General features: G+C 42.1%; 1 protein-coding gene across 3 annotated transcripts; it reads left to right on the plus strand.

Moving 5' to 3' along the window:
* The first annotated feature begins 10302 nt into the window (after positions 1-10302).
* On the plus strand, positions 10303-25765 carry TFAP2C (transcription factor AP-2 gamma). 3 transcript variants are annotated; one of them, XM_073580676.1, is made up of 7 exons: positions 10303-10329; positions 16504-16974; positions 17517-17568; positions 19247-19451; positions 21965-22083; positions 22448-22589; positions 24106-25765. In XM_073580676.1, the coding sequence occupies exons 1-7, from the start codon at positions 10318-10320 to the stop codon at positions 24389-24391; spliced, it is 1287 nt and encodes a 428-aa protein (XP_073436777.1). In that variant the 5' UTR covers positions 10303-10317; the 3' UTR covers positions 24392-25765. The 3 variants fall into 3 exon arrangements, with proteins under 3 accessions (XP_073436777.1, XP_073436776.1, XP_073436775.1); XM_073580675.1 differs by lacking the exon at positions 10303-10329 and adding an exon at positions 10383-10504; XM_073580674.1 differs by lacking the exon at positions 10303-10329 and adding an exon at positions 15254-15427.
* Positions 25766-72089: the final 46324 nt, after the last annotated feature.

Genomic DNA, 72089 nt, shown 5'->3' on the forward strand with positions numbered 1-72089 from the left:
TGGTTCCATTTTATTGCAACTTCCGTGCAGTGGTCTTGGGCCATCATTCAGCTTAAGCATAATATCCTTGCGCTGTCCATGGAAAAAAAACACATGGATAGCAAAAATGAGTGAATAAGGCTTAATCCCAAACCAAATTGATACCATGGGCAGGAACATGTTATGCAAATAAGCAAGAGTAACGGTCACAAGAGCCATGTCACCGACATCAGCCATACATATGGTCATGCCATGCCAATGATTGACCATAAAGTGGCTGATTTACTGAGGAAGACGGTTAATAACTAGTGATGATCGAGCACTGAAATGCTTGAATACTCAGCAGGGCCGGACTGGCCATCTGGCAAATGCCAGAAGGGCCTGTCTGGTCGAGGGCAGCCTTGTCTGCTATGTTGTTAACAGAATCAGTGTTCTCAAGACACCCATACTGTTAAGAGCTGTGGGGGAGCACAAAGTCACTTACCCCAGCAGTCCATGTTGTATCATTAGAAATATTGGTCTTGTAGTAAATCTTGCTTTTTTCAATCCAGGGTAATATTAGTAATATATCCCCATCTGGTGCTCGGGGGCGGGGATGGCATGCACCTGTGTGATTTTAAATGCCAGTCCTGAATTTTAGTCCCAGTCCGTACCTGGTGCTCAGTACCCGAATTGAGCACTTTGGGCACTCTAACGTGATCGACTCGAGTAGCGAGTATAGTGAAAGTGAATGTGAAACTCGAGCAATTTCTGGAGGATGGACGATCTCTCTCTGTCCCCGAAGTTCTACAGCTCACAAAGAGTCCGGTTGGCAGAGGAGTACCAGCAGGGGATTAACCCATTTCAGTGAAGCGCGCAGCTCAAATGATACATATGAGCTTCTTACGTAGACCAGAGCACCCCCAATACGTGATCGAGTATCGAGCAGTGTCGAGGGTTCCCGCCCATCACTAGTAACAACCAATATAGCAATTATAAAGTTGTCGCCAAGCTTTCCCAGATTTTTGTATGACAAATCCGCCTAGGGCACTTGACAAGATTTTTTTTGCTGCTTTTTTGGTAATGTGGCTAAACCACAATTGTCTACTTGCCATTCTCTAGCCCGTGTGAAATCTCAATGTGATAGCGCCCAACTAACTTGCCCAGAAAATGAGTAAATGAAGTGGAATATCTGACGTGGCTTGTGTCTTTCAATCCACTGCTGATCCAGTGAGTCTGGTGCCATCCCTAGAAGAGAAGTCCGATATCACAAAGGGCTGAGGGAAGCACAAGCTTTAAACTCAGCAGGACACAGAGAAACCACTGACAGCCCATGTCCTGAGGGCCAATTCTCTGTCCCCAATGATGCTGGGAATTGCAGGGGATAAATGAGATTAACACCCTGACATGGCTTCATTATGAGCCATAGAAAATAGGGGGCACAGTATGAATCCCCTCTGGGGGGGTCATGCAAGGTGGCACCTATTTATTTAACATTTGCAAATGAACACCTTTAGGGGTTAATGATGATCTGGTTTATCTTAACCTGCAACTCCTGAGCGAGGACATTCACACATCGTTCACGCTGCTAATTAACCACACACAAGCTAATGCCCCCCATTATCCTACAAACAAGTGTTTACATAGATAGCAGAGCATCGTCCCCTAAAATCAAAAACTACTGTCAACAGGATCATCCGCTTCTATCAAGTCAAGGAAAATTGATTCCTGGAAAATCTGTGTGAGAACCAATATGGCCGCCAATACAGTTCCCATAGAGTTGGGTCTGTGTAAAATGATACCTGTTCTCTTATGTGGTAAGGGTATCTTGCATCATTGGGTAATATAAATAATTGCCTCCACAACCTCATGAGGTTTTCTGCAACCACACTGGGGATATTGACCCCTGATCTTATAATATGACTGCATCAATCCCAGCTCCTCCACTACTACTCAAATTGAGGAATAGGAAAATTTTCAATGATCATTATAACCTGTCCACTAATGGGACATTTTTCCTACATAGCTAGGACGTCGATGTGATTGCTGTTGTAGATTTCAGCTTTCAGCATAATCATCAGCACTCAGATATTCTTGGAGTATAAACTGTTTTACTTGGGATAATACAGCAATAATTATCTTCCTGTTTACAACATGAAAAATAACAGGTAGACAAGACATGCAAAACAGTGAGGTCATACAATACAGTCTATAGAGCAACATGCTGTCACATCATGCCATCGTTATTGCTTAATACAGTCCCCCCAAACATAAGCCTACAGTTGTTGTATAGTATCATTCACAAAAATGAAACAGAGAGGAACGCTCAACTCACCTGATGAAATAAACTTAACTCTCAAGAAGTGCAAGGTCATTGGATCCTGGTTGGAAGAATAATGCAATACATAAAGAAAAACGATAATCTTATCCAGCACTCAATCTCCAAATTTACATATAAAAAAGAGCTTTATTAATCCAGTAAACATATGAAAAGCACACAAGTTTAAAAACAGCACATATTGAGATAAATATCCTGGATTTTTTTCTCAGGATGCACTGTTTTTAAACTTGTGTGCTTTTTGTCCATTATCTTTTTAATGGATTAATAATGTTATTTTATATCTGGAAATTTGGAGATTGAGTGCTGGACAAGATTACCGTTTTTTTCCATATACTTCAACAATTGCAATTTCTACACTCCATAGACCTGTAATACCGCACAAAGGTTTTTGTTCTCCTTCTTCACTAGAAATTCCTACAATTTTCTGCGAAAAAGTTTCCATATGCTGTACTTTTAATTTGTATACCATGCCTTTGATTCACCAATATTGGCGTTTTGCACTTGTCTAAATTAACAATGTGTTGGAGAAAGATACAGCAAATTCTTTGAGTCTTTTTTGCCACCTAATCAGAGAACAGCATAATGTAGAGACAGAGACCCTGATTCCAGTGATGTATCACTTACCGGGCTGCTTAGTGTAGCCTTGATAAAATCACGGTTTTATCAGCAGGAAATTAGAACTAGAGGACTAGTAAACCTGCTTCCAGGTAGTCCTCTATATTGATGAGCTCTGTATAACCCTGCCCCAACCACTGATTGGCAGCTGTGTACACTGTGCATAGGCAGAAAGCTACCAATCAGTGGTTTGTGCAGGGTTATACAGAGCTCAACATTTATAGAACTGACAGCAAACAGCCCAGGTATTGATACATCACTTAATCAGGGTCACTGCCCCTACATTATGATGCTCTCAGATGGGGTAGCAAAAACCTGGTGACAGATTCCCGTTAATGAATTTGGTGCCTCTTTCAGCTTCCATGCGCCACTTCAAAGGCTATACTAAAGAAAGGAACTGCAGTAAATTTCTGTCTTAATATATGCCATTTCTGTGGCGTATTTTAAATTGTAGGCCACACTTGGCCATTCTCCCTCGTTGGTGCTGTCCAGGTCTTGAGTGAAAATGCCAAGAGTTGCCAACTTTTTGGACTCATTTTTAGGCAAGAACTGTGTCAAAACTCCAGATGACCATGGGGGTTTAAACAGAAGTAAAATCTGATGATCAAGTTATAAAACTCTGTCCAGTATTTTAGGATGCAAAGAGTGAACTTTCTACATGGAAAACAATTCCCATAATTGAAAGAGTCAAAATTGATATCAAATAAAGTAAAAGATAAAGAAAATGAACTCTGTGTAGCAAAATGAAAAAGCTGAAAAAAAAGGAACAGTGCCACAAAATAGTCACCTGTTATTACAAAATCATATAATATGGCACAAAATAGTCATTGGCAGTGGAAAAAACAAAAAGAGGACAACGCCTCTTACTAACATTAGAAGAAAACATGGAAGCAAGCCTGTATAGTGGGTGCTCACTTTATTTAAAAGTGACCCTACAAAGCGCTTGAGACCCTATTTCTGGGTGTGTTAGACTTGTGGTGACTGCTTTCTATGGCGTCTCTGGTGTGGATCACTTCTCCGGGAGAGTACGGGTCTGTGTTCACCAATGGAAGAAGTCACAATATGAAGAAAATGATGCTTGCAATGGCTCTGTCGCTGAAACCCAGAAGATGCAAAGGTAGATTGGAAGCAATATAAATGAATCACTTTTTCAAGATTTTTTTTTTTTTAGAGACACCTTTAATAAAAATTTCATTTGAATAAGGGTGGAGCGACAGCGCCATTGCAGGCATTATTTTCTTCATACGCTGCATTCTGTGCCATATAGTCATTTGCATGCCACAAAACAGTCTTCTGTCATCACAAAACTGCATTGTGTGCCATAAAATCATATCAGATGGCATAAAATCAGGAAAGATTGGGTACAGGTGCCCAGAAACTCCACTGTACATAGAACTAATATTTAAGAGAGGACAAATTTGGGTTGACCCAGGTTCTTTATTATTAAGGATGGGTGCTTTCACAGTGCGTTTTGCCACCTGTTTGTTGTTCCCGTAGGGGCTTATGTCCGAACCCCTCGCAAAATTTGATTCGCGCATCAACGGGGCCATAGACTACAATGGTGCTGACAGAATAACGTGCACTCTGCCGTGCATCATTTTCAGGTGTATAGAGGTGGACACTCAGACACAGTCTACTATGCACATGTTCATTCCGTTGGCACCATTATACTCTATGGCCTCATTGGCGCATATGCCCGAATCCCATTTTATTGTAGCTTCAGACGTATGCCTTGATGGAACCAATGAACAGGTGTCAAAATGAAATTTGTAAACACCCTAAGAAGAAATAATGGCCCTACACCAGTTTAGAACACCTTTGATACATGGTGGCCAGAAAGGACGTGCACTTCTTTTTCTGTGATGCAATAAACCCCCATCTATCCATACCCAGCAGAGTTAGGAGAGGTTTCCTTATATTTAGCGCACCAGGATATTTTTTTTTAGTATTGAAACAGCATCAGTTATAATCAGGCTTTATCACCAGTTTTACTGCAAAGTTGGTGTGCCGCTGTAATAATCTGCAGGTACGAAGGATGTCATCACGGATCCGAGACGGTCCAAGAGTTAAACGTTTATTTACAAGGGTTTTCTCTCCACGCAGGGAGGAACAGTCAGGGGTTAAATGTGACAGAGTAGAACAGTAAAGCAGAATAATGGAGCTGAAGGAAACAATTAAACGGTAATGCAGCGTTTAAACGGTTAAACTCAGGTAATTATCACTTATCAGTCCGGTGAAAGCTTGATTTAAGAGTCTACTTCTCCCACGTCGGCACCGGCAACAGCGGCACTTGCATTCTCTAAAGTCTGTTCTAGATGAAGTTGGGACCTCCAGGGGTTAAAGCTGGGGGCTGGGAGCTTATGCGAACCAGGGTCTCCCTGCTCTGAGTCTCTGTATGATAGCCTGTCTCACCGCAGGAGCAATACTGCACACACTGTTAAGGCTCTTTATCACACACAGGGGCTCCAGCTCATCACTGCGGGCCCATGTCATTGTCTCTGTACTATCAGGGGGAAAGTCTCCTCTGGTCACGGAGGCTACCGAGTCCACATACGACGCTCACACCACCTTGTCCTTCAGTCTCTGTCCTTAGACGTGGAACTCTCTAGGAGCGCGGTGCAGCAGCCTGCTCTCTGTCCCGTGTGCTCTGCTTTACGCCGCACAGTTTACTGTCCACCGCCCCTTCTTTCCGGACACTGCCCCCCATGGTCACATGGTCTAGACGGTCCAGGTCAGAAAATCTTCCCTTCCGGCAACCCTGCTGTCTGGCTAGGTGGTTCCGGACACGGAGCAAGAGAGGTAACCCCTTTTGTGCTCTTCTTCACCCCTTTACACCACATCAAAAAGATGAAGAACCTACTGATTCGGCACTTCAAAGGGTCCGGCGCAACAACTGATGCTCCGGATAAATGTGAACAATCCCATAACAAACTAAAGTATCCTTGCATCAATTCCTCTCTGGTGTGTCAGTAGAAGGAAAAAAAAAGCTGGATGGTCATATAATGCTCGGCTCCTCCCAGATACGTATTGCTTCACATATAACATGGTGATGCCTCACTGGTACCAGCAGGCCAAGATGATTGTCATACAGCAGCTCAGCCTCAACGGGTCAAAAGAAGCAAAGGTCTTTGTCTGTGTGACCTGTGTCATGGCCAATGTCTTTGTCTAGTCTCAGTCTTAAGGCCCCGTCACACATAGCGACTCACCAGCGATCCCGACAATGATATCAACGTGTCAGGATCGCTGGTGAGTCGCTACATGATCGCTGGTGAGCTGTCAAACAGACAGCTTTACCAGCGATCAGCACCAGCGACGACGAGCGCGCGGCGTCGCTGTGTACCTCAGTTACCAGCGCGCTGAGGCAGGGAGCTGGTAACTAAGGTACACATCGGGTATCTAAGGGACGTGTGTCACTTAGAAACCCGATGTGTACCTTAGTTACCAGCTCCCTGCATCAGCGCGCTAGTAACTAAGGTACACATCGGGTATCTAAGGGACATGTGTCCCTTAGATACCCGATGTGTACCTTAGTTACCAGCGCGCTGATGCAGGGAGCTGGTAACTAAGGTACACATCGGGTTTCTAAGTGACACACGTCCCTTAGATACCCGATGTGTACGTTAGTTACCAGCTGATCGCTGGTCTCCCGCCTGTCACGCAGCGATGCGTGCTGGCCAGCGGGAGAACAGCGGCCAAAAAAATGTCCAGGGCTTTCCTACAGCGATCAGCGATACCGGCAGGGGGGGCCGGTCGCTGATCGCTGTCACACACAGCAATCTCGCTGGTGAGATCGCCGTCGTGTCACAAAACTTGTGACTCAGCAGCGATCTCGCTAGTGAGATCGCTATGTGTGACGGGGCCCTTAGGCCACGTTCACACTATCAGTATATGGTCATTTTTTTTTCTTCAGTATTTGTAAGCCGAAACCAGGAGAGGAACAATCAGAAGAAAAGTATTAGGCCGGCATTACACATGCAAGGAATACGGCCGAGTCTCACATGTTAATACCCGGCAACGGGAGCTGAGCGTGCGGCTCCATGTATTGCTATGCGGCCGCACGCTACGATCCGAGTGCCGGGTATTAACATGTGAGACTCGGCCTAATAGAAACACGTCACCACTTCTGTATTTATCACCCACCCCTAGTTTTGACTTATAAATACTGAGGCAAAATACTGACCAAATACTGAATATGTGAATGTGGCCTTATGGGAACACTCTGCTTTATTGTAGCCATTGTGAAGCAGACGCCCAATCTTTGTATTTACATAGGATAACTAATGGTGAAATGTGCCAGCAATGATCACGAGACAGTCACAAGAGGTTAAACCCTACAGCTATGCAACTGCCAGCAGGGTGGCACACATCACCCACACAGAGTTATATACTGTAACTATACAGTATGTTAGTGCCCTATATCAGCTCATTGACTGCAAACACGCAAGGTTTTTGTGAACCTGGAGCAAAACTTCTCAATTTTGATGCAAGTTTGCATTTAGTCCCTGAATATACCCCAAAGCTACAGCCATGTGGGTCAGATATGCTATGGATATTCCTCACCAGAAAAGCCGCAGCAAAATCTGCACCGCATTGTGCGACGTTCATTGCAGTAATGAGCGCTTTTCATCCTCTCCATGGTGGACGGTAAAATCCACAGTGAAAATTTGCAGCATACATTCACTGATTTCAAATCAACAACAGAGGTTCATTTCTACTGTGGACTTTCCCCGTAAGGGCTCATATTCACTTGCGAGAGACTTGCACGATTCTCGTGCGGGTCTCTCGCATGAAAACCTGGCACTGCCGGCGGCACTGGGACTGGAGCGTGCGGCTGCATAGAAATACATGTAGCTGCACACTCCGGTCCAAGTGCTGGCAGCAGTGCCAGGTTTTCATGCGAGAGACTAGCACGAAAATCGTGCGAGTCTCTCGCAAGTGAGTATGAGCCCTAATGTGTGAGTTTTGTAAAGTCTAATCCACAATTCTGGTACTATAATACACGGTGTATATATTTTCCTCCTGGAAAATCCACAGCATATTTAATCTGTGACTATGAACATTCTCACCAGTCTGCATCATGGAGGGAAAAATGTTAGTTATTTTAATAAATTCATATGTTGAGAAAAAAATCCGCGGCAGAAACTGCATATTTATAAGACAATGTATTTGTCGGATTTTCACTGCACATTTTATCCTTTGGGTTACGTTCACATAGAACAATTTTTACAGCGGATCACCGGCATCACAGGTCCCAGAATGATATTTGCTGTGGCATGTACTGATGAAGACTTCATCTTTTACATGGCAAAGTGTGAAACTCGCACAAATTGGCAGACATGCATATATTTACATTGCAGGGATTTTTCACAGCATTTGCATGAGATTTCTATAAAAAAAAAATCTTAAAATGCAACAAATTTGCCACAATTGAATATGTAGCAGAAAATGGACATATGAAAACTGGTATCATGGTGGCTCAGTGGTTAATGCTGTTAGCAGCACTGGGGTCCTGGGTTCAAATCCCACCAAGGACAACATTTGCAAAGAGTTTGTATTTTCTCCTTATGTCTTCTGATGGGTAATATAGTATATGAGCCCCAATGGGGACAGAGATAATAATGTCCGTACAGGGCTATATAAATCTGTTGTGTTTTTGCTCCATGTGAACTAAGCTTTGCAAAGCAGAGTGTTCACTCCGTGAGGATTTTACACAGGTTTCTAAGCTGAAATCCACAGCTTGCCTCTAAAATCCATGCATAATTTCAGCACTTATTCATATGTATTGTGTTTGCTTTTGATGCTGAAAAGTAACCAAAAAAAAACCCCACACAAAAACAATGCCAGACTTTTTAGCTTGCACATTTAGATTGCTTACTGAAATGAATGGGTAAAATCCAAACACTAAAGAGGTGTGTTTCTACAACCGAAATTCACATCCAACACGTTTAAATAACAAAAGCCTATTCAGGTAGATTTCACCAACTAGAAAAAAAAAGAAGAAAAAAAAAAGAAAGCCACAAAAAAATGGAGCATATGGATAGCATAAAGGCCATGTTCACACAATCAGTATTTTGTGAGTTTTTTACCTCAGTATTTATAAGCCAAAACCAGGTGAGGAACAATCAAAGGAAAAGTATAATAGAAACACGTCACCACTTCTGGATTTATCACCCACTCCTAGTTTTGGCTTACAAATACTGAGGTAAAAAACTGACCAAATACTGATTGTGTGGACCTGGCCTAATAAATACAGAAGTGGCAATATGTTTCTATCACCCACTCCTGGTTTTACCTTACAAATACTGAGGTAAAATACTGAGGTAAAATACAAATACTGAGGTAAAATACTGACCAAATACTGATTCTGTGGACCTGGCCTAATAGAAACATGTCACCACTTCCTGATTTATCACCCACTCCTGGTTTTACCTTACAAATACTGAGATAAAATACTGAGGTAAAATACAAATACTGAGGTAAAATACCAATTGTGTGGACCTGGCCTAATAGAAACATGTTGCCACTTCTGTATTTATCACCCACTCCTGGTTTTACCTTACAAATACTGAGGTAAAATACAAATGCTGAGGTAAAATACTGACCAAATACTGATTGTGTGAACGTGGCCTTTAAGATAACACTCATTTACTCTTTTGGATCTGAACTGAAAAAAAACAGACCAAATACTCTACGTGTGAACCCGGCATCACAGAATTGGTTCTTCAGTGGATAGGCTCCAGCAAGCACGGAGAAGGCACCATGATAGTGATGAGCTGTGTATCTAAGCCTCGGTATCACATATGACAGGCTTAGATATCTGAGCAATCCATACATACAGTTAGACACAGGGGCAGTTCTTTTTTTTGGTGGGATACATTAGCATCGGTATCCCGGAAAATATGATTAGGCAAAGCACCTCAGCAGGCAGTACACCCTATGAAAGACTGGGGGTGGCTCAGTGGTTAGCACTATGGATTTACAGCACTGGGGTCCACCAAGGACATCATGTGTAAGGAGTTTGTATGTCCTCCCATACACCAAAGACATACTAATAGAGAATGTAGATTGTGAGCCCCAATGGGGACAGTGATGTATGTCTGTAAAGTGCTGCAGGATAAAAGAAAGTATATATATATATATATATATATATATATATATATATATATATATAGATAGATAGATCCCAGACTTCTTGGCATTTTTTTTTAAGCCAAAATTTTTGCAATCCATTTCCAAAACATCTGATACCCAGATTCAAAGCTGAGACTAAAATGTATTATTATTACTGATGATAATGTCCTCAGCTCTCCGTAATAAGCCTCACAGACACATTACCTGCACTCACATGAGTGGAAGAGGTGCCTGTGGATAAAAGGAGGAGGTGCAGTGTAAGGGGCTGGAAGATGCGCAGTAAGGTGAGTTTTTTTATGTGGGTTTTTTTTTGGGCTGGGTGGCAGTGCGCATGCGTAGCAGATGCATAGTGTCTAGGTGCTGGATGACTACAGGTAACATTCAAGTTTGCAACTGTTACTGCTTTAATATACCCAAATCCCAGGAGTGATGTCTCTGCTGGGGAGGCCGGAATGGCAGGTAAGCGGCACCATTCTCTGCACCTCACCTGCCTCCTACACATGTATGGAGCTCACACCCTGACACCCGAGGAAGCGGCAGCTACGATCTCCTGGGGGAGTTCTGGCAGCAAGATCCCAAGTCTCCAGGGGGGAAGACGCCTCATTACCTGGTGCGCCTTACCTGGAGGGAGACTCCTGCAAGATCCCTTCTGTGCATCAGAGAGCTAAGTACCCCCCTCATCCCAAATATTAATGTTCTCCCCATTAATATTAAGGTCCTAAATACTGAGGTGGGGGGGGGGGGGGACGTGTGAGGCATCAGTGGACTCATCTGCATTAATATCACTTCACCAAAGCCCCCCAGTTACACAATGATAAAGAGATTTTCTTTCAGATGTTGCAATATAGGGAATATTTTACAACGAATTTATATTTTGCTATTCCGCAATTTAATTAAGAATTTCTTTTTTTTTTTTTTTTTTTACCATTTTGTACTAATAGAAAAAAAATTAAAGTAATGTAAGTCTTATATGCCCTCCCCACCACCTTGCAGAATAGGTGATGACAATACTAAGTGGTAAATGTGTGATTTTAATCCTGTCTGGATGTAGGAGGAATAAGAATCACAATGAGAGACATCTTTGCTGTAATCTTCCCTCGCAGCAGCTATTTCTTCCTCTGATCCTCAGATTAAACTTTCCTTCCCACAACTAATGACATCTATAATGCGAAATATAATAAAATGGTCCCAGGATCACAACACACAGCACATGCTGCTCCTAATCAATGCCATATAGTGAAAAAAGGGAATGGCGCAGTGGGAACATAACCAGGCTTGCGACCTAATCTTGTAAATTATAGAAAAGTGTGTATATATATATATTCTATACACTCCTGCATCCTGCTTTTTGTCTTACAATTCTGCGACATTATGCGGTATAGTTGTACATGCAGTTTTTCGCAGTCGTGTTTTTTTTTTTAACAACCGTCTTGTATTAAAAATCAGTGGTTTGTGAGCTGCAAACGAAAATTGATGTAACTTATCATGCAAGCTGATTATATATATATATATATATATATATATATATATATATATAATATCATTATTACTGGTATAAAATTTAGTTAGTAGTAAAACCATGACAAAGACACTTGATTAATATCCCAGATCTGGGCGTTGATTATTCTCTAAAGTTTAGTATATACACATCTTTGCAGAAAATGGTAGCACAATTCTATGTCTTCCCTTGCAGAAAGGAGTAGTAGTCCCTTCCACTTAGTATATTCTTTCCCCAACCTCTCTCTTACCACAGAAGATGAGAGGAGTAGTAGTGCGCCTCTCCTTGCATTGGGCTCTGGGTAGATGAATAGTAGACCCTTCCACTTACTATATTGCTCCCCCCTCCTCCTCCTCCCTTTTAAGATATCCCACAACTTCCCCTGAGAAACTTTACAGAAAATGAGAGTAGTAGTCCCCTTTTCATTCCTCTGGGTACCGCCTCTGAACCCCCAGATATCCCTGGACATTGGATAGCGCCGGGCACTTGCTGTTACTTGCAGGACAAACCTGCATTTCAAAGGTTTTTTTTTTTTTTTTTTTTTTTTCTTTTCTATGGGACAACAAGGGAATTTAACTCTCATCATCCTCTCCAGCCTGGGCCCCCACCAGAAATGCTAATGAAGATTAAGTGCTGATTACAAGATGCATTCTCTGTGGTCAGCCTCATTATTACTCCCTGGGAGACTGAAGACATATTCCAAATTATATATATTAGTATATCCACTGCTGTACAATAGTGTATGTGTATAATATAATATTCTCCGATGTGGAATATCTGATTAGTAAAACTTTCCAGGACTATAAGACTATGCAATGTGCTGTCCCCATTATTACCTAAATTATATTAATTTTAATATTGTTGATAGCCCCATATATTTTTTTTTTTTTTACTTGAATGTACATCTGTAACCCTATACAAAGTGACAAAGTGGTATATTTAATGAGGGGGGGAAAACTCTTCACTATATTTTCCTGGTCCTGATGCAAACCAAATAATAAAGCGAATACTGCAACCGAATAATGCTTTATAAGTAGCTTAATAAAGCAAATATGCTGCACAAGGCAGTTTCTCCCTGTATGGACTGGGGTAGCTGCGTCTTTTGCACTGACTTGGCGCACTGTGTGAATGCCGCCCTGGTGAGTCTGTGTGGCTCCTGTCGCTGTCTCAATCAGTGCGATGCTTCGGTTTCACGCCTGTTTCTAATGTGCCATCAATATTATGAGTTTAGGAATAGAAGTATGTGTACCCCTCCCAAATGATATTCAAATACAATCCGCCCTGACAGTAATGTTTGGTGAATTAGGATGCTTGCCCCCATTCCTTTTTCCTCTCTAGACCTTAAAGCTTTTGGTGCCCACCACCCCTTGTCTGACTGGCACTGCCCACATGTGAAAAGCCTGGCAGAGAATAAGAGCTTATCACATTCTCCCCAAGGCAAGAGTTATAATGGGAGCTTGTCAAGGATTTATTTAAATGGACACTTTAAGTATTTTTTTTTCCTTCTCCTGCTTATTATCTGTGCCAATCCCAAACCTTCTACTTAAAAACCTGCTGGAGGCATAAGAATCAAGAAACCAGACCTGATACAAGCTCTGTGCCCTGCAAGAACTAGGAAACAGCCGGCTGGCAGCTATTGTCCATGAAATGACTACATCATACTCTACATTCTTTTCCTTTGCAATCGCCCTAATTAAGATATATTTTAATACATATTATGACTTAATATATTTACATTTTTTATAAATCTCTTTTAACTTTGCATATTTCATCCCTTTAAGATCCATATAAATTACTGAAAAAATGGAGATATATATTAATCTACACACATTGTAATATAGTATTTATTTCAATTCTATCATTGTATACTGTAGGTATGTTATTGTTTACACGCCTACTGTAGCGTTTGATATATTTTTTGTTTATATAATGAGTAGGTATAGTATTGTCCACACTCATACTTATTGTTTGCCTTTTTTTACCTATTTTTTTTTTATATAGTGTCCCATAATACTATACCTACCCACTATAAAATATAATGTGTATAGTCACAATCTTATACCCACTTACTATAAAAACACAAAAGATGAAATCCCAAATGCACATATTACAATGAGTGTAGACACCTACCTATAAAATAATTGTAACAAAAAATATATACTTTTTTTTTCGTTCTAATGATTTTATAGTGGGCAGGTGTTTACACTCATTGTAGTATGTTTGTTTTTTTTGTTTTTTTTTCTGGGTATAGTGTAATCTATACTCCCACACTATTAGAATGTGTGTAGACAATACTGTAACCTATTAAACCGGAAAAAATATGTAAAAAAGAAAAAATAGACCTACCATAGGATAATAATGTGTGTAGATGATACTATAAAATCACAGTAAGTTGAAATAACAAATGCACACTAAATTACACTGGGTGTAGATACAATCCTATAACCACTTCTATAAAACACAGAAAAAAAGAAATGCACCTAATACAAACAATATATATAACCTATACACCTTGCAATGTGTAGACACCCACCCACTATAAAATGATTATTATAGAGAATATATATATATATTATTACAATGACGTTATAGGGGTAATTGTAATATGTATTTGTTTTATTTTACGGTTATAGTGGATATGTATACTGTTGTGTACTACTTTACTTATGCATTACTTATGCATTAATAAACAAAAAAACAAAAAATTAAAAATATGTAACATACTATACCTACACACTGACACTATAATATGACAGTAAATTGAAATGACAAATACACCCTAAACTACCATGTGTAGACCCAATACGCACTCACTATAAAAACCCAGAAAAATGAAATGACAAATACATATATAACCATATACCCACTATGAAATTATTGTACTAGAACAATAAATATACATGATTTTATAGTGAGTAGGTGTATATACATTGTAATATATGTACTTGTTTTTTTTTTGTCTATAGGCACACTGCTATACCTACACAATATTAGGCCAATTAAATTACAACCCCCCCACTATAGTATAAGAAGACAACACTTTACCTACATAGTATAAATTCACAGAAAAATGCAATAACAAGTGCACAATCCTATAATCACTATGTCTACCAGCTATAAAATCACTGTGCATTTATTCTTTTTTTTTTTTCTGTTTTATAATGTAGATATAGTATTGCCTGTATAAAACATAATACAAAAAAAGATATAGCGCGAATACACCTGCTACATATATGGTGCAGAGTAAATATAATGCTATACTACACAGTATAAATAAACTTGTATAAAAATCACATTTTGCATGAGAAATATTGCAATAATTAACCTAAAAAAAAAAAAAAAATTCTGGGATTTCTCAGGTTCTGCCCTTTTTAATAGAAGATGTTCTTATTATTAGTATATTATTTTTTTTTTATTTTTTTTTTCCTGCTGGGCTCAATCATCACAGCCTGTAAATGTTTAGATAAGAAAGTGTGAAGGAAAACATTGAGGCTGCTGCTTGGAGATTGTAACATTTCCTCTGCAGATAATATTGTGATTAGCAGGCCACTGAGCAAGTGATTGAGGCTGGGCAGCACAGGAATGCCCATGGGGGCGTGGCCTGAGCGCTCAGAGCCTGGGATTGGTTCAGCTTACCCCCCTCTAGCAGTGAGGCTCCGCCCCCTCCCTGGGGAGGAGTTCCCATAATAGGAGCATTAAGGGAGGGCAGGGAGTTAGAGGGAAATAGTCAGTAGTGAAAGAGCTTCCATGCCTGATCCCTTACTGCTGACACCTGGGAATACAGTGCTGAGCCTAGGCTATTAGACACCCTGTGTGGAGACTGACTGGGCACAACCATGCTGTGGAAACTAGCAGATAATGTCAAGTATGAGGAGGAGTGTGAGGTGAGCGCTCGGCTCTGCTACATATGTGCATGTTTGGCATAGTATGTATACTATTGGCAGCCTCTAAGTTATCCATCTAAATGGGTTCAGCGCATCATATATGGCTTATCGCTATACTGCATGCTCAATGTATGTTGTGATTCATGGATGAAGAAATTACCCCTGATTATGCAGTTATTTATTCTATTTTTTTCCCCCATATACGGAGAATACTTTGCGATTTTTGCTATTTTAGTCCTATTACAAGTGGAAAGTGCAGTATTGGGGCTGGACAGTAGTGGGCGCCAGAGACAAGGGCATTTTATGTATACAGACAGGTTTGGGTGAGCAGCAATGATAAAGAATTATTTCCAACTGCTTAATGTCTTGCTCGTCTGTCCAGAACTTTGTTACTGTTTGTTATGGTTATATATATATTTTTTCCCCTTTTCTGGTAATAATCATTATTAGAAGTTTACATACGATTTGGTGATTGATCTTGGCGTCATGAGTTGACTCGCTCTCTTTGGCATTTCATCCCTTTTTTTTTTTTTTCTATCCTTTCCCCTTGGTCACAGTCATTCATTTTTCTCCATTGGTCACGGTCTGTAGGCTGTGGTTGTTTTGGCTCCTGTTGATTAGATTCAGCCATTTGAAATCAATAGGAGGTATTTAGCAGGGAGGACGGGTCACAGCGGAGTCTGTTGGGGCTCCTTTCTCTACTGATTAGCTCGCCCTGTTAATTTTAATAAGCGTGAAGTTGTAATCTGCTAAAAACCACAGATCAACCTACTTATCAACATTTTTTACTGGTACAATCCTAATGGCCAGTCATCTCCTGTTACCAGAAATTTTAAGGGACACTCAAAATTGTATAATTTAAGCAGGTCAGATTTTATTATTCTAAAATAAAATGCAAAAAAATATTGAGTTGAGGGTCTATCTCTTGAAAGCAAAAATGTGGGTAATGTTGATTGATTCTAATTGGAGTTTCACTATCTGACCTCAAGAGCTTACAATTAAAATGCATGTTTCGGATGTTTGTGCTCTTAAAGTTGATTTTAGTATTAATTTTTCTACATTTGTTTCCTATACAGGACAGACATGATGGCAGCAATGGTAATCCAAGGTTACCCCATCTGTCATCAGTCAGCCAGCACTTGTACAGCCCAGCTCCCCCACTTTCTCACTCGGGGTCCTCTGACTTCCAGCCACCATATTTTCCACCTCCATACCAGCCTTTGCCTTATTCCCAGTCTGACCCTTATTCCCACCTTGGAGACCCATTCTCTCTCAACTCGATCCACACATCTCACCCTCCTCCAAGTCAACAGCAGGCATGGCCAAGCCGTCAAAGCCAAGAACACAGTGGAATTTCCCATCACGGCAGACCGGGGTTGGTTCATCACATCCCATCTTTGGATCCTAGCTCGGGAAGATTGGGAAGAGACTTCCAAAGAAGGCCTGATATTCTTCTCCAGCATGGACATGGACATGGTCTAGATTCCGCAAGCCTTGCAGAAAATCTAGGTCTACCAGACATTGGCCAGCAGATGGAGGATGTTGCGGTAATGTTCCCTATAAAATTCATATGATGTCAAGGATAGGGTTTCTTTTGGAGAGCCTTCCTGGCATAAGAATGCGGGAAAACTTTGCTTGTCAGGGCTGGATTCCCAACTTTATAATAAGTTTTCCAAGCTTTGTTGGCAAAGAGCCCCTCGCTGCAATTTTAACATCGGGCCAGCATGTAGCATGTTGATGTTGTCTGGGCTTATTTTCGAGGGTAACTAAATCATTTGATTGCCCAACTTTAATTTTCACTCTCCAAAACCTATTGTTCCAAGAATGAAATTTGCAAGTGTACTTCCACTAACTTTCATCTACTCCATACATTGAGAAAAATGTAAAAATTCTAACTGTGCAGTACATTACTGACAAGACTCTTGATTTTTGTTTTGAAAAATTCTTCTAAAAAGTAAAACTAAAGAAATGACTACTAAATGTAACTTTTTACAATTCTTAAGATACAAAAATATTGGACTTCAATGAAAAAAAGCAAACTTATATACAAATATATTTATATTTTATTTTTTTTCTTCCATCCATACAGAGTTTAGAAGACCATGGTTTAATCATGCATGACCAGACGGTCATAAAAAAAGGTTTGTTCAACTTTCTTTATATAAACGTAGTACGAATCGTGATGTTCTCCAAACTAATCTTGTCTGTCTTCTGTTCATAAGACTGTTTCCAATTTTTGATGTATTGTAATTAATTTCAAATAGGGTGTGAATAGAAAGAATGCGCCGTTACACTTCTTTTTTTTTTTTTTTTTTTTTCTGTACTTGTTTGTTAAACAAAACTTTGTTTTTTTTTTCCCTCTTCTTTCCTACCTCAATCGTAGTGCATCCAATGTTCGTTAACACTTGCAAATTGAGTGAAAACAGAACGTTTTATTCTATAAACGATCTTGATTACAAAGATTGTGTCATGTTAAAAATATTTAGTTGATTTTTTTTTTTTTTTTTTTGGTGCAGTTTTGATATCACAAACATTGCTTTGCTCTCGTGTTTTGTCTTCTCTTAAACAGTTTTATTTTTTAATAAATTTAAGTTCTACCTGTATGTTTGTGTTTTTTGGCACTGTCTTATGGATCATTTTATTAAATGGAGTCTATTAGGAATGCTTGAACTGCTGTGCAGATTGATCTGTCATGGAGAACCTAAACATTATAGCAGACACTTGACAGCGTTGGCATTATACCTCGCTTGTTCTCTGTTCATGCTTGCTTTTGGAGGGAGTTAATTGCTGGAGTATTCTTGCAGGTTGGGCATAGAGTTGAAATCTGGATTGTGAAATCTTTCTATTTTGTTCCCTTGCTGCTTAGATTGTATACAGACGTTTTCTAATTTTTTTTATTTTTCCAAAACAATAATAAAAAAAAATAGAAATAATTTGTCTGGAAAATGGCGTTTTATATGCATGTTCGATCTGTCAGAACGAATATGAAAATGGTTAAATTTAATAAGCTATTTATATTTTGAGTGTGCATAAAACTTTTTTTTTTTTTTTGTCAAGGACTTCATGTAAGTATTCAGTTTTTCTTTAACTACTCCCAACCTGTCTTTATCCAAACAAATTCTCCATGAGATCCCTGTTCTACACTTCTCTCATGTTTGGAGAGACATGTCATATACAGTGCTCCATATTGACATAAGTCTTTTGTGTTCCTAATGCTCATGTAAACCTCTCCGTGCTCTTCAGGTTTTAAAAGAGGATTCCAGAAGTGCATAAATATTCTAAATGGTCTGAGCTTCGAAAACACGTGCTCTTGTGTTTCTCCACACCCTTGTATACATGTCAATACATATATGCGCTCATTAAGGTGTGGGTATAAATTCGTTCTGGCCCAGCTTGCTCAAATATCTTTTTGCAGGACAGTTTACCCCCATGTTGGGTTTAATGGAAAGAAATTAAGATTCAGGTGGGCATGGTTACTTCTTGTCGTTGGGTAAGATAGATTAAGCACTTCATTAATGAAGGCATGTACTAGGGCCAATCCTATAAATGCCTGGTTGACTTCTTTTATATTTTAAGTGGCCTAAATAGGGCACTAAGATTCTCAGAAATATGGGTAGAACTTACAAAGTCTGAGATGATGCTTTGGTATGGTTCAAAGCCCTTTTTATGGCCTAGAGTTGATCTGGTTTTAGATTGGAGGAAACCTCCCATGATTAGATACGTCTTTTTGATAAACCGCAAATCTTTGACCACTAAAGTCCATTAGTTTGTAAGAAACCTTACCTTTTTGAATGATTTTAAGTATTGTCTTCTCCACAGGCAAAAACACCCTCAACATGCCCTACCAGAAAGACTCTCTGATGGGAATAGTCATCAATCCAAATGAGGTCTTCTGCTCAGTCCCAGGAAGACTATCACTCTTGAGTTCCACCTCAAAGTACAAAGTTACTGTAGCAGAGGTCCAGAGGCGACTCTCGCCCCCTGAATGCTTGAACGCATCCTTACTTGGAGGTGTACTGAGAAGGTAAGTGTTCAGACTCCCTCTATATCGCTTCTAGAATTGTGTGTATTGGTTGTCATGTAAAGTTAATAAAACTTAGAAAAACATCTAGACAAACGTTTGGGTCTCCTTAATTGGACGATAAGAATGTGGACAGTGCAAAGGAAACTTCTTCTGAGATTGATCAAATCTTTGAAAAGAGATGGAGAGCAGATGTATTGAGTCTTTGATCTGGGAGCCATTTGTGCGTATCCATTAATAACAAAAGTTAAAATTTGCCATTTCCCACCTGTATGGAGGGAAAATTCCACATAAACCACAAAAAAAAATAAAATCTTAGTTTAGTAATGTGAACTTTGACACAATGCAAGAATGCATACTTCTAAGTAACCTGTTCTCCCCTCCCCCCCCCTAGCTTTGAGTTAGTCCTTTTTTTTTCTTTTTTTTTTTTTTTAAGCCACACCCCAAAACATTGTATTGGGGGTAAGCCGTCTTATCTATATCCAGCTGTATAAATGGAGTCTTGTCATCTTTCTTCCAATCCTGATACAATAGTAACCGATCTCACAATTATCTTCAGGGCCTGTTGGGATTTGTAGTCTTGCAGCAGATGGTAAACGACTGGGTGCTTAAGTGGTCTCTAAATAGTTAATGTGTATAATGTCCCCCGGCCATTGAAACTCGCCCAACTGCTTTTTATTTAATGATAGAGGACAGGAGGTGTTCACAATCGGCAACACTTGTAGTGAAACACAACTTTCCTTCCACGGTTTCCGATGTGGCTGCAACTATAACAATGGCAAGCATTGTTCTAAAGGCTTCATAAACGGAGCCATGTAGGATCCATCGCATGAGATGGGCGAGAAATCGTTAGACCACATCTTCCAGCCACCGCCTGACAGTTCTGCTAATTTGAATATGAACCAGTTGCAACAATAAATTTAAGAAAGAAACTTTTTCCGGTCCTTGGATTCTGGTTAATAAGATGGCTAATACTTTTAAGGATATGTTCAGTTTTTGGCATGGATTTCACGCTATAATCCTCATAAAAAAACAAAAAAAAACCAAACCCTTCAGAACGGCTTATAGGCAGAAAACATGCAAAGTATCGACATACGTTTTTGCTCCAGAAACTCACTAAAAACTGCTTGTCTCTTGGATGTGGATTTTTCAGCGAAACAAAAACAAAATTCCGTGTGAATATCCACTAAGACTTCATTCACACATCAGTTTTTCTGGTCCAGGTTTCATCAGTATTTTAAAGTCGAAACCAGGAGTGGCTCCAAAAATACAAAATGGTTCCATTTCTCTTTTTAGTGTGGGGTTTTTTTTTTTTTTTTTTTTTTTTCTCTAATAGGTTCCACCCCTAATTTTTGCTAACATACACTGAGGTGGGAATGAGGCCTAAACCTGTGTGGCCACAATGAGGGTTTGGGGAGTTTTTGATGTTGCATCTTTTCGCTGCTTCAAAAATGCCCACTGTACTATTAATATATAATGTATATGCTATGTAAACTGACCTGTGGTGCGTGTTTCAAATCTGCAACATGTCTACTTCTCTTGTGGGTACGCTGAATTTTATGTCTTGGTTTTTCCCATAGACTTGCATTAGATGCAGAAAATCCACAGGTAAAAGAAAAAAGAATAAAAAATGTACATTCATTCTTAGTGTGGCAGAAACGCATCAAAAAGCGTGTAGTTGGCAAATGCCTTTTTTTTTTTTTTATATTTTTTTTTTTTTTTTTCCCTTTCAAAAGCCGAATACCAGGAAGTGTCAAAACTAAACAGTTTTGTTTAAAACTGAACCCACCAACAAGAGACAAAGTGATAACAATGCAAGTAGCCTCGTTTGCTTAATGGGTGCCAAAAAAAAATTTCAACATCCAAAAGCTCATTGTGGAAATGTAGCCTTAGGGTTAACAAGGGTTAAAAAAACCATATTTGGTAATAAAAATGTAAGCAATATATTTTACTAAAGAGAAAATACATATTTTCTTCTGCATGTGGCTTCACTCGTAATTTGGATCCTTTCGGTGATACCGTGTCACTGTAGAAATGTGTACATGAAGAAGCTGCGGTTAAGCGTGTGACACTAACATATGGCTAATTTCTATCTATAAATAGCTGGAATTAATGAGCGCATGGGGTTAGCAACTTAAAACTACAAAAAACATCTGTCCCTGTGGCTGATGTTACACAAATAGCTGAATCTCGTTTGTTTGTAGAAGGTGAAATGGGAAGATGTGGTGGATGGGTAGAAATATAGTTGCGTTGAATTGCTGGAGTATCTTTATGGATGGGAATTCCCATACAGATGTCTCCAGGGAGCCTCGTTCTAATGAAATTCAATCACTCTAATCCATTGTGTGATAGATACAGTTTAGAGTCATTGTGAGGGAATCCTGCCCCGTGACATCACTGGTTTCTTGTGAAGTCTTGTTCTCTGGAGTGACGCCCTTGTCTGAGCTGTTCTTTTGGGTTAAACGCCTTGATGGCTGTATTGAAATACTAAATACGTGTCTTGTCTCTTTCATCAGGGCAAAATCTAAAAATGGAGGGAGGTCGTTGCGAGAAAAACTTGAAAAAATTGGTCTGAACCTGCCAGCCGGAAGGAGGAAGGCAGCCAATGTGACGCTGCTGACGTCACTGGTGGAAGGTTGGTGTCATAGCATGTTAATCATAGTTAAAAGCCCTTTAATGGTGGAAACCTGTTGACTTGAGCTGTAGCCAAGAAGAACTTGACTCGCTTTACAAATGGTTAACTGTTGCACAATGAAAAGATTGGGCAAATATTTCCAATTGTAAATTTTTCAGGAATTTGCTAATTATTATTTGGAGTAAACGCTGGGAGGGGATCACAGGATGGCATGTGGGACAGAACGATCCTTCTTTTTACCAGAATTGGAGTGTAATTTTAACTAAATACAAAGGCAAAGACTTGCCACTTTTATCTGATGACAGGTCCACTTTAACTGATGGGGAACCCATATTTTTTTTTTTTTTTTTTTCTCTCTCTGCAGGTGAAGCCGTACACCTCGCTCGTGACTTTGGTTATGTGTGCGAAACCGAATTCCCCTCCAAAGCAGTGGCAGAATACTTGAGCCGGCCGCATATGGAACGCAATGAGATGGCAAATCGCAAAAACATGCTGCTTGCAGCAAAGTAAGTGGCCAGATTAGGATTTACTTGAGTAACATTCTGTTAGTTTGGGATCAAAGGGGTAATGTTTCTCCTTGTGAAGAGTGACATGCCAGGCCTGGCATGTCAAAGTGGGGAGACTTAAATTCCATACATGCTCCTCTGGGAAAATAAATATGCAAATTGCTCACTGAAGAGGCAATTTGCATATCTGTTAATTTGGCATCCTGTTGACCGTGTGACCTTCAGACTGTGAAATTAAAAATGTTCCACCAAAAAGCAGGATTGCATAACCTTATTCAATCAGTCCAGGGTTTTTTCTTTTCCCTCAATGCAAGATTGGGGTAAAAAAAAAAATTCTAGGTCCTCACCCCAGATGCTTAACTAAAGTTCAGATTTCATATGAACGTTGAGAGATCATTCCAACTTGACCCATTAGCTGGATCTGCGTTTTATTGAAGAGCAGTATGGCTCAGGGGGGGGGAAAAAAAGTCAAAATGCAATTACAATGCTGACCATAAGGGTGTAGGACAGTTAGATCTTATCAATGGGTCCACTAAGTTAGATTCAATACATGAACCTTTTTTTTAGGGCGAGAGGTTCCATATATTATGCTAATTGTTAAGCCTTTTGGTTGGCTAGATTGCATAGTGCTCCCCCCAAAAAATGACTTTTTAGGTTTGTGATCATAGGTCTCCTGACCTCAACTCTGCCACCTTTACAGGCATTTGATTCTGACCTGCAAAGCTCGGTTGTGAGAAAGTCCTAACTAACCTGGGTTGTTAGCATTAGCTAAAATCTTTTGATTTCATGGCATGAAAAAAAGAGAATCTTTATACCTCAAAACACAAATGTCATGAAGGTTTCCATGGAGCATTTGGAGAATTTTTTTTTTTTTTTTTTTTTTTTTTTTTTTTCTCTTTGCGTTTTGCAAACTTCCATCTAGAAAAGCTTCTTCATCCTCACAAGACAACTTTTGTGTGAGTTATAAATGTTCGTTTACTGAAGCCTGCTGCGCCCGGCATGTTAAATGAGGTTTCATGACGGGTACAAATCTCAACAAGAACTCTTAAGTGTTTTGTGGATCCCTGCTAATACTTTGCAGGTGTTTCTAAAACTGTTCTGTGCTGACTAAGAGACTGCTCATTTTATGGAGAAATCGCTTACAGGAAACTATATAGACATCTGATGAAAGCGATGAGGCACTAACATATGTCCCAATTTGCTTCTCCATGAAACACCGAGAGATTGTATAAAATATATCAATAGATATCTAGCGAGATAAATCTTGTTGTGACCCTAAGCGCTTAATTTACTGTACTAAACTTCTATAATGAAAGAAAAGATTTTAAATTTTGTGTGTTTGTTTTTTAAGGAATATACTCAAAATTTTAAGAAAGTAAATGAAGTTGTCAGTCTCAATCTTGAATAGAGAGAATTGACAAATCTATTAAATAGTACTCCAACTTGTATTAAAACTTTTTTTTGCATTTACAGAAGTCAATCCCTAAAATGTTTTTCCTTTTTCTTCTTTGTTTAGACAAATCTGCAAAGAATTCACAGACCTTCTCACACAGGACAGGACGCCATTGGGTAACGCAAGGCCAAATCCCATCTTGGAGCCTGGAATCCAAAGTTGTTTAGCTCACTTCAGCCTCATCACGCATGGTTTTGGGAGTGCTGCAATTTGTGCTGCTATGACCTCCGTACAAAACTACCTAAACGAGGCATTAAAAATTGCAGACAAAATGTACATGAACGCGGGAGACCAGAGCCCTGGCGAAAGCAACAAAGGCTTGGACAAGATGGACAAACACCGAAAATGAGGATGTAATATGGACAACTTTCAATGTTTGACTAGAGGAACATATGAGGCTGGGACCTATCTCTTTCCTTTTGAACTCTATTTTGTGAGGATCCATGACCGGGCGGGTGGACAGGAGACCGTATGGAATATTATGGGACGGTGCTACTTTCTCGTCCGCTGCCCAATGTCTTGGCTGAGAGGGAACTTTTACAAGCACCAGAATTTTCTTCCAGAAAATCCTTTTGCACTCTACTTCCAGCCTCTTTACCTCCCATGCATTTCATTAGGACCACAAGAATCTTGCAGGGATTATCATATAATTTTTTTTTTTTTTTTTTTATTATACCCCCACCACCTCCCCCATCCCTCTTCTTAATATGAAATAAATGCTTACCAGAGGTTGTAGACATAAGCGAAAATTTCGACTTGTGAACTGGCCTGTATGCATGTATTTTAGAGGTGTGACTGCAGCCATAATAGCATATTTCCTTTTAACTTGAGCTCTAACAAGCTATTTTTAAATTGTTTTTAATTTTGAATTGAGTTTCTTTGCCTCTATTTTTATTTTCACTCCACTCCATTTTTCCTTTAGCAACTTCTCCACATTGTTTTAAAGGATGAGGTCCAGACTCTCCTAATACTAGGGGGATATATATATATATATATATATATATATATATCTATATATATATATATCAATTGAACCTCCTTGCCAATTGCTCTGAGTTTACCAGTCACTTTTTTTTTTTTTTTTTTTTCTGTTCCTCCTAACTACTGTATACAAAAAATACATTCTTAATTCTCTGTCCTACTTATTTGTCCCTCCCCCACATTTTTATTTTATTTATTTATTTTTTTTTATTATTGGGCCCATCGGTAAAACAAAAATCACTTTTAATAGTGGTTTGAAATGAGCCACTAATAAAACTTAGTAACTTAAATCTAAATAGACAATTGAGGTCTGAAGATTTGGCTCTGTTGGGGTGGCAATGAGTTGCCCAGAGGTAGGCATTGTAGTTCAATAATTGATTTAAATTTTTTTTTCTTACTGTACATATTTATTTATATGTAATTTAAGGGTCTTTTGTACATAATGGTGAAACTTTATACAACTTGAGGTTGAGGGAAAGTTGATACAATATTATTATTTTTTTTTTTTTTCTTTGTAAACTGGTCAAATTTAGAATATTTAACAAAAAAGGAAAAGTGTGGCGCTAAGTGCCTCGCTAAAGCAATATGTGTGAAATTGTGTGGGAAGGGAAGTGACTTTTTTATAAGAAGTGAGTGTGCCATGTTGCGTTTTGTGCGTCCAACAGCTTTTACATATTTGTAAATCTTACAATATTAAACTGTTGTATATTATAAGCCTGTAATAAAAAAAAAATCCTGAGTACTTAGGTTCTGTTTACTGTAAAGATGGTCAATGGTTTTAGCTTTATTTGTTTTTACACTTATTTTTCCCCACCCAGTTAAAAAAAAAAAAAAAATCCTATTGTGAGGATGGTAAAAGGAGAACACTCCCGATATCATTGCACATTTAATATACCTAATGGAAGTAAACACACTTTCTGTATTGTGCATACAATTTACTGAAGATGTGTTCTACAGGGCTAAAAATGAACCAAAGAAATGGCAAAAAAAGAGAATCTTTTTTACCCCTGTTACTAGTGGGGGTGGGGAATACTGCTAAAAAACCAAAGCTCTATAAGGGCACCATAAATGCCAATCAAGTTGTGGCGCTGTGTCCCTACCTCTTGTCAAGGACCAGCAAGCTTTTGCATCCTGGTAGTTACCGCCAATTGTACAGGTAACGCCATGGAACCTATAAAATTGTTGGTGTTTAGGCCAAATTTACACTTTGTCACTTTTTTACCATCTGTTTTTCTTGGGTGGTGGTGGTTGGGGGGGAAATGGAAGACTCCCACACTTCTCCCAGGATTAGACATGCTGTATTAAAATATTTAGTTCCCTTTATTTTTTTAGATGAGTGAAGGAGGGAAAGCTAAATCTAGTTAATTCTTGCATTTTCAGTAACAGTAACTTGCCCTGCCTGCATTGTGTGGTGAATAGTGATTATGACACGAGGCAACATTAGATAATTACTGGACACAAACTACGTCACTAACCAATGTGCCCATTATACTTTTCTCTGGCAATGACTCAGCCATTGCCATTTTTTTTTTTTTTTTAATTGACTTACAACTTGGGTGGGATGTGACTTGCCTGATCAGAGGCAGACTAGTGAGTGCAGCTCTGGAGTAATACAGATGTAACTCATGAATCATGATCAATACAGGACAAATGTATCTACAGTGTCAGCAAAAAAAAACTTTACAAGTTCAACAAAATCACAATCTTAATATTCAAGTGTTAAATTGTGGATATTTTGTTGCAATTAGTATTTTGTCATGTCACCCCTCCATTGTATCACTATCTGCAGTCATAAGCCAGTTTTGCTATTAGACAGTTTTTGATTATCTCCCTCATTGTGTGCACTTTGAAGAAGTGAAATCATGATGGGGATTTTACATGTAAGGTTTTTTTTTTTTTTGTTTTTTTTTGCACTTTACATAGTGGCTTCACCACCAGAATAGTGAGTGCAGCTCTGGAGTAAAATACAGGATCTAACTCCGGATCAGTACAGGATACATAATGTACAGATGATTCTCACAAAATTAGAATATCATGAAAAAGTTCATATATTTCAGTCCTTCAATACAAAAAGTGAAACTCATATATTCGATTCCTTACAAACAGTGTGATCTATTTCAAGTGTTTATTTCTGTTAGTGTTTGATGATTATAGTCAATGAAAACCCAAAGGTCATTATCTCAGGAAATTAGAATAATTAACAAATAATTAACTTAGTATAGGTTCCTTAGTCTGTTTCAGTAGTCTCCACAATCATGGGGAAGACTGCTGACATGACAGATGTCCAGAAGGCAGTCATTGACACACTCCACAAGGAAAGTAAATTTTGCATTTCATTTGGAAATCAAGGTCCCAGAGTCTGGAGGAAGAGTGGTGTTGGAATGTTTGGTGCAACAACTCCATTCCTGTCTATAAGCCTTTAATTGCTGGATTTGTATACTGTTTATAAAGTTAGAACGAGGCTCACACAGGGAGAGCATGTGACTGTGTTTCCTGTTTTTCCTGTCTGTGTATGAGAGAATCGGCCTACTGTAGATGATGCACAGATGGAGACACACAAATGATTTATTCCAGATCTATTAAACTTATCAGGGTCTGACTGGGGTGTCTGGGGCCCACCAAGGGAATGGACTCTAGGAGCCCACCCTACAGCTATATGCAAATATTTGTAAGTCATTGTACCCATTATAGTGGAGCATTGACTTTAAAATACAGGGGGCTCCTGCACATCTACTGTGTGCCCCCATAACTAGGATGTAAATTTGCGGTATTTTACATTAAGGGTTCTATGGTTAAAACAAATTCTCACCGATCTATGGGCTCCACGGGATAGGTGATCACTTAGGTCCGACAACTAGAAACTGCACTGATCGGAAGAATGGGGAAGTTTTATCCCTGACAGGACACTTTATCTCCAATTTAAAATGTAGCAGGAGTTCAGATGTCTGACTGCAGGTCTATTCATTCTCTTTGGGGCTTCCAGAAAAGAACAAGAGCAGCGCTTGCAGACACAGAGTGATTGAATGGATCAGTGGTCGAGTTGGACATACTGCTCCAGTCTAATCTGGAAAAACTTCATTCTGCCGACTGGATCCCATTAGTCAGACCAGAGGTGTATCTTGGCTTTCCGGCACCCGGGGCAAGAATTCGGTTTGGCGAACCCCCGCCCCCGAGCACGCATGTGATATGCACACTTAGCCACATGCATACAGTTGTGGCCAAAAGTATTGACACCCCTGAAATTCTGTCAGATGATACTCAGTTTCTTCCTGAAAATGATTGCAAACACAAATTCTTTGGTATTATCTTCATTTAATTTGTCTTAAATGAAAAAACACAAAAGAGAATGAAGCAAAACATTGAACATTTCACACAAAACTCCAAAAATGGGCCAAACAAAAGTATTGGCACCCTCAGCCTAATACTTGGTTGCACAACCTTTAGCCAAAATAACTGCGACCAACCGCTTCCGGTAACCATCAATGAGTTTCTTACAATGCTCTGCTGGAATTTTAGACCATTCTTCTTTGGCAAACTGCTCCAGGTCCCTGATATTTGAAGGGTGCCTTCTCCAAACTGCCATTTTTAGATCTCTCCACAGGTGTTCTATGGGATTCAGGTCTGGACTCATTGCTGGCCATCTTAGAAGTCTCCAGTGCTTTCCCTCAAACCATTTTCTAGTGCTTTTTGAAGTGTGTTTTGGGTCATTGTCCTGCTGGAAGACCCATGACCGCTGAGGGAGATCCAGCTTTCTCACACTGGGCCCTACATTATGCTGCAAAATTTGTTGGTAGTCTTCTGACTTCATAATGCCATGCACATGGTCAAGCAGTCCAGTGCCAGAGGCAGCAAAGCAACCCCTAAACATCAGGGAACCTCCGCCATGTTTGACTGTAGAGACCGTGTTCTTTTCTTTGAATGCCTCTTTTTTTCTCCTGTAAACTCTATGTTGATGCGTTTGCCCAAAAAGCTCTACTTTTGCCTCATCTGACCAGAGAACATTCTTCCAAAACGTTTTAGGCTTTTTCAGGTAAGTTTTGGCAAACTCCAGCTGGCTTTTTTTGTGTCTTGGGGTCTTCCTGGGTCTCCTACCATACAGTCCCTTATCATTCAGATGCCGATGGATAGTACGGGTTGACACTGTTGTACCCTCGGACTGCAGGGCAGCTTGAACTTGTTTGGATGTTAGTCGAGGTTCTTTATCCAACATCCGCACAATCTTGCGTTGAAGTCTCTTGTCAATTTTTCTTTTCCGTCCACATCTAGGGAGGTTAGCCACAGTGCCATGGGCTTTAAACTTCTTGATGACACTGCGCACGGTAGACACAGGAACAGTCAGGTCTTTGGAGATGGACTTGTAGCCTTGAGATTGCTCATGCTTCCTCACAATTTGGTTTCTCAAGTCCTCAGACAGTTCTTTGGTCTTCTTTCTTTTCTCCATGCTCAATGTGGTACACACAAGGACACAGGACAGAGGTTGAGTCAACTTTAATCCATGTGAACTGGCTGCAAGTGTGATTTAGTTATTGCCAACACCTGTTAGGTGCCACAGGTAAGTTACAGGTGCTGTTGATTACACAAATTAGAGAAGCATCACATGATTTTTCGAACAGTGCCAATACTTTTGTCCACCCTCTTTTTTATGTTTGGTGTGGAATTACATCCAATTTGGCTTTAGGACAATTCTTTTTGTGCTTTTTCATTTAAGACAAATTAAATGAAGATAATAATACCAAAGAATTTGTGATTGCAATCATTTTCAGGAAGAAACTGAGTATTATCTGACAGAATTGCAGGGGTGTCAATACTTTTGGCCACAACTGTACATTCAGTATTTGGTGAATTTTTTACCCCAGTATTTGTAAGCCAAAACCAGGAGTGGAATGGTCAGAGGAAAAGCATAATAGAAACATTTGCACCACTTCTGCATTTTTCACCCACTCCTGGTATCGGCGCTTACAAATCCTGGGGTAAAAATCTCACCAAATACTGAATGTGTACATGTGGGCTTAGTCATGTACAGACGAGCTGCTCTTCTTAATGCTCTCAATGTTCAGTGAAAAACTGAAAGAAGCAGGAAGAGAAGCTCGTTGTCACAGGACCATCCATTAGTATGAAAATCGCATATGAGTGAAGTGTCCATGTGATGACTACTGGAGCCTGCAGTGCTGAATCCTGACATTGCAGCTTCTGAATTCTCATAACGAAGGCACTGCACACTTTCAGGATTCTACCTTACCGGTGGCAAGAGTACACGGTCATGTCCGCACAAGCATGTGATTAATACATTTCTGGCCACGTTCCGACTAGACGTGCCCGGCCTCGCTCCATTCATTTTCATTGAGTGAGGCCACACGTCTAGTCAGCATGTGACCACATGTATGTAAATTACCGGCACAAGAGAATACTAACAGCATTCAGTGAGCACTGTGAGAATTCAGAAGTCTGCAGTCACATAGAATGACTGAAGAATCAGCACAAACCTGGAGAGCAGTACCATTATAATGCTCCTGAATAAAAATATCTGCAGTACACCGAGCCCCTGAATAAATAATTGCCCCTCACTATTTTGTCTGCACAAAATATGACCCAACACTGTTGCTCTTTTGGTACATGCTCTTCGCACTGACCTCTCCTTTCTAGACTGGGATACCTTTTCACACTGTCCTCTCACACTGTGTCCTCCCTATTGGGCTTAGTCTCTATACTGTACCTTTTCATCACACTCCCCCTCCTTGGTATAATATCCCCTCCTGGCTGTACCCTTACACTGTCCCCTCATGCTACGTCCCCACTACTCAGTCTCTATTCTGTGCCCACTCACTTTTCTCCCACCACATTGTTGCCTCACACTATTCCCCCTCCCTCCTCATACTGTCTCCTCTCACATCCTCCCCTTTCAACATACTGTCTCCTCATATATTTACCCCTTCACTCTCTATACTGTCTGCTCACAGATACCCCCCCCAACTCCACATACTGTGTCTGCACACATCCCATCACCCTCACTCCCCATACTGTGTCCACATACATTCACCCGTTCGCTCCTCATACTGTCTGCACCCATCCCCAACTCATCATACTGTGTCTGCACCCATCTCCCATACTGTTTCCTCATACATGCCCTCATACATACATACTCTTCATTTTGTGTCCTCAAATCTCCCGGCACACATTAAATCCCCCCCACACACATTAAATTCCTCCATCCCCACTCCAAATCCCACCACATATTAAATCCCCCTATCCCCACTCCAAATCTCCCCACACATTAAATAACACCCCCATCCCTATTCCAAATTCCCATCACAAATTAAATAACCCCCATCCCCACTCCAAATCTCCCCACACATTAAATAACCCCCATCCCCACTCCAAACCCCCCACAAAATAAATAACCCCATCCCCACTCCAAATCTTCCCACACATTAAATAAGCCCTCATCCTTACTCCAAATCTCCCCGCACATTAAATAATCCCCCATCCTCACTCCAAATCCCCCCCCTTTAACCTTCAGTGGTTTCCTCAGCTCCTGAGTGGAGCACACTTACCACCAATGCTCTTCCCCTTTCTGGGTGCCAGCAAGTGATGTCAACAACGTGATGACATGACCTGATCACGTTGCTGGCGTCGCTCTGACCCGGCGGTCAGAGCATCAATTGTACAGACGCCAGTACAATTGATTCCTGGCAGCCGGCGCGCAGCAGCTTGACAACCGACAAAGAGAATGGCCGACTCCCAGTCCGGGACGCGGCAGAATACAACTGCCGGGTGAGAAACTGTGGACCGCCGCATTAGGCGGCCCGACTGCACCCCCCTGTAGGCTTCTCCCGGGGTACATGCCCCGGCTGCCCCCCCTAGATACGTCTCTGAGTCAGACCCTCCCACCTACACCAATCAATACGTTATCACTAGTGATGTGCAAGTAGCAAGTATACTAGTTGCTCGGGTTTCACCGAGCATGCTCGGGTGGTCTCCGAGTATTTTGGCGTGCTTGGAGATTTAGTTTTTGTCACCGCATGCTACATGATTTGCGGTTGTTAGACAGGCTGAATACATGAGAGGATTTCCTAACAAGCAGGCAACCCCCACATGTATTCAGGCTGTCTAGCAGCCGCAAATCATGCAGATGCGGCGACAAAAACTAAATCTCTGAGCACGCCAAAATACTTGGAGTCCACCCGAGCATGCTCAGAGAAACCTGAGTAATGAGTATACTTGCTCATCACTACAGTAGTTATCACTAATCCTGTGGAGAGGTGATTACTTTTTTCATAGGAGAACCCCTGTAGCATCTCTGAAGCTGTGATCCTAGTATCTAATCTCTAATGGAAATAAAGAATCTTCTCCTAATTAATATCAGAGAGAGCAGATGACTGCCATATACAACTCAATCCACTATACCAAGACCAATAATACTCCATATAGGGAAGAAATACCATCACACCATAAACAGATCACATAGTTACCAAAAAATACTACATATTACCAGCATATAGGCACCAAATAATACCACATACAAAGGGAAATACCAACACACCATAACTAGACTACACATTCCACCAAATAGTGACCGAATAATACCACATATAGGGGATAAATACTGCCATACCGTAACCAGACCACAAACTACCACCACATAGTGACCGAATACTACAATATTGATCATAAATACAAACCACAATACTAACAACACTGTTAATACCACCAGTGACATTATACACAAGAGCTCTGTATATAATTTCAGTGTACAGGTAATACAGGGATCACTAGTGATATTATGCATAGGAGCTCTGTGTATAGTGTCAGTGTAAAGGTAATACAGTGATCACCAGTGACCTTATACACATGAGCTCTGTATATAGTATCCGTGTACAGGTAATACTGTGAACACCAGTGACATTATACACAGGTGCTCTGTATATAGTGTCAGTGTACAAGTAATACAGTGATCACCAGTGACCTTATACACAGTAGCTCTGTATATAGTGTGTGTATAGGTAATACAGGGATCACCAGTGACATAATACACAGGAGCTCTGTATAAAGTGTCCAGATAATAAAGTGAACACCAGTACCTCTGTGTATAGTGTACAGATAATACAGTGATCACCAGTGACATTATACACAGGAGCTTTGTTTATAGTTTATAGCGGGCAGGTAATACAGTGATCATCAGTGACATATATAGGAGCTCTGTATATAGTGTCAGTGTACAGGTAATACAGTGATCACTGTTGACATTATGCACAGGAGCTCTGTATATAGTGTCAGTGTACAGGTAATACAGTTATCACCACAGGAGCTATGTATATAGTGTCAGTGTACAGGTAATACAGTGATCACTGTTGACATTATGCACAGGAGCTCTGATATAGTGTCAGTGTACAGGAAATACAATGATCACCAGTGGCATTATACACAGGAACTCTGTACACAGTCTACAGTGTATAGTGTGCATGTACATGTAATACACTGTCTCACCGGTGACATCTCTAGTTGAAGTTCTTCTTCAGCCAGCATAGACCACCATCACTTTTTCCAGCCAGGACTCATCTCTGCAAGAAATAATACACAGTCATCAATAGCTGATCGCTTCCAGAGCACTTTTATCACTTTTTCCCTGACTTCTACACTACATCCGATGAAGAAAAAAAAACATAGTGTCACCCTGCACAATAATAGGACCCCCTTTTGAACCCTACATGGAAAACAGTTTCCTAAAAATTATATTTTATTACAGTAGTAATAATGTCCCTAATTGTACCCTAAATAAATTATGCTCCCCACTTGTCACCATAAACTAATATAGCAGGTTCCTCATTCTGGCCTCCAAACAGTAATTAAGTCTTTCATCCTGGCCCCCTTTATTTAATAATCTCACCCAATCTGGCCTCTTTTATTTTATAATATGCCCCAGCCTGGCCCTCTATGTCCCTTGTGCAGCCTGGCCCCCAGATATTCATTCTGCCCCCATCTATCCATACTGACCCTCATGTGTCACTTGTCCTGCCCCACCCCATATATCTCTCCTGGACCCACATATATCCATCCTGGTCCATTGTCCTGCCCTCCCATATATTCATTCTGGTCCCACTTATATATGCATCCTGGCTCCCCCATATAGCCATCCCGGCCCCCCTATATATGCATCCTGATTCACCCATATATAACCATCCTGGCTGCCCTATATATATATATATATATATATATATATATATATATATATATATGTATATATGGCTCCCCCATTTATATATATATATGCATTTTGGCTCCCCCATATATATATATATGCATCCTGGCTCCCCATATATATCCATCCTGGACCCCCCCATATATATGCATCCTGTTCCATTGTCCTGCTCCTCATAAATATATCCATCGTGGTCGCCCATATATCTGCATCCTGCCCCCCATATATATATATATCCTGGTCATCCCATATGAATCCATCCTGATCCTTTGTCCTGCCCCAAATATATCCATCCTGCCACCCCCCTTATATCCATCTTGGTCATTTTTTCCAGCCCTCCATATATTCATCCTGCTGCCCCACTTATATCCATCCTGGTCCTTTTTTCCTGCACCCCTTATATCCATTCTGCCACCCCCCTTATATCTATCCTGGTTCTTTTTTCCTGCCCCCCAAATATCCATCCTGCCGCCCCCCTCATATCCATCCTGGTCCTTTTTTCCTGCCCCCCATATATCCATTGTGCTGCCTCCCTTATTTCCATCCTGATCCTTTTTTCCTGCCTCCATATAGCCATCCTGTAGCCCCCTTATTTCCATCCTGGTCCTTTTTTTCTGCCCCCCATATAGCCATCCTGCCACTCCAATTATATATCACCACACTATAACTAGACTACACGTTCCACCAAATAGTGACCGAATAATACCACATATAGGGGATAAATACCACCATACCATAACCAGACCACAAATTACCACCACATAGTGACCGAATACTACAATATTGATCAGAAATACAAACCACAATACCAACAACACCGTTAATACCACCAGTGACATTATAAACAAGAGCTCTGTATATACTTTCAGTGTACAGGTAATACAGGGATCACTAGTGATATTATGCATAGGAGCTCTGTATATAGTGTCAGTTGACAGGTAATACAGTGATCACCAGTGACCTTATACACATGAGCTCTGTATATAGTATCCGTGTACAGGTAATACTGTGAACACCAGTGACATTACAAACAGGAGCTCTGTACAGTATATAGTGTCAGTGTACAAGTAATACAGTGATGACCAGTGACCTAATACACAGTAGCTCTGTATATAGTGTGTGTATAGGTAATACAGGGATCACCAGTGACATTATACACAGGAGCTCTGTATAAAGTGTCCAGATAATAAAGTGAACACCAGTACCTCTGTGTATAGTGTACAGATAATACAGTGATCACCAGTGACATTATACACAGGAGCTTTGTTTATAGTGTATAGCAGGCAGGTAATACAGTGATCACCAGTGACATATATAGGAGCTCTGTATATAGTGTCAGTGTACAGGTAATACAGTGATCATAGATAGAATCATAGAATCGTAGAATTGGAAGGGACCTCCTGGGCCATCTGGTCCAACCCCCTGCTCAAAGCAGGATTCGCTAAATCATCCCAGACAGATGTCTGTCCATCCTCTGTTTGAAGGCTTCTATTGAAGGAGAACTCACCACTTCTCGTGGCAGCCTGTTCCACTCATTGATCACTCTAACTGTCAAAAAGTTTTTTCTAATATCTAATCTGTGTCTCCTCCCATTCAGTTTCATCCCATTGCTTCTAGTCTTTCCTTGTGCAAATGAGAATAAAGATGACCCTTCTACAATGTGATAGTCCTTGAGATATTTGTAGACAGCTATTAAGTCTCCTCTCAGTTTTCTCTTCTGCAAGGTAAACATTCCCAAATCCTGCAACCTTTCCTCATAAGACAGGATTTGCTGACCGGTCACCATTCTGGTTGCTCTTTTCTGAACTTGCTCCAGTTTGTTGATGTCTTTTTTAGAATGTGGCACCCAAAACTGGACACAGTATTCCAGACGAAGTCTGACCAAAGAGGAGTAGAGGGCAATAATGACTTCACGTGATCTAGACTGTATGCTTCTGTTTATACATCCTAGAATTGCATTTGCCTTTCTTGCTGCTGCACCACACTGTTGACTCATATTCAGTCTGTGATCAATTAGTATACCCAAGTCTTTTTCACATGTGCTGTTGCTTAGCCCTATTCCTCCCATTTTGTATATGCTTTTTCATTTTTATTGCCAAGATGTAGTGCTTTGCATTTTTCCCTGTTAAAAACCATTCTGTTAGTTGCTGCCCACTGCTCCAGTTTATTTATATCTTTTTGAATCCTCTCTCTCTCTTCTCTAGTATTAGCTATACCTCCTAGCTTTGTGTCATCAGCAAATTTAATCAGTTTACCCTCAATTCCTTCATCTAAATCGTTGATAAAGATGTTGAACAATACAGGTCCCAGGACAGAGCCCTGTGGTACCCCACTTGAGACATTCTTCCAACTGGATGTGCAGCCATTTATGACCACTCTTTGGGTCCGATCATTATTTTCCACGCAGCGCTCGGCGCCGCTAAGCCCCGCACCCTGCCGGCTCCCTGCCCGCCACATCCGGTCATCGCCGCCTACTATCGCAGACGGCTGCATGCGATCTGCGCACCCTATCTTTAGCATAGGGTGCGCAGACCGTGTGCTAGTAAGATTTTAGCGTGCGCTGCACCAAGCGCGCCAAAATGCAACATGGTGCGTTCGGTGCACACCGGCGCACCTTCAAAAGTGCGCAGCGCACGCTAAAATCCTATTAGCGCACGGCCAGCGCACAGTCTGCGCACCCTATGCTAAAGATAGGGTGCGCAGATCGCATGCAGCCGTGTGCGATAGTAGGCGGCGATGACCGGATGGGGCGGGCAGGGAGCCGGCAGGGGGCGGGGTTTAGCGGCACTGAGCGCTGCGTGGAAAATAAGCTAGTGTGAAACTAGCCTAAGCCAGTTATGAATCCACCTAACAGTTGCCTTGTCCATTCCATACTTAGCCATTTTTTCAATAAGGATTGTGTGAGATACTTTGTCAAATGCTTTGCTGAAGTCAAGATATACAATATCTACAGCATTTCCCTGATCCACCCAATCAGTGATTCTGTCATAGAAGGAAATGAAGTTAGTCTGACATGACTTATTAGTTACAAACCCATGCTGACTCTGTTTAATCACTTCATTCTTGTCCAGGTACTTTCATACATGTTGTTTAATAATTTGTTCAAAGATCTTTCCTGGTATAGAAGTCAAACTCACAGGCCTATAGTTCCCTGGGTAAACCTTCTTCCCCTTTTTGAAGATAGGAACATTTGCTCTTCTCCAGTCTTCTGGGACTTCTGTTCTCCAAGAATTTTCAAAGATTATGGAGAGGGGTTAAAAAATTTCTTCTGCCATCTCCTTCAGAACTGTTGACATTATACACAGGAGCTCTGTATATAGTGTCAGTGTACAGGTAATACAGTTATCACCAGTGACATTATACACAGGAACTCTGTACACAGTCTATAGTGTATAGTGTGCATCTATACGTTATACACAGTCTCGCCGGTGACGTCTCTAGTTGAAGTGCTTCTTCCCTTTTCTTCTTCAGCCAGCACAGACCACCATCACTTTTTCCAGCCAAGACTCATCTCTGCAAGAAATAACACACAGTCATCAATAGCTGATTGCTTCCAGAGCACTTTCCTCACTTTTTCCCCTGACTTCTACACTACATCAGATGAAGAAAAAAAACATAGTGTCACCCTGCACAATAACAGGACCCCCCTTTTGAGCTCTCCATGGAAAACAGTTTCCTAAAAATTAAATTATATTACAGTAGTAATAATGTCCCTAATTGGACCCTAAAAAAATTATGCTCCCCACTTGTCACCATAAACTAATATAGCATGTTCCTCATTCTGGCCGCCAAACAGTAATTAAGTCCCTCATCCTTGCCCCTTTATTTAATAATCTCACCCAACCTGGCCCCCTTTATTTTATAATATGCCCCAGCCTGGCCCTCTATGTCCCTTGTGCATCCTGGCCCCCAGATATCCATTCTGCCCTCAACTATCCATACTGACCCTCATGTGTCCCTTGTCCTGCCCCACCCCATATATCTCTCCTGGACCCACATATATCCATCCTGGTCCATTGTCCTGCCCCCCCCATATATTCATCCTGGTCCCACTTATATATGCATCCTGGCTCCCCCATATAGCCATCCTGGCCCCCATATATATGCATCCTGATTCACCCATATATAACCATCCTGGCTGCCCCATATATATATATATGCATACTGGCTCCCTCATTTATATCTATGTATCTTGGCTCCCCCATATATATATATATGCATCCTGGCTCCCCCATATATATCCATCCTGGAGCCCCCCATATATAAGCATCCTGTTCCATTGTCCTGCTCCTCAAAAATATATCCATCCTGGTCGCCCATATATCTGCATCCTTGCCCCCATATATATCCTGGCCTTCCCATATGAATCCATCCTGATCCTTTGTCCTGCCCCAAATATATCCATCCTGCCACCCCCCCTTATATCCATCTTGTTCATTTTTTCCTGTCCCCCATATATTCATCCTGCTGCCCCCCTTATATCCATCCTAGTCCTTTTTTCCTGCACCCCATATATCCATCCTGCAACCCCCCTTATATCCATCCTTGACCTTTTTTCCTGCCCCCCAAAATATCCTTCCTGCCACCCCCCTTATATCTATACTGGTCCTTTTTTTCTGCCCCCCATATATCCATCCTGCCACCCCCCTATATCCATCCTGCCACCCCCCCTTATATCCATCCTTGTCCTTTTTTCCTGCCCCCCATATATCCATCCTGCTGCCCCCCTATATCCATCCTGGTCCTTTTTTCCTGCCTCCCATATATCCATCGTGCTGCCCCCCTTATTTCCACCCTGGTCCTTTTTTCCTGCCCTCATATAGCCATCCTGCCGCCCCCCTATATCCATCCTGGTCCTTTTTTTCTGCCCCCATAAATCCATACTGCCGCCCCCCTTATATCCATCCTGGTCCTTTTTTTCCTGACCCCCATATATCCATCCTGCCGCCCCCTTGTATCCATCATGGTCCTTTTTTCTTGCCCCTCATATAGCCATCCTGCCACCCCCCTTATATCCATCCTGGTCCTTTTTTCCTGCCCCCCATATATCCATCCTGGTCCTTTTTTCTTGTCCCCCCCATATATCCATCCTGGCCATTTATCCTGGCTTCATAGAGAGACAAAGAGACAGAGAGAGAGAGAGAGAAAGAAAGCGAAGATTCCTCTTACCTTCCTGAGCTCCCAGCGCCGGAAGTCATCGACCTCCTCCTCCTCCTCTGCAGGTCCGGCGCTTACTTAGCAAAATGGCCGCCGACCTAGCAGAGGCCAGCGGCTGTTGTGCATCAGTCGTATGCGGCATGTGCATCAGTCGTATGCGGCGCATAACACTGACGTCATACGCTAGTGACGACGGGCGCACATGTGACAGACAGCCATGGGATGTGCAACACCACGGTTCAGGTAATGAACTCTGCGTGCGCATGCCCCTGCTTTTCTGTCTGCGCTTCTAAAGGACCTGCTCCCCTAAACACCGCAGACTTTTTTTTCTACTCCTCTCCTTCTCTTTCCACTGCCAAGGGCGCCTCTCTCAGTCTTCCCCCCTGGAAACAGAGGATACAGCCTTTTTAGTTCCGGACCCGGCATGCAGGTACCCGCGGTCCGGTCAGCCTCCTTACACATACAGCCCAGAACAAAATGGCATTGCAGAGAGAAAGAACCGTACTCTCTGTGAAAGTGGAAGAAGTATGCTGTTTGATGCGAATCTACCTACACATATTGGGGAGAAGCCATCATGACAGCTTGCTATCTTCAAAAACAGAGTGCAAGTAAAGCCACAAATAAAACTCCATATGAGCTGTGGAATTGCGAGAAGCCTAACCTGAAGCACCTCAGGATATTTGGAAGCAAAACGTTTGTGTATGTTCCCAAAGAAAAATGTTCCAAGCGGGAATCACATGCAATGCAAGGAGTCCTGGTGGGCTATAGCAACACTCAAAAGGGATACAGAATCGTGCACCCAGAGACCAATATAGTAACAGTCAGCAGAGATTTTGTGATTGATGAAAACTATCACTCAAATTCCATGGTTACACCAGTTATTCAACCTAAGAAGCAAGAACAAGAATCTCAATCACCAAACCCAGATGCCGAAAAGGAAAACACTGAAGTGTGGATAACATCTGAAGCCACCAAGCAAGGCCGGCGTTAGGGGCAGACAGACCAGGCAGCAGCCTAGGGCCCCCCATCAAGCAGCATATCACGCAGCCGCTATGGGGCTCGTGAGGCTGCTGATGCATTGAACTATACCAGCGCCTGCCGGTACAGTTCAAAGCAATGATGGAGGAGAGAGCGTCAGCTGACGCTTCCGCTCCCATCATTCCCCGCTCTGCCTCTGACACGGTCATCGCACACTCACTGTCTGCCAGGCAGAGCAGCCGTTGAGACAGGAGCCAGGAGCAGCGCGAGCACGAGGAGAGGTGAGGAAAGTGGTTTTTTTAATATAAAAGTGAGTCCTGGACTGTGGGGCCATTCTAGGGGGGTGGGATGTTTGTGCTATATAATATATACTATGTGGGCTGTGTTATATACTATGTGGGCTGTGCTATATACTATGTGGCTGTGCTATATACTATGCAGGCTGTGAAATATACTATGTGGGCTGTGTTATATACTATGTGGGCTGTGCTATATACTATGAGGGCTGTGCTATATACTATGTAGGCTGTGCTATATACTATGTGAGCTCTGTTATATACTATGTGGGCTGTGTTATATACTATGTGGGGTGTGCTATATACTATGAGGGCTGTGTTATATACTATGTGGGCTGTGCTATTTACTATGCAGGCTGTGTTCTATACTATGTGGGCTGTGCTATATACTATGTGGGCTGTGCTATATACTATGTGGGCTGTGCTATATACTATGAGGGCTGTGCTATATACTATGTGGGCTGTGTTCTATACTACGTGGCTGTGCTATATACTATGTGGGCTGTGCAATATACTATGTGGGCTGTGTTATATACTATGTAGGCTGTGTTCTATACTATGCGGGCTGTGCTATATACTATGCGGGCTGTGCTATATACTATGAGGGCTGTGCTATATACTATGTGGGCTGTGTTCTATACTATGCGGGCTGTGCAATATACTATGTGGGCTGTGCTATATACTATGAGGGCTGTGCTATATACTATGTGGGCTGTGTTCTATACTATGCGGGCTGTGTTATATACTATGTGGGCTGTGCAATATACTAAGTTGGCTATGTTATATACTACGTGGGCTGTGTTATATACTACGTGGTTCTGCTATATACTATGTGGGCTGTGCTATATACTACGTGGGCTGTGTTGCATACTACGTGGCTGTGCTATATACTATGTAGGCTGTGTTATATATTATGTGGGCTGTGTTATATACTATTGCGGGTATATTATGTTCTATGGGGGAGGCTGTGTTATATACTATGGGGGTATATTATATTCTATGGGGGAGGCTGTGTTATATACTATGGGGGTATATTATATTCTATGGGGGAGGCTGTGTTATATACTATGGGGGTATATTATATTCTATGGCGGAGGCTGTGTTATAAACTATGTGGCTGTGTTATATACTGTCTGGCTGTATTAGACTTTTTGAGGGAGGATTGCATCATACTCTTTGATGGGGCTACATTATATTCTATGGGGGGCTGTAGTATATTATATTCTATGAGGGGTGATTGCATCAAACTCTTTGAGGGGGCTACATTATACTATATGAGGGGGGCTGCATTATATTCTATGGGAGGTTACATTATACTCTGTTGGGTGGTTGCATTATACTCCCTGGGGTGGCTGAATTATGCTCTATTATACTATATAATAAAAAATAATAATCTTTAATTTTAAATAGCGCTAACATATTCCGCAGCGCTTTACAGTTTGCACACATTATCATCACTGTCCCTGATGGGGCTCACAATCTAAATTCCCTATATGAAGAACTATGGGGTGCATTATACTATGGGAAGTGAATTGTACTACATGGATGACTATGGCAGTGCAGAGCACTATGAGGAGTGTATTATACTATGCGGAGGACTGAGCAGTGTATTTTAATATATGGAGGACTATGAGAAATGTATTATACTATATGGAGGACTATGGGAAGTGTATAATACAATATGGAGGACTGAGGAGTGTATTTTAATATATGGAGGACTATAGGTAGTGTATTATACTATATGGAGGACTATGGGGCATATTATATTTTATGGACGACTATGAGGTGTATTATACTAAACATGGATCAACATGTTAGGGCAAGTTAGGATAGGATATGGGTTGAACTAGATGGACTTAAAGTCTTCTTTCAACCTTAATGACTACATATGTTACAATGTTACATATGTTATATGTTCAAAACAAAAACCCTCAAGATAGATTGTAATTCATACTGTGCAAGTGCACATAAATGCCCCAAAATTAGAGGTAGGACCGACTCACAAAAGCTATAAAAAGGAGAAACTGAGTCCAAAACTACATGCAAGATAACAACTTTATTGTTTCAAAAAGGACAAAACAGGGAGCAGAGCCAGTGAAGGCACTTAATTAAAATCAGATGTAGAAAACTAGTGTAATTAATAGCCGGATACAAAAAGAAAATCCTGAGCGGTAAAGTCAATGGCACAACAGGGTAGATTTACACAAGAATATCTCATTTGTAATGCTGGCAAAAAAACAGTATAAACTGTGATAAGGGGACTCTCTAACATTCAATCAATGTAATCCTCTGGAGGTATAGCACTCCTAGGTAGTGACAAGGTAATGAAGAGAGAGGAGCGATCTAATCACATATTGCACATTTGCCCAATGTAATGGTCATAAATAAGGTTACAGCATACCCATCATGTCAGCCGCTGAGAATACCACTGTCCAGGGAGACCCCAATGCGCGTTTCGCGGTACAACCGCTTCCTCGGGGGGCGTGGCTAACATAGTGACACATGTCCTGTTAAGTACCCGGTCTCAGGAGTCACATGGGTGTGGTGGTCCAATCATAAAGAAAATAAATCGCGCCTGCGCTGTGAAAGGAAAAACTATACCTCCGCCATCACTGCCCCAACAGGAAGTGACACCGTGGAGAGGACGGCTGGCGCCTAATCGTCACCCAGCAACGGAGCACACCGGAGGAGGCAGCAACGGGGCAAGGGGGAGTTACACTTCACGGCGCTCAGCTAGAGTCATGGCAGACAAACTGCACCTTGATAAAACAGCGCTAGTATAAACCACCAACATCGTACTCAATTATATATCATATATAGTGGATCGGGGGACCAATACCTACAGGAGCGAAATTACAGACAATAACAATGGTACAATTTCAATAAGATGTACATATCAATTATACATAAAGAGGGTAATAGTCAAGGGGGGATAAGTAGGTGCACAATATTCCCCAAATAATAGGTACTGTGCAAGTTTGTTATATTTATCTCAATGTACGCATGTACACAATAAATGCATGCACGCGCACACGCACACACAAACTCAAATACCCCTCAAATACATAAGACAAAGAGGAGACAAGTACATACAAATACATATATGCATATATAAAGATGCACATCACAATCCATGTAAATATCAAATTGATATGTACCGAATACAATATTGCATCAACACAGAAAATACTAAGATTACTAAAAAATGTATTTATTAGTGAGGGTTTTTCTTTCTCTTCTTTCCTGATCACTGTACCACGGTGTTCCAACCTTTGGAAAAGAAGAATCCAGGAAATGACCAAATGTTCCCATATATGTGTGTAACATAACGTCCAAGAACTTCACCGGATCCAAATAGAGAATGACGAATGGCACAAAAAGTGACAAGAAGAACGGGTAGATAACTGCAGGCAAAAATAATAAAACAAGGGGGTTAAAAAAACATGTATGAACAACATTAAAATCAAAATATACAAAATGGAAGGCGAAAATGCAGGGAGGCAGGGAAAACCCAAAGGAACAGTCTCACAAAAAAGACGCAAAGCCCAGGGACTCATTGAGTCCATGGGGAGTCATTGTACCAAGGATGGTTATCCACCTACATTCACTCTGGGCGAGAAGGCGTTTTATATCACCGTCTCTAATCCCACTCTTAATGTGCTGAATGCCCCTCACCATGAAATATTTAGGATTACAGTCATGATAGATTTTGTATTGTCGGGGGATAGTTTTCAATTGAGACATATCCAGTACATCCGCCGCCGCCATGATGTCCCCGACGTGTTCTCTAATTCGCACTTTTAACTGGCGAGACGTCAAACCAATGTATATTTTAGAGCACCCACAGGTGGCTACATGTAATATACTGGCCTTGATAGACACTTGGATATTCTACAAACCGAGCCCAGTTTGAAAGGGTTTCTGTCAAGGCGCCCACACATGACGTATCGCAGAAGCCCTAATTTGGGAGATTTGCTAGTACACTCCCACTATGTTCCCTATAGAAAAAATGCTTTTGATTCCCGTGGGCCTCCACAGGGATGTTTTCACTGTGGCCATTGTGTGGCCTGCAAAAACGTCCTGCGGACGTCCTCTTTTCAATCAGCTGATGGAGTGCGTACCTTCTCCATCCGCCAGTATATTACATGTAGCACCACCCAGGTGGTCTACTACGCCACCTGTGGGTGCTCTAAAATATACATTGGTTTGACGTCTCAACAGTTAAAAGTGCGAATTAGAGAGCACGTCCGGGACATCATGGCGGCGGCGGATGTACTGGATATGTCTCAATTGAAAACTATCCCCCGACATTACAAAATCTATCATGACTGTAATCCTAAATCTTTCATGGTGAGGGGCAATCAGCACATTAAGAGTGGGATTAGAGACAGTGATATAAAACGCCTTCTCGCCCAGAGTGAATGTAGGTGGATAACCATCCTTGGTACAATGACTCCCCATGGACTCAATGAGTCCCTGGGCTTTGCGTCTTTTTTGTGAGACTGTTCCTTTTGGTTTTCCCTGCCTCCCTGCATTATCGCCTCCCATTTTGTATATTTTGATTTTAATGTTGTTCATACATGTTTTTTAACCCCCCTGTTTTATTATTTTTGCCTGCAGTTATCTACCCGTTCTTCTTGTCACTTTTTGTGCCATTTGTCATTCTCTATTTGAAGTTCTTGGACGTTATGTTACACACATATATGGGAACATTTGGTCATTTCCTGGATTCTTCTTTTCCAAAGGTTGGAACGCCGTGGTACAGTGATCAGGAAAGAAGAGAAAGAAAAACCCTCACTAATAAATACATTTTTTAGTATTCTTAGTATTTTCTGTGTTGATGCAATATTGTATCCGTACATATCAATTTGATATTTACATGGATTGTGATGTGCATCTTTATATATGCATATATGTATTTGTATGTACTTGTCTCCTCTTTGTCTTATGTATTTGAGGGGTATTTGAGTTTGCGTGTGCGTGTGCGCGTACACGCATTTATTGTGTGCATGCGTACATTGAGATATATATAACAAACTTGCACAGTATCTATTATTTGGGGAATATTGTGCACCTACTGATCCCCCCTTGACTATTACCATCTTTATGTATAATTGAAATGTACATCTTATTGAAATTGCTCCATTGTTATTGTCTGTAATTTCATTCCTATAGGTATTGGTCACCCGATCCACTATATATGATATATAATTGAGAACGATGTTGGTGGTTTATACTAGTGCTGTTTTATCAAGGTGCAGTTTGTCTGCCATGACTCTAGCTGAGCGCCGTGAAGTGTAACTCCCCCTTCCCCCGTTGCTGCCTCCTCTGGCGTGCTCCGTTTCTGGGTGACAACTAGGCGCCAGCCGTCCCCTCCACGGTGTCACTTCCTGTTGGGGCAGTGAGGGCTGAGGTATAGTTTTTCCTTTCACAGCGCAGGCACGATTTATTTTCTTTATGATTGAACCACCGCGCCCATGTGACTCCTGAGACCGGAAACTTAACAGAGCATGTGTCACTATGTTAGCCACGCCCCCCGAGGAAGCGGTTGTACCACAAAACGCGCGTTGGGGTCTCCCTGGACAGTGGTATTCTCAGCGGCTGACATGATGGGTATGCTGTAACCTTATTTATGACCATTACATTGGGCAAATGTGCAATATGTGATTAGATCACTCCTCTCTCTTCATTACCTTGTCACTACCTAGGAGTGCTATACGTCCAGAGAATTACATTGATTGAGTGTTAGAGAGTCTCCTTATCACAGTATATACCGTTTTTTGCCAGCATTACAAATGAGATATTCTTGTGTAAATCTACCCTGTTGTGCCATTGACTTTACTGCTCAGGGTTTTCTTTTTGTATCCGGCTATTAATGACACTAGTTTTCTACATCTGATTTTAATTAAGTGCCTTCACCGAGTCTGCTCCCTGTTTTGTCTTTTTTGAAACAATAAAGTTGTTATCTTGCATGTAGTTTTGGACTCAGTTTCTCCTTTTTTATATGTTATATGTTACATAACTGTATGTTACTATGTTAAAATGCTACATATTCATCGAGTAATTGGATTGTTTATGCTGGAACAAAAATCATTGTTCTCAGTAGCACATCGCCCGGTGTAAACTGTAGATGTGCTGCTGATAACATGATACTCTATGGGGATCTATTAGTGATCCATTATTGATTGTTCTGTTCCCATCATTCTTTCTTAAATGGTGGAAAGAGGTCGGGAAACAAGTGTTGAACGATTTCAATATTGTCGATCACACTCATTTAGCGGCCTGAACTCAGCGCACGTAACTACAACCGAAATGCTTTTGTGTGATGTGCAATATTTAAGCATTTGAGGCCCCATTTTAAACTTTGCCTAGGGCCCCACTTTGCCTAAAACTGGCCCTGCCACCAAGAAAGACACAGAAGAACCAATTCTACCTCCAGTCAGGAGAGCAAAAAGGCCAAAAAAGGTGTCCCAGCTTGACGCTTTTCTTGTACTGTATGGTCAGAACACTTCCTGAACCAGAGCCACAGTCATGATAAGATGCAAAAACTGCCTGTTCACAGCAGCAGAAGTGGATAAATGCCACTAATGAAGAGATGGAGTCCCTTCACCAACTCCAGACATTGGAGCTTACTGAGCTACAACAATGAAAATGAAATTGCAAAGCTAGTTGACATTCTCAAATAGCACTTTGAGACTAAGGTCCTTGGAAATGTGACATATTATTTTGGAATACAAATCCAGAGAGAGGAAGATGGGAGTTTTCTTCTCAACCAAAGTTCTAAAATTTCTGCAATATTAAACCAGTTTGGAATGTCAGAAGCCAAAGATGCGTCAACACCAATGGATCCATCCTACTTAAAGTTGGAAGGAGAAGAAGATCTGCTACCCAGCAATGAGAGTTACAGACAAGCAGTGGGGGCGCTTCTGTACATAGCAACCACAACTCATCCGGATATCACAGCCACAGTCGGAATTCTCTGCCGACGTGTAAGAAAGCCACGCCAAAGAGACTGGAATGCAATTAAGAGAATTCTTCAATATCTTAAATAAACTCAAAGACTAAATCTTAAGATATCTGCATCAGGAGATCTCACTCTCAGAGGTTATGTGGATGCAGACTGGGCTGGAGATTCAAGTGATCGGAAATCAACAAGTGGTTACTTGTTACTAGTGAGTGCAGCAGGTTTCTCATTCTGGGAAAATTCCCTTTACATCTTTTACTAGAATGACAAAAGGAGATCTTCAACTCATACGTGATCTGTGTACTTCCCCGGACTCGTGTCTTGTTGAAGTCTGTTCTTGGAATGACAGGATACCATATGTTAATATTTTAGTCTGTGGATTTGCAGTTACACATGGCTGAGGCTGTTGTATATTTTTACACAAAATCCTCCACAGTACGAGTGTTTGATCATCCGCCCATCAAGGCTCTATGATTGCCCCTCTAATTTGTACTGTGTCAGCTTTCAAATACACGGGCCAGATGAGGCTGATGGGTGGTAGGAAGCTGCATAACAATACCACATCTTGAAGTAGTGTGTACAATAGAAAATGGAAATCTGTACTTCCCCCAAACTTCTAATTATAAAGGATGTGGTTACTAAGCCAGTGCCAAATGGGACACCAATACCCACAGCGTTCAGATCAGACATGTATTGCCCCATGGTGGAAAGCTGTGAGATGTGGAGCACCTAAGGATGAAGAGACCAGAGGTGTGACCTGCTTCACAATAGCTACAATATATATTCTGGATAATGTATTGTGAAAACTAATAGTGAAGTTGCACTTTTACAAATCATGGAGAATTATTAGAGAACCACCTGATACTTGGGGTAAAGGATAATGATAGAATAACACCTAAATATCTATGGAACATTAACATTTCCAAGCCAATAGTTTGTTTAGTTTGTAAATGACATTTCTATTTTTTCTGGGGGGGGGAAACTGTCAGCAAGCTTGTTCATAAACACTCTACTAATGGCTTGCTACAGAATAAATTTATTTTAGATGAAGGTACAATGTCAGTTATGAAGATGACATAGTCATCAAAGACCTTTCCCTTTCCTGGATCGCCTCATACTTCGCTAACATTTAGTGTCTCCTATACGATCTCCTCATCCCTCAAGGATCTGTCCTGGGATCCCTACTGTTCTCCAACTATACCTTTATAAGGAGAAGGAGAAGGACCGGGTTGCGGGTTCCTGTGCCGAGCTGGGTCCAGAACTGTTGAGGCTGCCTTCCCTGTTGCCGGGGGGAAGAAATGAGGAGCCAGACCGACCTCATGACCCGGGGAGGTGGGGTTACATAAAAAGAAAAGTGCGCACAGCAGCAGTCAGTTTGGCACCAACCCGTAGCAGCGCGCAGTCAGGTGAGCAATGCGCTCCATCCCCCGAGTACCAACGCCGTGACAGGCCGCATTGCTTGGGCCCCGCTGAATGCTGAGGGACCGCTGCGCTGAGAGGTGTCGAGCGCTCAGTGACTGCAGGAGATAGAGGTGCCATACGCTCCATTACTGTGAGTACTGTGCACATGCACAGGAGGGAAAGCCGAGTACCAGACGGACTCCTGCAGCCTTCCTGCTACTTGTTCCACAACGGCTCCCATTGGACTCCAAAGGAGCTGCATCCCTATTTGCTTCGGCCGCACATATTTATGGACTAGGGGCTCAGTGGAAGGTCCCGGAGACTGACCGCTGCCGCCAGAGGACGGACCACCATGTAAAGGACCCCATCTGAGGACATCACACCCCTGGACTCTGCCGGAACTATAACCCCTGTGGGATCATAACCAACAGAGAATCATACAGGACACAATAAGTTCTTTCTTTGGACTATCCTTGCTTTAGGGTATGTTTCCACGGTCAGGAAATGCTGCGTGTTTGATGCTGCGTACAGCTGCAGCGTCAAACACGCAGCGTCCTGATATTACAGCATAGTGGAGGGGATTTCATGAAATCCCGTCTCCACTATGCATTAAAAGATGCAGGCAAGAGGCCTGCGTAAATGGACATGAGGCACGTCTTTTCAGAATGCAGCATGTCTGTTTACAATGCGGCGACGCTCCGTCACCGCAGTGTGAATTTCCCATAGACAATCATTAGATGCGGTAAAACCGCATCTAATGATTAGTCACATGCGCAATAACTGCGTAAACGCAGCTTACTACGCATGTCTGCTAATTAACATAAGATCTTACCTGTCCCGCCGCCGGAAGTCCATGTCCACTGCAGTTCTCGCGATAACTTAGCTTATCGTGAGAACTGCCGTGTTATCGTGAGAAATGCCGTGAACGTGGACGGGGGTTATCTACGGTCACGTACACAGTGTAGCCGAACGCCGAAGATCTCCACTGGTCATCTACAAACTCTGCTATACCTGGATGTCATGCATCCAGATGAAGCAGAGCTGGATTTGTGGTTGGACACTCGTGATAATGGGCTACATTGAAACAGGGAGTATTTGTGTTTTTTTTTTTTTTTTTTTTTCAGGTGATCGAGGGCTTTGCTTGGATTTGGGCTTGCAATAAAAATATGGAAAACTGTGTACTGTTTTATTTCATTAAACTTTTTTCTGGCTGTGTGTTTTTTTTTAACCCTTTAACTATAGAATTAATAATGGAGAGGTGTCTTATTGACACCTCTCCATTATTAACCGGGCTTAATGTCACCTTACAATCAAAGGTGACATTAACCCCTTATTACCCCATATGCCACCGTTACACGGCAGTGGGAAGAGAGAGGCTACGGGCTGGAATTGGCCGTGTCTTAGAGATGCGCCATTTCAGGGCGGCTTAGAGCTGATGTTTGTATCCAGGGAGGATTCCAATATCCATGGACCCTTTCTAGGCTATGAATATCAGCCCGCAGCTGTCTGCATAGCCTTTCTGGCTATAAATTATAGGGAGACCCCATGTCATTTTCTTTTTTGGGCCCCCCTATTTTAATAGCCATAAAGGCTAGCTGCGGGCTCATATTCATAGCCTGGGAACCTCCATGCATATTAACCCCTTCCCAGGCTACAAACATCAGCCCCGGCTGTCGGCTTTCCCTCTCTGGTGCAGAAAATTGAGCGGGAGACCATGCCATTTGTAAAAAACATTATTTATTTATTAAAAAAAATGGAAAAAACATTACATATTAGGCCGGGGTTAGACATGCGAGAAACTCTCACAAGTCTCGCATGTCAATACCCGGGACTGCCGCCGGCACTTGGACAGAAGCGTGCAGATGCATGTATTTCTATGCAGTCGCACAATCCGGTCCAAGTGCCGGCGGCAGTGCCAGGTATTGAGGTGCGAGTTTCTTGTAAAGTGTGACCCCAGCCTAACACAGATTTTTTTTCTATCTATAGATAGATCTATTGTCACATCCGTTGGGAACAGATTCTCCTCTACAATTGTCAAAATGAGGAATGGATTTTTATTCACTTACTGCTGTTGCCAAAGAATAGATCAGTCATAGCATTTGCCTGCTTGTCCATTGTGATCTACACTGTTCTGCTGCTATGCTGTGGCTGCCAGTGCTGACCTCAAATAGCTTTGCCTGGCCCATCATATTTCATACTGTGCAGTTGCTGCTACCACTTGCACTGTCACATTAAATAGACAACCATTCAATTCTCCTGTTTGTTCATTGTGTTCTACAGCTGTACTGTACTGATTCTAGGAAGATTACCCTGTACAGCAGGGTTCTCTAACTCCAGTCCTCAAGGCCCACCAACAAATCATGCTTTCAGGATTTCCTTAGTATTGCTCATGTGATAATTGCTTGACCTGTGCAATACAAAGGAAATCCTGAAAACATGATCTGTTAGTGGGCCTTGAGGACTGGATCTGGGGAACCCTGCTGTACAGGGCACATAAATCTAAAAACTGTTTAGACAAATTTTTGGCAAAGCTTAGAATAATAATAATAATCTTGATAAAAATAATTTGCTTCTTCATTTTCCTTTTCCAAACATTTTATTAGAGGATTTTCACAATAACAAGGGGGGGGGGGAGGGAATGGGGGGAAAGAGGATAAAAGGGGAAAAATGACCAGGTGGTCCTTGAAATTGTATAATAATGAATAACACGATGAATGTCAAATAGCTATTAACAAATATCAAGTAACTAAAAAAGACATTAAGTGCAATCAATATCAATTGACGAGAAAGAAAAAGAGATGCGTTTTGACTTTATTGACTCTAAGGAAATAAAGTTATCCAGCGGGACAATTTTTTTTGTAAATTTCTCACGACTATTATTGACTGTAGGTATTTTTTGTTCAAAGGATTTATGGAGTATGATCTTTTCTCTGATATCGTGAATTTTGGGAGGGTCGGGTCACTTCCTGTTGACATATGCAACAGATCAGGACTTATTATAAGTGAAGGGAGGACTTTACACTAGCCTGACAGCAGATGGAGATAGTGTGAAGTTATATGTTTGCAGTATTGTGGGGAGGGAAGCTCTCTATTGTTGTTGTTACTTTTACTTTCACTTTTGAGTGTATTATCATGCCATCATAACCCCTTTACTTAAAAAGCCATCCCTGGACCAGAACTGCACTGCTAACTACAGACCTGTCTCTAACCTTCCCTTCATCTCTAAACTCCTGGAACGCCTGGTCCACTCCCGTCTAATCCGCTATCTCTCGGATAACTCTCTTCTCGACCCCTTACAATCTGGTTTCCGCTCTTTACACTCTACTGAAACTGCCCTCACTAAAGTCTCTAATGATTTAATAACAGCTAAATCGAAAGGTCATTGCTCCCTGCTGATTCTCCTGGATCTCTCTGCCGCATTTGACACTGTGGATCACCAGCTCCTCCTCACTATGCTCCGCTCTATAGGCCTCAAGGACACAGCCCTCTCCTGGTTCTCCTCCTACCTCTCTGACCGCTCCTTCACTGTATCTTTTTCCGGCTCCTCTTCCTCTTCTCATCCCCTTACTATCGGGGTCCCGCAGGGCTCAGTCCTAGGCCCCCTCCTCTTCTCTTTATACACTGCCCCTATTGGACAAACAATCAGCAGACTTGGGTTCCAGTATCATCTCTATGCTGATGACACCCAATTATACACTTCTTCCCCTGACATCACCCCTACCCTAATTCAAAATACCAAGGATTGTCTGTCTGCTGTCTCTAGCATCATGTCCTCCCTCTATCTGAAACTAAATCTCTCTAAAACTGAACTTCTTGTGTTTCTCCCCTCTACTAACCTCACTCTACCTAACATCGAAATAACCCTGGAGGGTTCAACCATAACTCCCAAGCAGCATGCCCGCTGTCTTGGGGTCATATTCGACACTGAACTTTCCTTTACTCCGTACATCCGATCACTCAGTCGCTCTTGTCACCTGCATCTTAAAAACATCTCCAGAAACCGACCTTTTCTCACCTTTGAAACTGCTAAGACTCTTACTGTCGCTCTTATTCATTCTCGTCTGGACTACTGCAACTCTCTTCTGATCGGTCTCCCTCTTACCAAACTTTCTCCTCTCCAATCCATCTTGAATGCGGCAGCCAGGGTCATATTTCTGTCCAGCCGCTTCACCGATGCCTCCATCTTGTGCCAGTCATTACACTGGCTACCTATTCGCTACAGGGTCCAGTATAAACTCATCTCTCTCACCCACAAAGCTCTCCACTGTTCTGCACCGCCTTATATCTCCTCTCTCATCTCTGTCTATCGCCCTACACGTGCCCTCCGTTCTACAAATGACCTAAGACTGACATCCCCCGTAATCCAAACCTCGCACCTCCGTCTCCAAGACTTCTCTCGTGCTGCTCCAGCTCTCTGGAATGCACTTCCCCAGACGATCAGACTGATACCTAGCCCTGACCTATTCAAGCGCGCTTTGAAAACCCATCTCTTCAAACAAGCCTACCACATCAACTACTCAGCAAGCTAACTTTGCCCTGTTCCCTCCTTCCAAATATTATTCTGAATCTGCACCCTACTATTCATCTGTCTCCACACCCTTCATGCACATGATAACTGCACTTGATACTTGTCTATTGCACTTAAACACACGGGCTGATGACCGGATCATGCAGCTTTATATGAAAATCCCTATTATAATTGCCAGACCTGAATTAACAAGCATTTCTCACCTACTGTGTCCCCCCATTTCCTTGTAGATTGTAAGCTTGCGAGCAGGGACCTCACTCCTAATGTCACTGTTTGAATTGTCTTAACTTGTATTGAATTTATTGTCTGTACATGTCCCCGCTTAATTGTAAAGTGCTGCGGAATATGTTGGCGCTATATAAATAAAAATTATTATTATTATTATTATTATTATTATTATTATGGCAGCAGCATGGACTGTGTGCTACTGAATTCTTATCTCATGTTTACCCATATGAAGTAAATACTGTTTACTCAAGATAACTTGCTCAGTGAAGTTCTCTGATGTACTGGTGGTCATTCTCAAAAGATGCAATCTATTACACTTCCAATGAAAAGCAAGTGAGCTTTTAGTAATCAGAAGTATGTGTACAACCAAGGGAATAGCAGAGTGTTCGATGTCTTCTTCATTTTCCAAACAGGAAAATTGTTGATCTCAAAATAGGGATAATTTTTGAATGGGTTGTTAACCCCTCTTCATGACATGCCCAGTATATGTACAGCGCATTTCGAGTCTCTCCCTTTGATGTGGGCTCCGGCGCTGAGCCCACATCTTTCTCTGCACATGTCAGCTGTTTTGAACATAATCGCCTGTGTGTAGCTGAGGTGATCGGACAACTGCAGCTTCTAGTCTCCCATAAAGACTATTGAAGCATGCAAAAAGTAGCAAAAAATGTTTTTAAAAATATTATAAAAATAAAAAAAATAAAAGTTCAAATCACCCCCCTTTCGCCCTATTCAAAATAAAACAATAAAAAAACACATACGGTATTTGGTAACACCGTGTTCAGAATCGCCAAATCTGTCAAGCTCTAAAACATTTAAGCCGATCAGTAAACGGCGTAAAGAAAAGACAAAATGCCAGAATTACCTTTTTTTGGTTGCTGCAACATTGCATTAAAATGCAATAATTGGCAATCAAAAGATTGTTTCCACCCCAAAATGGTACCATTAAAAACGACAGCTCAGCACACAAAAAAATAAGCACTCAACCAGCCCCAGATCACGAAAAATGGAGGCACTACAGGTCTTAGAAAAGTTTTTTTGTTAACAAACTTTGGATTTTTTTTAACCATTTAATAAAAAACAACCTATAAATGTACCTACAAAGTCGTAATGATCTTGAATATCATAATGGCAGGTCAGTTTTAGCATTTGGTGAACATGGTAAAAAAAATCCAAAAAACAGTTGTATAATTGAACTTTTTCTTTGCAATTTCACCGCACTTGGAATTATTTTCCTGTTTTCGAGTACACAATATGGTAAAACCAATGATGTCTTTCAAAAGTACATCTCGTTCTGCAAAAAATAAGCTCTCACATGGTTGGGAAGAAGGGGAGCGAAAGACAGAAAAGCAAAAATGAAAAAGGGCTGCGGCGTGAAGGGGTTAAGAAACCTGTCAAGATTTCACCACTCACTGTGTCTTGGATGCAGTGAGTCACATCTCAGCCACCCTATAGAATCAGGGTCATGCTGAGCTCTCAGTATTGTTAGTGACAGCTCAGATGTCCAATCTGGGGCAGGGGCATTTTGAGTGACAGTCCAGCGGGCAGGGACATTCTGATTTCTTCCAGTTGTATCCTGTTCTGGATGGTTACCTGGCTATTTAGCTGGCTGTCAGTGTCTGATTATTGCCAGTTGTAGCTTTAGCTCAGTGGTGTCTGTGCCTTGTTTTCCAGTGATCTATTTCTGGTCTTTTGCTGCCTAACCTTGGACCATTCCTTTTGACCAGCTGTTTACCTAACCCCTTTGTCTTGATTTCTTCTTGGAATTCTGACTTCGGACTGGGACCTTACGTTGCCTTTGTCTTACTCCTCTTGTTATGACCAACTCTCTTTTTTTTTTAATCTTTTTGCACTTTTTATCATTTTTGCAGGGTGCAGCCAGGCATCTTTATGTTGGCTTGGTTTTTCTGTGTGAAGCATGTATATAGTGCTGAGCAGCCCGCCTGCTAATACTATGGGCATGATCAATAGGCTGTTCAGACACTTTGCACCACACTGATCTGTGTGACTGAGGTCCTATGCAAGCTTTATCTGTGTGCATTTTTCCCACTAAGCAGCCAACTATTTTTTCTTTTGGTTACTGGCTGTCTTCATCAGTGGTTTGCACCTATGCTGCCCTAAGCCTTTATCAATGGAGGTCTGCTGCATCCTGCTAGTGCATTAGTCAGGGTTTGGTGAGTCTACCTTTCATATGTTTTTTTTTTTTGAAGTTTTTTTTATGTTAGCTGGTCAGATTTAGTGTTAGGGACTTGCAAAATCTGGGGACCCTTGACATTCGGGTTGCAAGCTTATCTGCTTTGGTCAAAATAGTAACTAATACCCCATTTTCCCATTTTTTAAAATCTTTTTATCATTTTTGCAGGATGCAGCCATGCCTCTTCATGTTGGCTTAATTTTTCTGTGTGATGCATGTATATATTGCTGAACAGCCCACCTGCTAATACTATGGGTGTGATCAATAGGCTGTTCAGACACTTTGCACCACACTGATCTGTGTGACTGAGGTCCTATGCAAGCCTTATCTGTGTGCATTTTTCCCACTAGGCAGCCAGCTCCTCCTTTACTTATTTTGGTTACTGGCTGTCTTCATCAGTGGGTTGCACCTGCGCTGCCCTAAGCTTTTATCAATGGAGGTCTGCTGCATCCTGCTAGTGCATCAGTCAGGGTTTGGTGAGTCTACCTTTCATATGTAAGTTTTTTTTTAATTTTTTCTTATGTCAACTCTCTTGACTCAGCATCAAGTTGTGACTGGCTGTATACTTTTTTTTCCCCTACCAGTATGTAACCAATTCGTACACTTTGCGATCAGGTGGCGAATCTCACGATCCAGTAGTGGCCTTCCTGACAAATTTTCGGCAGAGAAAGAACAGTTTAAGGTACTGCGAGGGTGCACTCAGATTTGGGCATTTTCTTTGTCCCCATAAGCCACAGAACGGTTTTCTGTTGACGCCTTTTATGACATCTTCGGGTTGATTGATTCATGATGAATCTGACAGGATCCAGGTCTCTGAGGCAAGGATAGTGAACCTGACACGGGGGGGCACACCGCGGAGGACTATAGTACCTAGTTTAGCCAATGGTCCACTGAAGTTCTGTGGAATGATGCAGCTCTCAGGTGCCAGTATCATAAAGGTCTTTCTGAAACACTTAAGGACACTCTGGCTCTGCATACTCCATCTTGTTCTTTGGGTGAGCCATGACACAAGCCATTCAGATGGATCTCAGAATTCAGGAGAGGTATGGTGAGTGGCAGGGTGTTTCAGTCAATACCCCTGAAACTGTCCACTTACCTGATGTGGGACTGATGGAAGCTGGAGCTGACAGCTCTCATGTCGTTGAATGAAAATATCATCATAATCTCAAATTCTGCTTCTACTGTGGTTGCGCTCATCATTTTCTTAAGGATGCCCTGAAGCAAGCAAATCATCAGAAAATACCTAAGTTTGGGTTATTGTCGAGGGGACAACCCAGACTTTCAGATACCTTTTTACTCTTCAGATAAAGTACTGATAAATGTGGAATTACTTTTCAAGAACCAGTTGTTATCAGAGTTAGCTTTCATTGACTGCGGATCTGCCTCCAAAAATATTGATTCAGGAATGATTCTGAAATTAGGATTAGGAACAGTTAGGTTGGAAAGATACATTCAAAATCTTGCCATTGACAGGACACTGTTACTTCAGAATCTTGTCCAGCTGGTAAAGGTGAAGTTCACACTGCGAGTGGGAACACATCACTCTGAGTCCATCTCCTGCTGAGTCCATCTCCTGTGTTGAGGCTTCCATTGCTACTTATTCACAATCCTGTTATCGATTGGTGTCGGAAGGATATTGTTAAGTGGAGCCTCAATTGTCATAAGTAGAGTTGAGCTAAACGGGTTGGCCAATTTCAGAATCCGCCGACTTTTGCTAAAGTCGGGTTTTGCCGATCGAAACCCGACCATAGCGTGAGGTCGGCCATGAGGTTGCCGACTTGTGCGCCAAAGTCGCGTTTCCCACAATCCTTCCAGCACCTATTTTTAGCCAATCATGAGGGACACACACGCGATTACGTCGGCAGCGGCCCCCACCATGTTAGAGAAGGGCATGCAAGTGATTGGCTGGCTTTGTGTGGCGTCACAGGGCGTAAAAAAGGCCGTGACCACCAACTGCCATCTTACTTCTGCTGATCTTAGCATAGGGAGAGGTTGCTGCTGATCGTTCTCAATAGGGAGAGTGTTTAGGCAGGGAAAAAGAAAAAAAAATTTCTTGTGCTGATAGCGAATGTCACTGTAAAACACACCAGTATAGTGTGCAGTGACAGGCGAGGATATATTTGTGTGCAGCAGCTCTGTTGTTTATTAGGATGCCTTATAAGGCTCCCTGATAGCTGCTTTGCTGTTTGCACACTGCTGTGCAGAGTGCTTTTTTAAAAGCAAAAATATTTTTATTACTTTTTTCTGCACAGTTACCAATCCTTAATTTTTTCACACTTTTTTGTGCAGCAGCTCTGTTGGTTATTAGGCTGCCTTATAAGGCTCCCTGACAGCTGCATTGCTGTTTGCACACTGCACGTATTTATGGAGTGTCACACACACACACACACACACACACACACACACACACACACACACACACACACACACACACGCTGACTCTGTGTAAATGTGACAGTAATAAGAACAGCAGATATCCGATACTGTTTGATAATCGGACTGCTCAATACGGTGTATAAAGAAATGGAAATTATTATTATTATTATTTATTGTTATAGCGCCATTTATTCCATTTATGTCCGTATATGTATTTATGGAGAATCACACACACATGCTGTCTCTGGTTAGATGTGACAGTAATAAGAACAGCAGATATCCGATACTGTTTGACAATCGGACTGCTCAATACGGTGTATAAAGAAATGGAAATGTCCTTATATGTATTTAAGGAGAGTCACACACACATGCTGTCTCTGGTTAGATGTGACAGTAATAAGAACAGCAGATATCCGATACTGTTTGACAATCGGACTGCTCTATATGGTGTATAAAGAAATGGAAATGTCAGCGTGTGTGTGTGTGACACTCCATAAATACATGTGCGGACATTTCCATTTCTTTATACACCGTATTGAGCAGTCCGATTGTCAAACAGTATCGGATAGCTGCTGTTCTTAGTTATTACGGTCACATCTCCACAAAGTCAGCGTGTGTGTGTGACACTCTGTAAATACATATATGGACATTTCCATTTCTCCATACACCGTATTGACTGCTGTCCGATTATCAAACAGTATCGGATATTTGGTGTTCTTATTACGGTCAGTGCACATCTACACAGAGTCAGCATGTGTGTGTGTGACACTCCGTAAAGACATATATGGAGATTGACATTTTCACCAACAGCGTATACAGCTGTACACTTCTGATACAGTACCGTATATCTGCTTGTTGGATTACGGTCAAATACATACTGGGTGAGCGTCTGTGACTCCCAAAATATATACGGAGATTTCACTTTTTACATACACCTTACACAGCTGTACGCTCCTCATACAGTACCATTTCTCTTCTGGTATTTTTGGTACATTTTCCCAAACATGAGGAAGTCTGGTGGAAGAGGCCGCGGATGTGGGGGCACAGCTGGTACTGATGGTGGTGGTGGTGCATCTGCTGCTAGTGTGAAAAGCACAATAGCAGCTAAGGCAGGAGGTGTTGAGCTGTGGGCGGGGGGCGCAGCTGGTACTGATGGTGGTGGTGGTGCATCTGCTGGTATTGTCAAAAGCACAATAGCAGCTAAGGCAGGAGGTGTTGAGCTTGCGCCATCGTCTGGCACAAGAAGGCTTTTAGGGTTCCCTTTTCTGGGAGTAGGTAAACCGCTTTTAAAGCCGGAGCATCAGGAACAGGTTTTTGCTTACATCGCCGAAACAGCCTCCAGCTCTATTGCCTCCTCTTCTGAAGTTACAAAAACTGCGAGCACAGAGTCATCAGTGCAGGCCTCTGGTCAGGAACAACACCTTTCGTTGTGCCCTTCACCCACGCCAAAAATGATGGATGCTGCAGCACACACTTCTGATTACCCCATGGAGCTCTTTTCACATACCATTCCTGAGTTATCAAGTCAAATCCTGAATTCTCCAGTCCAACATGAATCTGAGATGGAGTGCACTGATGCACAGCCACTGCTAGATGAATCTGCTGGTACATTCACCCACAGCACTACATTGCCCTCGCAGTCTACTGAGCCCAAATCAGACCCTGATGAAACTCAGGTGCTCCTTCCCGCATACTATACCACCTTACACGGTGACACAGAGGAAGGTGCAGATAACATTGAAGACGAGGTCATGGATGACCCAGTTGTTGACCCGGATTGGCATCCATTGAGGGAACAGGGTGCTGGTGACAATAAGTCAGAACAGGAGAAGGATCCGCAGCAGGCATCATCATTGCAGCAGCGGTTATCCGTCAGGCCCATAGCTGTCAAAAAACTTGGCAAGAAAACTAAAAGAGTTGCAGGACAGCTTGGCCAGACGGTCAAATTAGCACAGCGTGCAAGCCCTGAAAGTTTGTACCATTGTAGGAAGAGTGCAGTGTGGCACTTTTTTGAACAAAATCCTACTGATGACGCAAAGGTTATCTGTAAGAAGTGCCAAAGGAACTTTAGCAGTGGGAAAAATCTAAGAAATTTGAATACCAGTTGCATGCTTAGACATTTAACCAACATGTACTTGCAAGCGTGGACGGACTACAAAAGCTCAGGTAGCACATGTGCACTTGCACCGACTGAAGTTAGCCGGCAACATTCCATCGCTTCCCCCACTGTAAGGCCACCACTAAGCACACAACCATCAAGAAATGATGAGGTGTCGTCGCTAGGCAAGAACCATTTAGGCAATAACAATATTTTTGCGAGGAAACACTGAATCTAGGCCATCAACACCCTCACCATCAGCAACCCCTTCTTAGTCCGTCATGTCTAATACTAGTTCCCCCATATGCAGCTCTCAAGTCCAGCTCACTCTACCAGACACTCTGAGTAGGACAAGAAAGTACTCATCCTCTCATCCGCGTACACTGGTTTTGAACGCCTAAATTGCCAAACTGATCTCATTAGAGATGATGCTCTTCCGTTTGGTAGAAAGCAAAGCTTTCTGAGAGCTCATGGCCTACGTTGTCCCACGCTATGACTTACCCAATCGGCACTTCTTTTCTCGAAAAGCCATCCCTGCCCTCTATCGGCATGTGAAAGACCGCATTGTCCATGTACTAAAACAATCAGTGAGTGGAAAGGTGCACCTCACAACAGATGCATGGACCAGTAGGCATGGCCAAGGCCGTTACGTGTCCATCACTGTGCACTGGGTTAATGTGGTGGATGCAGGGTCCACAGGGGACAGCGGCGGTGGAACAGTGCTGCCTAGCCCACGGTATAGGAAACAGTTGGCTGTAGGCGTTCGACCCTCCTCCAGAAGTGAAAGCTTGTCGACAGAGCGCAGTCGCATGAGCACTCCATCCACATCTGTCAGTGTCGCACACGAGGTGTCCCACTATCGTACAGCTAGCGCTAAGCCGCAGCAGGCTGTTTTAAAAATGATGTCTTTTGGCGACAGTAGACACACAGTGGAGGTACTGGTCGACTACTTGCATCGACAAACTGAGTCATGTCTGGGCGGTCTACATCTTGAGCCAGGCAAGGTAGTCAGTGATAATGGGCGGAATTTTGTGGCAGCCATAGCCCTTTCAAAACTCACACATATACCTTGCCTGGCTCACACCTTGAACCTGGTGGTGCAGTGCTTCCTTATTATCCGGAGTTAACAGCCCTGCTCCATAAGGTGCAAAGACTGTGCTCGCACATCCGTCGCTCAAACGTCCACTCCAGTCGTATGCAGAAGCTGCACTCAACCTCCCCAAGCACCGCCTAATCATAGACGTTGCTACAACATGGAACTCCACCATGCACATGGTTGAGAGGCTGTGCGAACAGAGGCAGGCTGCAATGCATTTGTGGGAGGATACACGGGCAGGCAGTTTGAGGGCAGACATGGAGTTGTCCGGTGTGCAGTGGTCAAAGCTGAAAGACCTCTGTAAAGTCCTTCAGTGTTTTGAGGAATGCACACGGTTGGTAAGCGCAGACGACGCCATCCTAAGCATGAGCATACCACTTATGCGTCTGCTCAAGCAAACTTTGACGCACATCAAGGATCAGGCATCTGCAGCTGAGGAGCAACAGGAGGAGTAGGAGGAGGGAAGCCTTGATGACAGTCAGCCATTGTCTGGTCAGGGAACTGGCGTGGATGAGGTGGAGGAAGAAGAGGAGGATGAGGGGGATGATTAGTTTGGGGAGGAGGATGCTTCTCAGGGGGCAAGAGAACATGTGGGTGTGCCAAGGTCAGGTACAGGGTTTGTGTGTGACTGGAGGGATATGGATTTGCCAGAAAGTGCTCCTCCACCCACCACTGGCAGTGCAGCATTGACACCTGGAACATTGGCCCACATATGTGATTATCTCTTGCGGATCCTAAAAAGGGACCCCCGCATTGTCAAAATTACGAAGGATGACGACTACTGGTTGGCCAGCATCTTCGATCCACGCTATAAAGGCAAATTACAGAACATCATGCCACAGGAGAACCTAGAGCTAATATTGGCGAACAAACAAGCAACTCTGGTAACCCGTTTGTTAGAGGCATTCCCAGCACACAGCAGCGGTGCAGGTTCTACCACGAGCTGTACTGGGCCAAATGGAAGAGGTGTTCGTGGTGCACACAGCCGAACTGGCGTTGGAGACAGGAGTTTCCTGACCATGTTGTGGTCTGATATCTCAAGTCCCGTGCACACGACAGCTAATACAGAATCGATTGCAAGTGACAGGAAACAGCAGTTGTCAACTATGGTTACAAACTACTTGCTCTCCTTCACAGGTCATTCCCCTTTGATTGGGCCTCAAAACTGGACACATGGCCTGAATTGGCACAATATGCCTTACAGGAGCTCGCTTGCCCTGCTGGTAGTGTACTATCTGAAAGAGTCTTCAGTGCTGCTGGATCAATCCTGACAGAAAAAAGGACCCATCTGTCGACCCAAAATGTTGATGATCTAACCTTCATTAAAATGAACCATGCATGGGTTTCAAAAGATTTTGTCCCACCCTCCCCTGATAACACATAGGTTGCCAGAAAAAAAGGCTCGCTTTTGTCCTCCTCTTCCTCTGACTTCTCCAATTCCTCCATTTGAAGCAGCTGAAAGTCCAGCCTACACATCAACATATGCCATTTTTTTAACCACCCGAAATGGGCTGCCCCCCCCACCCCAGGCCCAGGGTCAACACCTGCCGCACCCGGGCAAGTGCTGTTGCCCTGAACAGGTGTGGCCCCACCCTTTGGGCAACGGGACTGGCACAGGGCCTCTCCTAGTACAATAAAGTGTCTTTGATGGTGGGGGGCCCACTCGCCGTCAGACACACTGGCATACTATGAGGGGCCCTGTGCCAGTACCGGCGCCCACGAGTGGGTCCCCCCTGCTTGCTCAGGGACACAGCACTTGCAATACTTACCTCTCCATGCTCCACCGCTGTGTAGTCTGGCCAGTTAAATCCATCACAGTGAAGGCCACTACAAATTTGGTGTACAGATCCATGATTGCTAAGATGTAGCTATGTCCTGTGCTGCTGGCCTCTACCTTCAGATTACCAATGGCTACCATTTGTAATGGACGTCAACTCACAATCGGATGCAGTGGTGCTTTATGATCACCTTTCACACTTTTCATAGTCACAGACGTGTGACATTCCTGCCACCATTTTTCAATGTCTCCTCTCATGGCAATCCAATAGAATCCCCTACGGCCTGTGGCTTGTGTGTTTTGCACTCCAAAGTGACCAGACAGATCATGATAGGCAGTGAGGACCATGTCTACAGCTCTCCCTGTGAGCACAATTTAATGGAGAGTTACTGTGATGGGATCGACGCTACTGCAATACAGCAACCTTTTCTTCACTAATTTGCATTTTAGCTGTATCCACAGTTAAAGTTATTGAGGGTCAGCATCGCCTCTGCGAATTCTCCCTGGAGTTTTTCCTGTGATTACTAATTCAAAAACATCTAAAATCACTCGACTTTACGACTGTACTTTTATCCATCTACTTTCCTCTAGCGGAGAGTCTGGACTGGCAGACTGACACTGAAATATAAACGAAGATTTCAAAGTACTCCAACACTGCATACTGGTGTACGTTTTGAATACATTTCCCTTTTTCTCATTTTTATATTCGGGCGTAATCCATACTGAGCCTGTGAGAGTTTGTGTCTTACTCTGGTAAAATATAAGGAGATTTAAAATGACATCAACACTGTTTGCAGCTGAATGATTGTAAAACATTACCCTTTTTCAAGTTTTTATATTCTTGTGTAACCCATACTGAGCCTGTGAGAGGCTGTGTGTTACTCTTGAAATATATATGTATATTACCAAATGACCCCAACACTGTATACAGCAGTACGCTTGGGATCCATTCCCCTTTTACTGCTTTTTATATTGATGTGTAATCCATACTGGGCCTCAGAGCGTCTGTGTCTGCCTCCTGAAATAAATACATAGTTTTTGAATGTTGAAACTATACTATATATACCTTGGATTTGGTGATACTGTACCCTTTTTCGACTTTTTAGATTGTTGTCGAATCCATACTGACCATGACAGCGTCTGTGTCTGCCTCCTCAAATATATAAGTAGTTCTATAATGTTGAAACTATCCAATATATCCTTGTTATCTGGTGTTAAAATTAAATGCCATGCAGGGCTGGGAGTTACTCAGTACCGGGCCTTTCAGGCTCTTAAGGGGGAAGTATGTCACGGTGGTGATTGGGACCTGGTCCGTGGCCCTGGGTGTCCAATAAAGAAGATGACAGTTCAGATGAGGGGGAAGATGGTATGATAATTAATTTGGAAAAGGGGGATCGTGACGCCACCCGTGGTACTCGGCTAGAGTAGCCGACGCTGCATTGCAGATCCTCTGGGCCGGTGTTAAAGCACCCAAGATGATGAAGCTCTCCACGGGCAGAGCTGTATCCCAGGGGAGTTGATATGGTGTTTGTGAGCCATTGACGGTGATAGTGAGTGTAGCGTGTGTACCAGGCGAGTTGTAAAAGCCACCAAGGACACAGTTGGGGGCAGTTTCTGAGTTTTTCCAGAAAAGTTTTGTGAAAAAGACCACCCGATTGGTCACCTTGTGCCAGTGCCGTCGCCCACGAGTGGGCCCCCAATACTTGCTCAGGGCCACAGCACTTGCAATACTTACCTCTCCCTGCTCCACTGCCGTGATGTCTTCCGCCTTTCCTGACAGTGACATTCAGGTTACAGAGCGCGATGACATCACGTCTGTATGCCCTCTACTGAAACAGTACAAGTGCAGAGAGCTTTAAAATGGCAATGCTGAGTAGTCCAGAGTAGAGCAGTGCCCAGCGAAGAGAGGTATTTAATTTTTTTAAATGTTGGGAGCATTTTTTGGGGAGCAATATACACTGGAGAATGATATATGGGGTCCATCATACACTGGAGCATCATCCATTTGGCCCATCATATACTGGAGCATTCCAAATGGGGGACATCAGACACTGGAGCAGCATTTACGGGGCCCATTATACACTGGATGATTAGAATTGGGGCCCATTATATATGGAGCATAATTTGGGCCCATAACACACTGGAGCATCGTCCATGGGGACCAACGTATACTGGAGCATTCCAAATGGGGGACATCAGACACTGGAGCAGCATTTACGGGGCCCATTATACACTGGAGCATTAGAAATGGGACCCATTATATATGGAGCATTATTTGGGCCCATAAGACAGTGGAGCATCATCCATGGGGACCAAGATATACTGTAGCATTATGTGGAGCTCACCATATACTGTATGAAACATTATATGGGACCAATTATTCTGTATAGAGAAATATATGGGCCTCAATATTCTGTATGGCACACTAGGTGGTGGCCATAATACTGTATGGAGTAATATACTGTCTGGTTTTTGAGCTATTGTAGAATTTAAAATAGATATCAGTCATGACATGTAAGCAGTGAAGTATTTTTCGTTGTACTATACCTATATTTCTGTGCCGTATCGGAGCATTATGAATTGTGGTATGTGTTAAAAGGGCACTGTAACGGGGTCTACCCAAGCTGGGGTACCTCTTTCAGTACCACCCCGTGTTTTCGGAGGTCCGCTCTGCGTTGGCTGGAGTCTGAATGAATATAGCTGGCTGGAATTCCTTGGTTACATGGGCGCATATAAAAGATCACTGCTTCTTCACGTATTTCCAGTCTGACAACACTTTACTCACAGGACACAGAATATATCACACAGATACAGAGGGCAGGCCAATAGAAAAGTGGCAGGCCAGACATGCATTACAAAAGCCGCAGGTGGCCGGAGCCTGCCGATGTTTACTGTGGGAATTACAAAGGTGGGGGGAGGGCAGACAAAAGGAGAATATCGTGTCCCCTCTGCCCAGGGGCGCAGCCTGTGGGCTGATGCATTAGGGACATGCATCTCACATAGAACCTATTATACATACATATAACTGCACAACATATTCTGGGTGCTGAGTGGTTCTGTAACACGTAACAGGTGCACTGACACTCTTTGGCCCAAGGCACACGAAAACCTGGCGCCAGCCCAACCACCCACAACTTTAGCCAAATAACCCCCAGTTTTCAATGTGTAACTATTATTATAAAGTAAATTAAGGTTGCCAAGCTTAAGTAATAAGAATGGATGTCGTTGGCATTGAAATGGGCACTGTAGGTGTGTTTACTGTCCTCCACTTCCTGCTGACTTTGCTTCCCCATTGACTTGCATTGGGTTTCGTGTTTCAATCGGACCCCGCCTTTTCCCTATAGTCGGCCGATTTCGTTCGACCCGACTTTTTAGAAAGTCGGGTTTCATGAAACCCGACTCGACCCGAAAAAAGGAAAAGTCGCTTATCCCTAGTCATATGAGATTTCTTAGTTCTGTAGTAATTTGCTCCGCTAGTCGGTAGGGTTTGCCGGGGTACTGAAAGACTTCGTAGGTGTGTTTTCGGAAAAAGAAGCAGAGATATAAATTCGCCATCATTGTTATGATTGTGCTATTAATCTTCTCCATAATGCCAAATTACCTAAAGCTTACCTGTACAATTTTTCTGGAACTGAACGTACCGCTATGAACGTTTATGTGAATGAATACAGGAAAGATGTATATCTTTGTACCGTGTTAGCCAGTAGATAGAAAAATATTCATAATTGAGAGTCCTCAGTGGTTGATACCTTTTAATGGCTAACTGAAAAGATGGCAACACAGGATTTCATTTTGAAAGGGGGGTGATTTAAAGTTTTTTTTCTATTTTTATTAAATTTTTCAAATATTTTTAAAAACTTTTTTTTTTTTTTTTTACTGGCTTCATTAGTCTTCATGGAAGACTAGAAGCTGCCATCATCCAATTGCCTGTGCTGCACATAGCAGGGCTTCATCTCCGCTATGTGTAGCTAAAATGCACATATGCTATGAGTGCCGGCGACAGGGCGGCGCTTATAGCTATCTAGCATTGACAACCACAGGGGTCTCCTGCAGACCCATGGTTGTCATGCCAATGCATTGGCGACCCACAGTGAATGAAAGTTTACGGAAAGGTCTTATCCATCTTTCCTCCTCACCTGTAGTTGCTGGGTTTTTCTTTGTTATAAAGAAAGATGGTGGTCTCCATCCTAGTCTAGATTTCCGTAAAGTAACACGTTCCCCACATTGGGTTTTCCTTTTTGAGTTTTAGTTTTTTGCCCTCCTTCTACATAGAGCCATAACTTTTATTTTTTCATCAATATGGCCATGTGAGGGCTTCTTTTTTTCAGGACGAATTGTACTTTTGACCGACAGGACAAAAAATTCAAAGTGCGATCAAATTACAAAAAAAGTGCAATTCCACAATTGTTTTTTTTTTTACCATGTTCACTAAATTCTAAAATTGGTCTGCCATTATGATTCTCCAGGTCATTACGAGTTCGAAAATACCAAACATGTATAGGTTCTTTTTTATTTAAGTGGTGAAAAAAATACAAAGTTTGTACAAAAAAAGTCACCTTTTTCAAAGACCTGTATTGTCTCAATTTTCAAGATCTGGGGCTAGGTGATGGCTTATTTTTTGTGTGCCAAGCTGACGTTTTTTAGTTCTCTCATTTTGGGATAGATATGATGTTTTGATTGCCTGTTATTGCATTTTGATGCAATGTTGCGTCGACCAAAAAAACGTAATTCTGGTGTTTTGACTTTTTTTCTCGTTACTCTGTTTAATGATTGGATTAACTTTTTTTATATGTTGATAGTTCAGGCGATTCTGAACATAGAGATACCAAATATATGTGTTTTTGTTTTATTAAATGATTTCATTTTGAAAGGGGCAAAAGGGGGGTGATTTAAATTTTTTTTCTATTCTTTTAAATTTTTCAAATATTTTTAAAAACTTTTTTTTTTTTACTGGCTTCATTAGTCTTCATGGGAGACTAGAAGCTACCATCATCCAATTGTCTGTGCTGCACATAGCAGGGCTTCATCTCCGCTATGTGTAGCTAAAATGCACATATGCTATGAGTTCCGGCGACAGGGCGGCGTTATAGCTATCTAGCACTGACAACCACAGGGGTCTCCTGCAGACCCATGGTTGTCATGCCAATGGATTGGCTACCCACAGTCATGTGACACGGGTGCCGATGGGCAGAGCAAATGATGCGCTTCTGGTGCGATTATGTTAAATGCCAGAGATTGACAGTGGCATTTAACTTGTTAATCTACGTGGATCACGATTCTACCAGCGGCTCTTAGGGGCACATGTCAGAAAACATGTGCCGGAAAAGTTATGGGCTCATTGCTGGAGCTTGCAGGAAACAGGGGGAGGCCACCTATGACGTTGATGAGTGGAAAATGGCAATTTTAACTTTTGAGTGTCTATTTGTTTTCCAAACATTTTATTGGAGTTTTAATAAATGGGAAAGAGGTGTATTGGAGGGAAGGAAAGATGAAAAGGAAAAGAGGAAGGACAACAATGTCCAAATGTAAAGAATACATAAAATGTAACTTGTTAATGCAGAAGCATATTATACAATGAACTATTACAAAGGTAAGTATTTAAGCATATAATATATTAAATTTGTTCCAAGCCAAAGACCTAACCCCAAAGGGGCCTAGGCAGGCGCACTCTGGTTGAAGACCTTAAGAGAACAGCTCCAGCCATCTAGACCATTTCCTAGCATGTTTGGCAAATTGATCATGCATATGTGCAAATTTCAGTTCAAAGGAATGATGAAGGCTAATTTTGTCTATAATATCGTTAATTTGTGGAGGTTTTGGATTTTTCCAAAGGAAAGCGATATTGTGTTTGGAAACTAGTAAAATGTGCATAATCAACAGCCTGTTAGTAGGGTAAATTTTGTCAGCGTCTAGAGAAAGAAGGGCCAGATGAGGAGACAAAATAAGTCGCGTTCTTAAGATAAAATCGATAAGATTTGAAACCTTTCTCCAAAAGGGAACAATTTTGGGACATTGCCAAAATATATGCAATATATTTCCTGGCCTTCCACAACCCCTCCAACAGAGCGGAGAATTGTCAGGGTTGATTCTATGGAGTCTTACAGGGGTATAATACCATCTCGTTAAAAGTTTGAAGTGGGTCTCTTGTAGTGATAAGGAAATGGTAGAGGCGTATGAGAGGGAGCATGCCTGTTCAAGGTCAGGAGGGTCAATTATTGTATGTAATTCGTTTTCCCATCTGATAATATTTTGAGTCTTGACCACTGCATAACTATTATTACACCACTTGTAAGTATACTCAAAACTCCAGAAAATATTATGGTCTATATTACAAATAAGATTAACTGCTGGTTCAGAAATTCTTAGTGAAATAGCAAGGAACTCATGGAGTTTGTCTTTAAGGATGACATATTGTAAGAAAGCAGGAGTAGTAGATTGAAATCTATTCTTGAGTTTGTTATAAGGTGTACAAAGAGCACCATCGTGTAAATCTTTGAGTCTTTTAAGACCAAGTGCAGACCAAATGGGGTCAATAGTCTGATTGGATGCTTGAAAAATAACTGATAGGGTCAAATTTTTTAATGTGACTTCTTTATTAGAGCCTCTTTTTGGAACAGAAAATTTTTTCCAAGCTTCAGAAATAGCTTGAAAAATTGGATGAGAGTTTTCAATTAATTTTTTATGAAGGAGTTGGTTCAGAATTAGTAGATGAAGAGGTTTATAATTGTTAAAAGACAATTCTAGTTCATGCCAAGCTGGTGTCTTATCATGTGGCCACCAGAATGCGCTTTGTTTGACTAAATTTGCAGTGTAATAAGCTGTGATATTTGGGGAACCAGCTCCACCATAAGATTTATGACTGTAGAGAATGTTTTTTGCTATTCTGGGTCTTTTGTTATTCCATATAAAGGAATTCAATGAGGCTTGGAGATTTGTAAGAGAAGAAGTGGGAACTTTTAAAGGAAGAGAGCGAAGTAGATATAGGATTTTTGGGAAGATGTATGATTTAACCATCATGATTTTGAGTGTCTATTTGAAAATGTTGTACTACTTTTTGGGTTTAGCAATGCGCCAGCAGTATTTCAGTACTATATGAATGACATTTTTTCTGATTGCATTGGAAGGTTTATTGTGCTTTATTTAGATGATATTCAATTTTTTTTTGCCCCACCTGGTTTCGCACTATGAACTTGTCCTCTTTGTATTACAAAAGCTGAGAGAGAATTCTTTGTTTGCTAAATTGGAGAAATGTACTTTTTCTGTTCAAGAAATTTTGTTCTTGGGGTTCATTGTATCGGCTGAAGGGTTTAAGATGAATCCTGGGAAGATGCAGGCCATAATTGATTGGGTTCTACCTCGTGACCTTAAAGTGTTGCAATGTTTTCTAGAATTCGCCAATTATTATAGAAAATGTATTAGTTTTTTTTTTTCTGATCGTTAAACCTCTTAGTGATCTCACATGTAAGGGGGCGGATCTTAAGGATTGGTCCCTGGATGCTATTGGGGCTTTTAAAAATTGAAAGTGTTGCACGTCAGCTCCAGTTTTATTCCAACCTGATCTCCAGGAACCGTTCATTCTGGAGGTGGATGCTTCAGAAGTTGGGGTAGGGGCTGTATTATCTCAAAGTTCCCAAGCTCTGAGCAACTTGCGGGAATGTGCATTTTTTCTAGGAAATTTTCATCTGCTTCTCGCTGTCAAATTAGCTTCTGAAGAATGGAGACATTTTTGGCGGGGGCAGTTCATCAAGTCATTGCTTATATTGAATGAGCTAAATAGTTAACCCTAAGACAGGCCAAATGGTCATTACTTTTTCTAGATTCAATGTTTTTATCACATTCAGGCCGGGGTTGTCACGCCGCTCTCACCCGGGCCTGGGACTCGGCACCTAATGTCGCCACTTCCGGTGTCGCAGCCGGTCTGGGGCTCCTGCCGAGTGCGCACGCACGCCTCCCGTGTTTGACTCTGCGGTTGTTCACTCCACTCCATGACTCTGTCTAGTGCGCATGCGCTTCCCCATAGCCAGACTGCAGCCATGCCTTCTCTGACGTCTCTATAGTCCTGGAGGACCTGACCCGGACGTCCCAGCGCTTTTGCCCTATATAAGGCTGCCTCTTGCTATAGGAGGCGCCTGATTATTGTTGTGCTTCCTTGCTAGGCCTGCTTGGTCCCTGCTTGGCCGCGCTCTGCTTTCAGGTCCCCTGTACTGTGCTCTATCGTGCTTCTTAGCACACGCTCTGCTCCTGCACTGTGCTCTGTGGGGCTACTTAGCACACACTCTGCTCTTGCCCTGTGCTCTGCCGTACTTCTTGGCACACGCTCTGCTCCTGCACTGTGCCCTGTCTTTCTTCTTAGCACACCCTCTGCCTTGCCTTGCACTTTGGCATGCTTCCAAGCAAACGCTCTACCTAGCCTTGTACTCAGGCGTGCTTTCCTGCACGCGCTCTGCTCCGTACCCAAGCGTGCTTGTCAGTGCACGCCATCCGTGCTCCCGTACCCAGCATGCTCCCGTGTATGCACCTTGCACTATCCAGTACCCAGCGTGCCCCCCATGTACTGTCCTGAACCCTGCGTACCCTGTGTACATGCTCTGCATGATCCAATACCCAGCGTGCCCCTGTGTCCACGCTTTGCACACTCCTGTATCCTGCATGTTCCCTTCTGCACCTTGCTAGACACACTCACTCGTGTCTTCTATGAGCCGGCCACCTGATTCCAGCAGTCGTGGTACTTTACCCCCTTGGGTCTGCCCCTGACACTCCCTGTATAGGGGGTGGTCCTC

The sequence above is a fragment of the Dendrobates tinctorius genome, unplaced genomic scaffold, assembly GCF_039654945.1.
Source record: "Dendrobates tinctorius isolate UK_male_01 unplaced genomic scaffold, ASM3965494v1 ptg000065l, whole genome shotgun sequence".
NCBI lineage: Eukaryota > Metazoa > Chordata > Amphibia > Anura > Dendrobatidae > Dendrobates > Dendrobates tinctorius.

Coding starts and splice junctions, on each gene's coding strand:
- TFAP2C (XM_073580674.1), top strand. CDS start 15,380: ATGCTGTGGAAACTAGCAGATAATGTCAAGTATGAGGAGGAGTGTGAG. Junction 16,975..17,516: donor AGCAGATGGAGGATGTTGCG/GTAATGTTCCCT, acceptor CCATCCATACAG/AGTTTAGAAGACCATGGTTT. Junction 22,084..22,447: donor GCTGACGTCACTGGTGGAAG/GTTGGTGTCATA, acceptor CTCTCTCTGCAG/GTGAAGCCGTACACCTCGCT.